The sequence below is a fragment of the Nansenia antarctica genome (genome assembly GCF_963989245.1).
Source record: "Nansenia antarctica genome assembly, chromosome: 3".
NCBI lineage: Eukaryota > Metazoa > Chordata > Actinopteri > Argentiniformes > Microstomatidae > Nansenia > Nansenia antarctica.
In genome coordinates this window covers 64,844,159-64,916,247 of record NC_137688.1, presented here as the reverse complement: position 1 = coordinate 64,916,247, position 72,089 = coordinate 64,844,159, and the positions used below count along the sequence as shown (strand labels likewise).

The following is a 72,089-nucleotide window of genomic DNA, read 5'->3' as shown; positions in this document are numbered from 1 at the left end:
TAAATGTACTGTCTTCTTTTTTTATTACAGCTTTGATGCCCAGATGGGATGGGAAGGAACTACGCCGAAGTCCCACTAGATGCTTTATGGACTATAATCAAATCAAATCAAATCACATTTTATTTGTATAGCGTATTATTTGTATTGATGCAACTCAATGCGCTTCACATACTGACAGAGCCGCAAGCAGGCAAAAGTAAAAAACCTGTACACTATGTAGCCAGGAAAATTCCCTTGCAGCCCTCTACACATAGAGCGACTACTAACCAGTTTGCCTACCAGCACCCAGCGGTGGACCCCCCCCCCCGGGGAGCACACACACCCAGCCCGCCCGGCCCAGCCAAGCAAGCACAGACCATAAAAGGCCCCGCACAAGGACGGCCAAGCAGGTGCCCCGGCGGCGGAACAGACCAGGCACACGGGGCATCCGGGGGCCCCCAAATGATAAATGCATGTGCACACGGACAACATTATAGTTTTTGACCATTCTATTATTGTATTGCTCAATTGTATCTTGCCAAATGTTTTCCATTGCCATGAATTTTACTCTCTTGTACTTGTAATGGGATGTAATAAACTTTTGGCACACATGGCAATAAAAAATCATGAATCTTGAATTATTATTATTATTATTATTATTATTATTGTTTAGCTATTTAAACGTGTCAGCCCTGCAATTTAGTTTCCTGAGGGTTAGCTGACAACCCCACTGACAGGTAGATAATGACAGGTAGGCCCAATCCCGATCTCTTTTTTACCACTTCGGCTCATTTTGGAGTCACTCGTTTTGGAGTCACTCGTTTTGGAGTCACTCGTTTTGGAGCCATAGCCGTAGTGGTTCCCCGGGGGAAATGGGACAACCCTTCACGACGTCATCCGTAGTGTAATGAATGGGTTAATTCATAGTCAGGACAGCGCATGCGCCTTAGAGAGAGTTCGTGATATACCAGTAGGTGACTGACAGGTGTCGAGAGAACCGAAGTAAACTGGTTATACCTTTGTTGAACCCAGACTCAAGTGTCTTATTATTCTATGTTCAAGTGACATTACACGTAGTATCGTAGAAAAGCATTGACGCTTGCGATTCATTCACAACTTGAATGAACTTGAACGCTATCAATCGATCAAACAAGTCATCAAATAAAAAAGAACAATGCTTCATTATCAGACCATGACAGAATAAGCTCTAACCTGTATGAAACCTGTGCTCCAGTGGTGTAGTCTAGGTGATACGCAGGACTATGCCGTATACCCACTAGGAAAGGCCAAGGATTTCCATATACATGTACCCACTTAAAAATGTGTGAGGATACGTAACGGCGTTTTGTGACAGAACTTTCACTTTCATTCATAAAATTCACCCCGTCTGTGTTACGAAGCGCTTGACTTTTGGACCATTGGGACTGACTATAGCGTCATATACCATCAACGGGCGGAAACATGAAATATGTCAAAATGCAGCACTATCATGCGCAGATCAGCCTTATAACATGTAATTTATATATATATATATTACAGCACAGATATATTTGTATGGCGTTACGAAATCCGATGTGACAGGAACACTGCATTAATTAACTACATGTCCTTGATGAGTCTCCCGCTCACTGCCCTCCATCAAAAATGGCACATCCATCGATAATATTACATAATAACAACTGCTCGGATTAGATTGCGAGTTGTTTTCGTATAATAAGTGCCGCAATACAGATAGCGTCATATACCACCAAGGGGAGGGGGGGGGAATTTGCGCCTATCATGCACATATCAGCCTGTGGATAGATAACTTTAGATAGATAACTTTACATTAAATATGTCTACCATCATCCGCTGTCAAACACCACGATTTATTTTTAAATAAACATGATTGTACATCTCTGTAATCGCGCACCGATGTATTTATATGGGGAAGGCTGTGCTTGACGATTCCATTGGACTGACGCCGGGCAGAGGAATCAAATCAAATCAAATCAAATTGTATTTGTATAGCGCATTTCTTACAAGATGCAACTCAATGCGCAACTCACTGTCGCCCTGTGACAAACGCGCAGATATCTCCGGTGTCCTGCTTTGATAGTCTAATGCAGCGGTTTCCAACCTTTTTGGACTCACGGCCCACTTTACAAATCTCTACAGTATTCGCGGCCCACCTAGTGCGCGAAACGTGTAAAGAAAAGGTATATAATGCATTGAAATGACATTAGTACATCAGACATTAGACATCAGACATGGAAATATGTCAATGCGCGGCTGTCATGCACAAATCAGCTTGTAACGTTAGACACACAGCACATCGGCATAATAACGTTTTGTTGTTGTTGTGCTTGTTATAAAGAAAAGGTCTGTTGGGATGTGTGTTCTCATGTATTAGGATGAGTGTACATTCATGGTACATATTTGTGTTGTAGTGCCTTGTACACATTTATTGTAAAGGTTATATTGTTATCTGTACATGTGACATGTGTAACACGTGACGTTTATGCATATACTGTATATATATATATATCACGTGACGTTTAGGTATAAATATCCGTTTTGGCGCGGATGTTGCATCAGACAAGTTGATGGATACCACAGTATTGAGGAGTTTGCTGGTGCTGTGAAGATTTTGGTAAATAAACCAATAATATGAACATGTGAGTGTGATAGTTCTTCTTTGTATATGGACGAGGATAATATAATATTGCACATTGAGATGGCGGATCAAGAAACTGAACGTCTTACAGGTTATGGGCCCAGGCGTGGTGGTACCTCAGGAGGAAAATGGCAGAGACTCGTTTTTGACGGAGATGAAAACAACTACGAACTTTGGGAAGTGAAGTTTCTCGGCTACATGAGAATGATGGGATTAAAAGACACGATACTCTGCACCAGGAATGAAGGTCCAGATCCAGAAAAGAACGAAGAATGCTACGCAGAGCTAATCCAATTCCTGGACGACAAGAGCCTATCGTTGGTTATGAGAGAGGCGGCAGATGATGGCAAGAAAGCACTTGAAATACTACGAAGTCATTACGCCAGTCAGGGTAAGCCAAGGATTATTGCCCTGTATACAGAACTAACGTCACTAAAGAAAGAGTCTGGAGAAACTGTGACAGATTACATCATCCGAGCTGAAAAGGCAGTAACTTCCCTAAGAAATGCAAAAGAAATTATTGGTGACGGACTAATTATAGCCATGATTCTAAAGGGACTTCCAGAGGCGTACAAGCTTTTCGCCATTCATACAACACAGAGCAGTGATGAACTGACGTTCACCCAGTTTAAAAGTAAGCTACGGAGCTACGAGGAGACAGAAAAGTTTGACACTAAAGTTTGACACTAAGTTTGACACTAAGAAAAATCAGACAACGTCATGAAAGTAAACATAGCATCGGTGACATGTTACGGATGCGGAGGCCAGGGACACATAGCAAGAGAGTGTCGTCAGCAAGGAACCAGTGTAGCTCAGAAGAGAGGCAGTGTAGCTAAGTGGTGCAGCTACCATAGAAGCTCTACAAACAGCGATGAAACATGTCGCAAAAAACCCCAGCAGAAAGATGACGCAAAACAGACTGCGGACAGACGAGAAGGTGAGGAAGAACATACTTTTGTATTCACAGTCAGTCAAGGATTCCTCCCAGACACTATTAGAAGAAACAGACTAATGGTAGACTGCGGAGCTACATCCCACATCATAACAGAGGAAAACAAGTTCACGAGATTTGACGAGACCTTTGACCCGAAGTCACACTACATGGAACTAGCTGACGGAACCAGGATGAACAACGTGGCAGTGAAACGGGGCGATGCAGAGGTGTTCTTACAGGACTCAGAAGGAAGATGCGTCGGAGTCACACTGAGGAATGCGCTATTCATACCATCCTACCCACAGAGCATACTCTCCGTACAAGCAGCCACAACTGACGGAGATAAGGTGACCTTTCAAGAAGGACAGAACATGCTCATCAACAGAGATGGAGCCGTTTTCCGCATAGAGCAGTATGAGAGACTGTACTACTTGGAAACGGTAAATGATGAAACATGTGTTGATTATTCAGTAAATGATATGATGTCCAGAGACAAAGTGAACTTGACTTGTGATGTAAAAACATGGCATGAAATTATGGGTCATTGTAATGTAGATGATGTGTTGAAATTACCAAAGGTGGTAGAGGGTAAGAAGATCACAGGTAACACTAAGATAGACTGTAGTGTCTGTACTGAAGGGAAATTTACCAACATCAGAAATAGGAAACCTGACGCAAAAGCTAGTGCACCCCTAGAGTTAGTACATACTGACTTAGCAGGTCCTATTGACCCAACTTCTCAAGATGGACATAAATATGCGATTGCATTCACAGATGATTTCTCAGGGGCAGTGTCAGTTTATTTCCTTAAAAACAAGAGTGAGACAACATTAGCAACTGAAAGATTCCTTGCAGACAGTGCACCATATGGCCAAGTCAAGTGCATAAGATCAGATAATGGTACGTAATTCACAAGCAATTATTTTCAGTCACTGCAAAAACAGCCCGGCATACCTAGTATACAAACCACATACAGGAAAGGTATCAAAACACAGACTAGTAAAATTCATTAGAAAGAACAGTGCGGAACAACATACTCAAACTGATGAGGATGATACAGAACTCCAGACACATAATGGCAGAACATCTGGTAGTGAGAACAGCACTCATGTGCCACTCCAACAGGGTGAAGAGAGCACAGGGAGTCAGGTTCTAGAGGGGAGTGATGAGACTGTAAATACAGATACAGACGAACATGATGAAAACAATGCAGATTCACAACCTAGTCATAGTGAAAAGCATCGCTATCCAAAAAGAGACAAGAGGGCCCCACAATACTTAAGATAGATAGATAGATAGATAGATAGATACTTTATTTATCCCCGTGGGTAACATAGACACTCTTATAGTAGGTAACATAGACACTCTTAGTTTAGTTTAGTTTAGTTTAGTTTATTTATTTAGCACACAAGAAATTGTGCAAGGAGGGAACGAAGCCCAGAAGGCTTGTACAGAGTTCCACTCCACGTCAATATCATTGTTTCAAATAAAACTCATGGGACACTTACTGCACGTCAATAGGAGAAAAGAAACCACAAACAAAATCATATCCATCGGGCAGAAAGGTAGGATAGCACATACAGACACACAAGACAAAAAAAAAAAAATATGAAAATAGATACAAGGATGGTAAGATTAGTAAAAAAATAAACATAGATTTCCATCTAGCCCACCTTTCAACAGGAAAAATATGCCGTATTTTTGCATTGTATTTTGTATTACACGTGTATTGCATTCCGATGTGTGTATTGCATTCCGATGTGTGTATTGCATTTAAATGTGGCACGATCCACCCTCCATAGAGTTAGGTACGCTTAAAATAGCTTACAACGGCTACTAGCATAAAGAAATGTCTGATTGTTGCGTGTTCGGTTGTCAGAATCGATATTCCACGACTATCGGACTCAAGTTCTACCGAATTCCATCAGGATCAGACCATTTCAGAGCAACAGGCGGCGTCAACTGGACTGAGGACAAGATTTAAAAAAAATGCTTGTGCATGTGCCGCCCATTTTATATCAGGTAAAGTATTGTAGCAACCGTGTAATAATATGTTCATTAATGTTGCAATTAATGCTCAGAAATTCAATGTTAGCACTGTTACTGTGAGCTGTGTTGTGTGCAAATGCATTCCTGTGATTGGTGGAGGTCACGGGGGGGGGGGGGGGGGGTTGCGTTGAGGAAAGGAGAGCAATTAGTTTGCAATTAAACGCACGGATTGTAAGACAACCTATCTTGTCTTTGGCTTGGGAGGACTTCTGATTTCAAGACATAAAAGTCTGAATCTAGGGAATATTGCACTACGGTCATATTATGTTTAGGTGCACCGGAAGAGGAAATAGATAGACTGTTCTAATGTTTACACCTGCGTTCGCCCTGCTCAGGACTTGTTTAATTATTGTCATTTCATTAAAGCAAATGAACAAATGGAATATTGTTCTTATTTATAATTAAACAACGTGATGCAGTCAAGCAGACAAATCCAGCAAAGAGGAAGACGCATGTATTCGCGGACGACTCACACGGACATCGGCAAATAACGCCACCCCGGAATCTGTAAGCAAATGGAATATTGTTCTTATTTAGAATCTATGTCATGGGCCCCGCGGTGGTGTAGCGGTCTACGCACTGGCCACTAGTGCATACTGCCCACCGGGGCCGGGGTTCGTATCCCAGCTCGCCAGATCCAGATATGGCCGAGGCACACGGGAAGCGGCATATTGGGCGGCCGCTTCCGAGGGCGGTATAGGAGTATTTCTGGACAAGGATCCGTCGCGCAACACCGCCCCCTGGGTGCCGGAATAACGGTGCTGGGCTCGAGGAGCCAGTCAGCTAGTCTGCCTGGCGGCCTCTTCTGGGACTGCCGGCCACGGGGTCGTGCGGCGGATCCTATGCAATAGGCAGGGGATAATTGGATGCTAGGTTGGGTTCAATTGGCTACCAAATTGGGTGAAAAAGGGGATAAAATCTGAAAAAACAAACAAAACAAACAAAAAAAGAATCTATGTCATGGTATTTGATGTACTGTACATGACCACAGATTGCGTAGTTGTAGGCATCTAGTGATTTTTATGCTCTCAATTTCTCACGGGCCTACACGCTAGGCAATGCAAACTTGAATGGCCAGGTAATGGATTGGAACAATATCTCGTTAACTCCGACCACTCCCCCAGATTTGTTTGTTTAAAGAATAAATATATTAACGCTTTATTAATGCAAGTGCAATCGGGCTAATGTTACTCATTCTCGCAGTTCCAAATGAATGAACGTTGAAGCGCTTGTATCTCAAAATGTGGCGTGCAGCCCGACAGGCGCACATATCACGCGCACCCCTGCGCTTTCAGAGCTTGTTTTCTCGTCGGAATTCGACGTTTGGAGACGAACGACAGACGTCGAATCCTGACGGCTGCCGTGTGAGACCAGGTTGCTGGTGAACACCAGAATAACTATGCACCACGACAGTCAATAAAAAACTGACAAAGAAAAATAAAAGAAACGAGGTGGCCATAGATAGTATGAGTGGCCTAGGCTATCTGTAACTTTACCACAACAGTCAATGAAATCAGACTATTAAGTTAGCATTAAGTTAACATTACTCACCCCTGCCCTAATTAAGTAGTGACTTATGAACACTATACAAGTCCATTTCACTTCTTTATGTGTCGCTCAAAGTGGGTCACTGCCTCCTCCGGGGTATCAAACGAGAACTCCTTGCCCCCATACGACAGCCAGAGTCGGGCAGGGAAACGCAGTCCATACTTCACATCGGGGTAGTCACAGAGCCTCCGCTTGACATCTCCGTAACTCGCCCGCTGTTTCGCCAGAGTGGATGACGTATCCGGTTGTTAAGTCTGACGTCAAAAGTGACGTTTAGCCATTTCCGGGTCCAAACCAGAAATTCCCCGCACCAGAGTACCAGTGTACTACAGCGGTAGAATGACAGTTTAATCGTTTTTTAGACTCGGATCTATTCATACAACAAGGGACACAGCACTTTCCCGTTTTCTCCATATTGTCAGGGTATTTGAGCCTCGGAAAAGCGCTATATAAATATAATTAATTATTATTATTATTTCGGCATTTCGAAGACAGCGCCTCAGCCAACTTTGGACCCGGAAACACGTCACGACTTAACAACCGGTAGTCCTGGTAGATGTAAAAGCGCTGTCCTTGGTAGTCTAGTGTAGAGTTGCGTGCCCGTTGTAGGATCTCGTTTTTCACGTGAAAGAAATGTACTCGCAGAATGATTTCACGAGGTCTGTCCCTTGTGCCCGCTGTGTTGGGTGGTTTGGCCGGGGAGATGCGGTGACAACGGTCAAGGAGAGGCTTGTCATCCAGTGATAGCGCGTCCTGCAGTAGCCCCGCTATGAACTCGGTAGGACGAGGGAGCTCCACGTTTTCTTTAAGTCCGGAAATCCTGAGATTATTTCTGCGTGAACGTCCCTCCAGGTCCTCACATTTCTGTTGTACATCCTTCAATTCAAGTCTCACCTCTCTGTCCAGGGTTGTATTGTCGTCTGAGGTGGCAGTGGCAGCCTCTTCAAGGTCCCGCATCTTAGTGGAGTGTGTTTCCATTGTTTCCGACAGTGAGAGGATGGCAGGGCGAACCTCTTCTTGCAAACGCATAATGTCCCCTCTTAGCAGTTGTGTAACAGTCTCTATTCGTCCATCAATAATAACACAAAGATCCGTTTTGAGAGTGGAAATGTCTGACTTCAATTCCGACCGCATGTTGGCAATTGCCTTGAGAATGTTAGCTTCAGAGTCAGCCTTGTCAACACGTCTATTCGCCATTTTGGAATCGTCTGGTGCTTGAGCTAGCCCGTCTTCGTCGCGTGTTGTTCCACTTCTCAGTAGCATCTACGACTATCTGGTATGACCAAAATGTTCTCCAGCACTTAATAAAGCATGTACTGTGATAATATATGAACAAATAAAACCATATAACTGCGAAACTCGCTAAATTATTTGCATATCAACGGGAGCTGTGGAAAAACACGTCAGTCGCTCATTGCGCCCCCAAGCTTGTGTCTCTGCACCTGTCTGGACCAGTCTTATAGTGTTCACCACTATAAAACTCTGCCAGGATGAGTTCCAGTTCTGAGTACCTTTGCCCTCAGTAAGGTGGCTGATCATGACATGGTTGGGTCGTCCTGAATACTCGGCAGCGTGAGTGACCAGCGCCTCACGACCCACCTCCACACCGTTCAGCACCACGGCGGGCCGGGAACCGATGTACAAGCTGAACACGTTTCCATAGCGCCCTGACAGCTGAGAGAGAGAGAGAGAGAGATTGAGTGAGAGAATGAGAGAGATAGTGAGTGAGAGAATGAGAGAGATAGTGAGAGAGTGAGAGAGAGAGAGAGATTGAGTGAGAGATTGAGTGAGAGAGAGAGATTGAGAGAGAGAGAGAGAGAGAGAGAGAGAGATTGAGTGGTTGAACCACTTGTTATGTTTACATGTGTTTACATGTGAATTACTCGCTGTGTTTGTGAACAAAAGGAATTCCTAAATCAACTGAGACCACTTTACTTGACTTTTAGTGTTTCGGGTACATTGTGCCACAGGTGAATGGGCACACCTAGCAGACATCCTGTCTGTGATCAAATCAACACACCCTTTTTTCCTTATTATTGTCCATCGGACACCCCTCTTCATGTCATCATGAGTGTGAGACGCGTCGTCATCCACACGAGACCAGGAAGTGCTCTTTTTCTGTGGTGTCAGTGCTACGGTAAAACGAGTGAAAGAGGTAGAGACCTCCAGTATATAAAAGACTGCTTGAGCCTATCGACTAGAGCAGCAATGTTTGCCTTGAATACGTCTGAGTGCTTTCTTGTCACCTTTACTCCTAAATATGTAAACTGGTCTTGGACCACTCTGAACTGAAAGTGGGAAAATGAGCTATTCACGGCAGCATTGTTTATTGGGAACAGTTCACTTTTCCCAACATTCAACTTATACCCTGACACTTTGCCAAAAGCTTCCATAACAGATAAGGCTTTAAGGAGGGAGGCATTTGGATTAGAAATAAACCAAAGTAGATTGTCAGCGTATACAGACAGCTTAAGATTTAAAGTCCCACGAGAGATACACTGAATACCATTGTTAGCCCGTAGTGCTACGGCGAGGGGCTCGACCGCGAGGGCAAATAAAATGGGAGAAAAAGCGCTGACGCCATAGGGGAGGAATATAGAGTCTTGATCCACATCACAAATTTGGGGCCAAATCCGAATCTTGGAAGGGCGTTTATCAAATAGTCCCACTCAACGCGGTCGAACGCCTTCTCCGCATCAAATGATACCACTACCTCAGGATCCTTTGATGCGGGGGAGTATAACACATTGAGGAGCCGTCGAATGTTGAAAAAGGAATGTCTATTACTAATAAATCCTGTTTGGTCAGAATGTATTACCTCATGCAGAGGGCCTTCCATACGTTTTGCTAGGAGCTTTGTCAGAATTTTATAGTCCGAATTTAGGAGGGATATAGCTCTGTAGGATCCGGGCTCCAGTGGGTCTTTATTTTTCTTTAAGAGCAGAGAGATAGATGCCTGAAAAAAGGTAGGCGGAAGAGTGGTATTTTCCAGGCACTCTGCAAATAATAAAGATAGAAATGGGGAAAGCTGTTTGGAAAATGCCTTATAAAATTCATTTGGAAAGCCATCTGGGCCAGCCGCCTTCCCACTTTTCATAGAAGATATGGCAGCCTCTATCTCTTCAGAGGAGAATTCCTGTTCTAAACTATCATGAGAGTTTTTACTAATCAAAGGGATATTAAGGCCATTAAAGAATGAGTTAATCACTTGAGGGTCCTGAGAAGATTCTGAAGTATAAAGAGATGCATAGAACTGCTTAAAACGATTGTTTATTTCCTCATGAACAACAGTAGTGGCGCCAGAATTAGTCCTTATTTGAGGAATAATACGTGCTGCTTCTGACTTGCGAATCTGATGAGCAAGCAATTTACTGGTCTTGTCACCTTGTTCATAAATCCTATAGCGGGCCTGTTGAAGCAAGCGCTCTACATGTACCGTCGAGAGACTGTCATATTCCGATTGGAGCAGAAGACGTTGTGTGTATAGATCTGGTGAAGGGTCTGTTGCATATCTTCCATCAAGTGTAGCAATTAAATTGCTTATGTCACAAAGTTGTTGTGTGCGCGCCTTATTAACTGAGGCTCCATAGGCAATGGATTGACCACGCAGATAGGCTTTAAGAGACTCCCATATAATAGAGTAAGACATGCCTGGAGTTGTATTAATTTCTAGAAATAAAGGGATTTCTATAGACATCATCTGAATAAATGTTGTCAGAGAGCAAGAGTAAGTTAAGACGCCATTGGTAGCACCTAGGGGTCAGTTGTGGAAATGTCAATTTAAGAACAACGGGAGCGTGGTCTGAGATAACAATGCTCTTGTAACTAGAGTCCTGAAGGTTGGGTAAAAGTTTTTTGTCCATGAAGAAATAATCAATGCGGGAAAAGGTATGGTGCACATGGGAAAAAAATGAATATTGTCTAGCTGATGGATGTAGAAAGCGCCATGCATCGCACAGGCCATATTTCTGGAGAAACATCTGAATTAATAATGCACATTTCGACGGACCAGTGACCCTCTGGGAGGACCTATCTAAAGCTGGGGACATAACCAAGTTGATGTCACCCCCCTAACATGAGTGAGTGTGAATCCAAATTTGGAATAGTGCAAATGCGGATATGAAATTTGTAACGTCCCAATTGGGAGCATATAAATTGGCCAAAACAAGTGGAGTGGAAAATAACTTCCCTGTGACTATAACATATCTCCCTTTGGAGTCCGTAATAACATCTGACGCAATAAATGGTGTGGATTTATTAACCAAAATGGCAGCACCTCTTGATTTATGATGAAAGTTAGAATGAAATAATTGACCTACCCAGTCCTTGCGGATTCTTAAGTGATCACTTAAATGTGTTTCTTGTAAGAATGCAAAATTCGCATTTAAACCCTTAAGATGGGTCATGACTCTTTTTCTTTTAACAGGATTATTTGAATGAATGAATGAATGAATGAATGAATGAAAGCTTTATTTCGAACATGTGTAGAAAGAAATAGTTATAACAACAAAAGACAAAACAAAAACAAGAAAAAAACAAAACAAAACAAAAAAAACACTATTTACTTAACATGTCCGAAAAGGAGTAGGAAGAAGCATAAACTTATTTAATCCTACCCCTTCTCAAATAATCAGAGATTAATAATTAATAATCTGCAGTTGACTTCAATATTAATATATATATTTTTTTTTATTAAATCAAATTTATTGACATATTTACATATTGACCAACAATAGAAAACAGATAATGTAAATAAACAAATACTCTGTGGAAACAACTGGTGACTGTCAAAGCCCTTCTTCCCCCTCGTACCTGGTGAAAACCATGTTTTTATACCGCTTTTTGAACTGGGTCATGCTTGGACACCGCTTTAGCTCCACACTCAATCCGTTCCACAGCTTCACTCCACATATAGAAATACAAAAACTTTTTAACGTTGTACGTACATAAATATGTTTTAAATGTAACTCCCCCCTCAAATTATAACTCCCATCTCTATCAAAAAACAATTTTTGAATATTCCTAGGGAGTAGGTTGTTATTTGCTTTATACATTATTTGTGCTGTTAGAAGGTGGACCAGATCCGTGAATTTTAATGTTTTTGATTTTAAGAATAATGAATTTGTGTGATCTCTATAACCGGAATTATGAATTAACCTTATGGCTCTTTTTTTGCAATATTAATAGTGATTGTAGTCTACATTTATAAGTGTTGCCCCAAACCTCCGCACAATAATTTAAATATGGTAAAAGCAGTGAGCAGTAGAGAGTGTGGAGTGATTTATGGTCCAGAACGTGTCTTGCCTTACTCAGTACTGAAATGCTTCTTGACAGTTTATTTCGGACATTTTTTATATGAGATGACCAGCTTATTCTATCATCAATTATCACACCAAGAAACTTAATTTCATGAACTCTTTCAATGTCCACACCATCTACCTGTATCTGTACTTGAGTATTCATTGTATAATTACCAAATAACATGTAGTTAGTTTTGCTTAGGTTTAATGATACTTTGTTTATGTCAAACCATCTTTTTAATTTGCACATTTCTGAAGTAATCATCTCCATTAGCTCCTTTAAATTCCCCCCAGAACAAAAAATATTTGTATCATCTGCGAATTGTACTAATTTTAATGTTTTTGATACCTTGCAAATATCATTTATATAAAGAATAAACAGTTTCGGACCCAATACTGACCCTTGGGGGACGCCACAAGCAATGTCCAAGCATGACGATGAATACATTCCCAACTTCACAAATTGTTTCTTGTCTCTTAAATAACTTCTCACCCAGTGCAATGCTACCCCCCTGATCCCATACCGTTCCAGTTTACTGATTAATATGTTGTGATTGATTGTGTCGAAAGCTTTTTTAAGATCAATAAATACTCCAACTGCATACTGTTTGTATTTACACCCTTTACATTCCAAGAAATATATTTTATATTATCTCTATCACCCTGAGCATTGGCATTAGTTCTCCCCGTCATACAACCTTGAATGGTAGTAGATACATCCCCATGAACCCACAGTCAGTGTAGTAAAGAATGATGATGTGATGTGTGAGTGAACAAAAAGAAAATAAAAAAACACGATAAAGAAAAAACAAACCTAAAAAATCAAACCTGAACAGTAAGCCACCCTCCCCAACCCCCCCACCCCCTTCCCTGGCAGTACCTTCCCAACTAAGGTACAAGCCTAAGCAGAACATGTTATCTCCAATGTTGTTTGTAAAGTAAACTATCCCTTACAAACCCCTAGCTCCCTATAGGTAACGTATAGTTCACTGTCCATTCCTCTTTAAATGCCCTGTTTTCACCGTCAACTTTCCTCTTTAGACCTTTGAAGAGTGACATTATGTTTATCTTGCTAGCTAGCAGGTTAAATGTTTAGCTAACTTCACCAGACACGCAAACAACCAATCCAATAATAATGTGACCTTGTCTGGGAGGAGGGGGAAAAATTATCAGAACAAAAGTATGTTAAATAATCATTAGAATAAGTTAGGCTGCGCTACATCGTCAGTCCACACATTTATTATTCAAAAATATGGAAAAGGGTGAAACTACGTTTCAACGTTGTTGAGAATCATAACACAAACTCGCTAGTCAAGCCAAAATACTGCAACGTAATGGATTGGACTGCTACCTAGTTAACTATAACACTACTTTACATTGTTAGCAGGCTCACAAAACAAGCTGTGTTAGTTGACTAGCGATGTGTACTGTTCAGCTCTCCCTCTAGTTAGCTGAATGGGTGAATCTTCTGCTTACTCCGGCAGTGCGGGTGAAATGACGAGACTTGAAACAATTCGGTTTGCTTTTCCTTCTTCCTTAATTAAACAGATTGTAAAACTGACAAAACACATCGATCCATTAGTACATATAACAACCAAACAGTGAACGAACTAACAGAAAAGATTGAACAAAACACAATCATTCAGAGCTCAACTCACCAACTCCCATCTCTCTCTACAACTAACCTTCCGTTTCCCCTGTCACCCAGATTACACTCATTAAGCCCGCCCCCATTTCTATCTAAGCCAATCACTCTCCGCATGCATACTTTTAACCAATCACAAATCAAACAAATAAAATAACCTCCAAATGAACTACCCTCCCATGGATTAGTCAAACATGTACATTTTTCGAAAGAAAAGTCAAAGCATTATAACGTCACATTTTTTAACAATCAATTACTTAACTTAGCCTTTGATTATGTTCGGGCCCGCCATCTAGTGGCTACATTTTGGGGGGGCCCGAGGCCAAACTTAGTTGCCGACCCCTGGCCTATATACTTGTTTAGATGAGATTTTAGATTAGATTCAGACAACGAAATGCAATAAAAAGTGTGTCTGGAGGGATTTGAACCACCGTCTTAAAATGACGAATAAATACCATGGCAGCGGTCAATACCACTAGGCCATCGTGACGATATGACGGTTTGTAGCCTGCTGCTGATATCACCACAGTAGTAAATATTATTTTATTAAAATATGAACATATAACAATAACTGGGGCTAGCTAGTATGACCTACGCATTTAATCGGTCAGCAATTTCTTGCCAAACCATTTCCCTCGCCTTGTTAATTGAGGCAGTATTACACTATTTTACATCTTATTTTTCGTCTTCATAAAGATCAATCTTCATTTCGACAGTTCGACTCTTCGGGGCTCTTTATGCCTGCGTGCACGCGCCCATATCGAGGATTTCTAAGCCGGTGTTCTATGAACACTCATGACACAAGCCTGATCCTCGTTCGAGGAATCACCTGAGGCTTGAATTCCAATCTCGAGTTGCCTGATCGCGGCATTTATTTTTATCGCCGATATACTAATCAACGTTCGTGGAATACCCCCCTGGCCGATAGCTAATAATGCAATAATAAAGAGCAAGACTTGCATGAACCTTACACACACACACACATATACAGTGGGGGAAATAAGTATTTGATCCCCTGCTGATTTTGTACGTTGCACACTTACAAAGAAATGAACAATCTATAATTTTAATGGTAGGTTTACTTTAACAGTGAAAGTCTGAATACCAACAAATCCCGAAAAAACGCATTATATAAAAGTCGTTTCTTGTAGTTGGTCACCAGGTTTGTGCACATCTCAGGAGAGATGTTGGTCCACTCCTCATTGCAGATCCGGAGGGGAGAGGGACGGAGGAGAGAGACAGAGGGACGGAGGGGAGAGAGAGAGGGACGGAGGGGAGAGAGAGAGAGAATGTGTAGCCATTATTTAACTGCCCCCCACACACAATCCACTAACCTACCCGTGTGCATTTGTGTGTCTATGACTGAGTGTGTAGGGGAGTGTGTGCGTTGTTGTGTGTGTGTGTGTGTGTGTGAGAGAGAGTGTGAGAGTGTGAGAGAGAGAATGACAGTGTGGGATAACTGTGTGTTTTTGTGCGTGTGATACTTTGTTGGTCTGTGGTGAGCCTCATATGAGGGAGAGAATGACAGTATGAGGAAGAGTGTGTTTGTTTTAGTGTGAGACTGTGTTGGTTTGTGTGTGTATATCTCTCGCACACTCTGCATAACAAACCAACTAACCATAACCTACCAATTAACAACCATAACATACCAACTAACAACCATAACACCAATTAACAAAGCTGAGGTCAAGTTTCCTACTCTCGTGTGTCTCCACCTCCCTTCCTCTCTGGTGCATGTAAGGTGCTCTGAAGCGTAGTCTGACTGTGGGGAGCATGGCGCGTTCTGGCCTGTAGAGGGAGCCAGACTTTTGGTGGAGAGGGTTGACGGTCTGATTACGGACAGGTGTCAGTGATCAGACTCGTTCTCTTTCATAGTATTCATTTCGTATCTCACTATGGGAACGCCCCCTGCGTGACCTCATCAGAAGCTGAATTACACTGCGCCAGCCCATTGGCTGGCCCAGGCGACGCTTGTGTCACGAGGGACGGGACCCTCCGCCTATATAAAGCAACCGGTAGTAGGAGGAGGCAGAGACACGCGGACACTGAAAGAGGAAGAGAGAGAGATAGAATAACTGTTATTATTTAGGAACCTCTTCAGCCCGTCAGTGGCGGGGCTGAATCTGTCAGGACAATACAAACTCATTGACTACACCGTTCCTCTGTGCCTAGAGACCTTTACACTGCCTTTCTCCTCAATTGTCCGCCTATATAAGGCTTACACACGGCGTCTGTCGTCATTCAAAAACCTCTTCTCGCTTCTCCACTTCCCCCGGTAGTAGGAGGAGGCAGAGACACGCGGCCACTGAGAGAGGAAGAGAGAGAGATAGAATACCTGTTATTATTTAGGAATAGGAACCTCTTCAGCCCGTCAGTGGCGGGGCTGAATCTGTCAGGACAATACAAACTCATTGAGTACACCGTTCCTCTGTGCCTTTCTCCTCAGTTGCGTCTGTGCTCCATTTCATTACTGCAGCTGCAAGACTTGAAAAGGACAAAAATAATGATGAATGTTCAAAGCCCCTCGGCTGTCTACCTCCTACCTTCCTAGCTGACCACTCGCCCACAATAAACATACCCCTGCAAGTTTTTTTTCCCCACATGGAGCTGTCTGCAAGGCACGCACACCTTTCAATCTAGTTTTGACTCCATAAGTGATCAGGCAGAATATTATAATTTGTCCTGACTCTAAAATATGACTTGCACTGTACTGGGTTACATGGTGTTATACAACACAGCTAGTTCTGTTTAATTGTATCACTCTACTGCACAAATCAATCTAGCTACTGTGAAGCTTGCTATCAATTGGTAGCTAGTTAATAATGTGGCTGCATTTTCTAGACGGCAGTGTCCTCATAAAACTCATCTGCTACATTGCAAACATTTGCTTGCTAGCTAACATAGGACCACACTGTAGCTAGCTAGTCCTCTGCTTGCTAGCTAACCCACGCCGTAGCTAGCTAACACCACACTGTAGCTAGCTAGCCCAGCTTGCTAGCTAACACGTAGGCTTACTTGCGTTACGGCAAATGACACATTTCTCTCTATATAGTTTCGTATATTTTGGTATCTGTTACTGCTAAAAATGAAGAAGAGTTCTTGAGCAAATTTAAGACTTGTTTATTCAAAAAAGCAGGTTACACAGCATGGCCCCTCAATGGAGCTGGTGGTCCGAATCGGTCACAGGATATGAAGTCAAAGATATGGATATGAAGAAAAAGAGAAAGAGCCCATCTGTGTACAGGATTTTATACCCCCCCCTGTCACTGTCGCTGAGCCAATCAAAACAGAGTCCACGTCATTTTAATTTGGTCAGATACAAAGTTTTGCCAGTGAGATCATAGTAGGTGAGGTCATTTTCTGTCCTGTAAATAGGATGTTATTATCTTATTATCTTCCTTTGCTGTGTATTATCTGCCATACCTGAAGGCAGATAATGTACTCTGCATTGGTTTAATGCAATTCACCCTATGGTCTAATACAATTCTAATGCAATTTATGCCATGGCCGTCTTGCTGGCTCGGGCCCTAATGCAATTATATCTACCCATGATGATATCATGATGATATTACAGCCTCTGCACATGCTGGTCAAAAGGCCATTGTGTGTATTAGAGGGCCATTGCTATGGTTACAGAGCATGAAAATACACGACACAGCCCCCCTCGGAACACCCAGAGTGTGTTCCGAAACTAAACGACAGACAGAAAAACTACATCAACCCATCAACTACATCAACACATCAACACGTCAACACATCAACACATCAACAAATCTTGGTAGAACCTCCACACAGACCAACCCAGGACCAGTACTATGAACCAAAAGATAACACATACAAAAAATAGAAAACAACCAATAATAAAAAGAATCTTGTAAATAACAATCACAATTAAACCACACTCAGTTCATCATGCATAATACAAAAACTGAGATACAGAAATTTCCAACGACCGATGTTTCCCTCGTCCTCGAAGCGGCAGGGTCAGAGGTTGCTAGCACATGGCCCCAGTTGGAGAACAGCCTTTACCGCTGTCTCAGATTGATAACACTTTCATAGTCAGGAGCTTCCATTGTCGCGTAACCATTACATCACTTCACAACCGACATCAATCACATGATATAGAAAGAAACAAACAGGAACCGAAGCAAACAATCACAAAACATCACTTAATAAACAAATCATCAAAAGAGGAAACAAAATCAGAAAGCAAAACAGAATCCAGCTTTTGCTCATCAGCTATGTCGGCCATCATTAAAGCATTAACCGGAACATCAGAAATACACTTTCCAAAACATTTGATTAAAATACCAAGTAACATAATACAGATGATAATGACAACAAGAATAATAGCGACGGACCTGATCATATTACCAATACCTGAAAAAGCAGAATCAAAGAAATCCAATGTATTCCAACCGTGTTCTTTACGTAAATCCTCTATACCCTTCTTGTTAGATTCATGGAAATCATACAGAGCGTTACCAGAATCCGAAATATAACTGCAGCATTCACCGCCTATCAAAGCACAAGTACCACCCTGACTGGCCAAAATAATGTCCAAAGCCATTCTATTTTGGAGAGCTACATTCTTAGTTTCAGTCAATTCAGTAGCCAGGGCAGATACTACAGCATCCGAAGCATTAATGTGTTTTTCAAGAACGGATGATAGGGCACTTAATTCAGTCTGAGAGTTGTAGACACCATAACTTGGGAATATTAGGCCAAAAAACTTCTGAGCGGTAGATAACGCCCTACGACTACGATGGGTTGCTTGTTTGTGAAGTACAGACATCTCCTCCCGAGTAACTTTCCTAATCAAAGGTATCAGATGAGCTAAATAACAAAGACCCTCACTCAAAGCAGGAAGCTTAGAGAATGCATTATTATCACACACAAGAAACACACCCTCCGGGAGTTGAAGCTCCGTACCAGGATACAAGAAAATGACACCACCTATACAAGACGCGGCCCCTAGCTGACGAATCGCGCTGCCCTTGAGCCGAGATTGAATGTCAATACAGGTTGTAATATTTACGAGAGGCATGACCTTAAGCTGCGTGGTGCCTTTCTGCCGTCTGGTAGTATTGGTATCATGTAATTTCATTTGAGGCACCATAGCACAATCAACAACTTTACATTTCAATCCAGAAATAACAACTGAACCTCTCCACCGTGTAGAAGTCACACTCCCAGAACATGACAGATGAGGACTCAATGCAGTACCATTCAATTGAACGAACATAGCTTGGATAATATATATCTTCTTCGGACCTGTTGGTTGTGACAAATGTGTAAGCCTATCAATAATAACCTTCCCCACACCGCTAGGCCTATGGTGTTTGTTAACTGCTGCTGTCAGACGTTCCAACACACCAATATCCACACCTGCATAGGAAGAATTTAAAGGAACCAGAATCGTGCTGGGCTGACAAGAAGAGCTCTGGTTCTTGCCCTGTAAAACAAATTGGGCTAAACCCTGCCAATTATAATGAAACCATTCTGCTTTAGTTAACGGTATGGGGAAAAACATAGGAGCAGATGTACTTACAGGGACCTGTTGACAAATCCAGCAATCAGAATAATTCATTTTTGAAGCAAAATCTTTCATGATACTAGTGGCAGAATTAGGGTGGGACCGTGTCCCCAGGTGATTAGAATCATACAACAAATAATCGTCAGTAGCGACTACAATCGCCTTCGTAGAAGCCTTCACAGCAACATTTTTAACCTTTCCTGGTAACTCAACTGGAAAAACATATTCATGCACAAATTCCTTACAGTCCAACAAAAAGTGGTGTGGAAAGTCAGGAGTGTTCCTACAAACTTTGTCCTTGAAATTGTTGGATTTGTCAAACACCTGTTCACCGATATTACGTCTAGCACACCAATACGAGTTCACCTCATTGTCAGCATTAGTTAATGTCACAAGTGTTGACACTAACTGCTGTTTAAGTGTAATATATCTGGCATCCAGTAAATACCACTCAGCCGCTTCAGTCGAGGCATAGATCAAACAATCATCAACAGTACAACGTGAATGTGGGCAAACAAAAGCTCTACCTTCTGTGATCATTCTTCTCTGACGTCCAGGCATAACAGTGTGTGAGTGAAGTGTAACATTGTCCAAAGAAGTCAATGGGGTAGGAACACTAAGGGGTATATTAGTCTCTGAAACGGCATGGCTTGAGTTTCCTCCTAATTGGCCTCGGTGTATCACGGGATCTGTCTGGTTGGGGTGTATCACTGACAGGTCTGTGTCTCTCAATGGTACCTTGGTCCGGGCAGCCGCCCGGGTTGCTGACATCTCCGTCTGGAGCATTGTCAGGGTCGGAAGGGGTGACAACAGGGGCAACACCAGGCTTGGTAGAACCCCCAAGAGGGGTGTCGCAGTCACTGGATCCTTCACGATCTCCATTGGCCCACTCATCTCTGGGCTGGACAGGGTCTGGGACGAGGCCCCCGGCATCATCTGCATCACGGCGCAGATACTCACCAACATCTTCGTCAGCCTGGATGTCCAAGCTGTGGACTTCCTCGTCCCCAGGGGTCTCCTCACCATCCTGCTGAGGCTCTCCCTCATCGTCCTCATTGGGTGCCTTGATGCAGTGATGAACGTGATACCAGGTGGGGGACCCCTTGATTTGGATGGCAGTGCACCGAACGACCTCGTATGGTCCTTCCCGTCGAGCCTCATGCCACTTCCGTCTGTAGACCTTCACGTATACTTTGTCACCCGGTTGCAACGCGTCCTTCCTCTCCTGTGCGTTCACCTCCTCTTCACGTTCCTGTTTGTGGAGCACATAAGAAGAGATACTCTTTTGCCGGTTAGTCATGTACTGTACATAGGCTTTCATGTCACTCTCCAAGAGAGCCAAACTTGGCCCTTTCCCACTGGTTCGTGCACAGGGAGCTGTCATTATTCTCCCCATAGCCAGTTCATGGGGAGTCAAGTGCAGCCCTCGAATCTCACTGGAACAACAGGCCATCAATGCAAGAGGGAGTCCTTCCACCCAATTAAGACCTGTATGCTGACAGACCTTAGAAAGACGGTTCTTAAGGACCCCGTTCATCCTCTCTACCATCCCCTGGCTTTGAGGTGAGTAAATACACCCAAATCTCTGCTTGATTCCCAACTTTTGTAGTATAAGCTTTACCGTCTTATCCACAAATTCCTTACCATTGTCTGACGCTATCCTATCTGGAATTCCAAACCTAGGTATGAATTCCCTGCATAGGAACTTTGCTACAGACTGAGCATCCTTTTTTCGAGTGGGGCATGCTTCTACCCATCTGCTGAACCTGTCCACTACAACTAACATGTACCTGTATCCTGCAACAGGACGAATCATGTCCACATAGTCAATCACCAAATGTTTCATTGGCCCGTTTGGGGTAGGGATATGCCCAGTTCCCACTGGTATTCCAGGTCTGATATTGTTTTTCAAACAGACCACACATTGACCAAGGATATGGTCTATTTGTTCCAATAAATATGGAGCCCAAAAACCATATTCCTTGGTGATCTTGCGTCTTACCTCCCCCCTGGCCACATGTGCTAATCCATGGGCTTCCTGTATCAGCATGCCTAATAAATCTGGGGGTGCCACAACCAGTCCCTCATGATTTCTCCATAGACCTGTGTCATCCTGACTAGCCCCCCTTGTTAACCATAGGTTTTTGTCTAGCGCATTTGCCCCACTCTGTAACATCAACAAATCCTCAAGCGTGACCATGCCCTGTAACTGTGCTTCATGTGTGACCAGCAGAACTTTACCTGCTTTGTCTGCTCCTGTAATGGCTTTGGCTGCATCATCTGCAGCCCTGTTACCTTGTGTGACATGTGATGAGTCAGATCTGTGTGCGGCACACTTCACTATGGCTAATTCCCTTGGTTTCATCATGGCTTGTAACAGCTTCATGATTTGAGCGTGGTGCTGAATAGGCGAACCATCAGTTTTCTTAAAACCCCGTCCCTTCCATACAGCTCCATGTAGATGACACACATTATGGGCGTAGGCAGAGTCGGTGTACACTGTCACTCTTCGTCCGGTTCCCAAGTTGCATGCTTCTGTGAGGGCAATCAACTCAGCCAACTGAGCTGAACAAGGCTGAGGAACAGCCTCGGCTTGTTCCACAATGAACCCTGAATTTTGGGATCGGACTATGGCATACCCAGCACGTAAACTTTCTCCTACCCGGTAACAAGATCCATCAGTCCAATACTCAACGTCAGCTTCCTTTAAAGGCAAAGCTAGTAGATCTGCTCTAAGCTTAGAGTACCTCATAGCTTCCTTCACACAATCGTGTGGTTCCCCATCTTCTGGGGTTGGCAAGGTCTCTGCTGGGTTAAGTGTGTTACATCTTAGTAATGTTACATCTTCCCTTTCCAACATCCTGTAATAATTCCTAATCCTAGGCATCGTCAAAGTATACTTGCCTTGATTCAAAAGATTCCTTAGACTGTGGTGGCAGAGAATGGTAATTGGGTACCCCATTGTTAAGGTTGTTGCCTTCTCGTACATAAGATATGCCCCGGCCATTGCTCTGTAGCATGGCGCGAAACCCATTTCTACCTCTGAATATGCGACAGAGTAATAGGCTATGGGCTGTGGACTAGGTCCAATGCCTGTTGGTTGCGTAAGAACAGCGCAGGCATACTTCCCTTTGGCTGAAGAAGAAACATACAATCCAAATTCTTTGGAATAATCTGGAAGCGCTAAAGCTGGCGCTTCTTGCAATTTGTGTTTAATTGTCTCAAACGCCAAATCAGCTTCCCTTGTCCAAGTAATGCAACATTGGAGTTTATCACTACCTGTTTCCTTAATCATCCCCCTCAATGGAGCGACCAGTCTAGTGTAATCCTCCACCCATGCTGAACTATACCCAGTAATGCCCAAAAACATCATCATTTCCCTAACCGTTCGTGGTTTTGGAGCCTTCTGAATAGCTTCCAAGTGTTCATTAGTGACACTGCGATGTCCCTGTGTAATAGATTGTCCTAAGTAAGTTACCTTTTCCTGGCAATACTGTAGCTTCTTTTTAGACACCTTGTGTCCCTTCTCCGCCAAAACCTTTAACAGTTTAACGGAATCCCTGTGACATGTTTCTTCATCTGGGGCACAAAGGAGTATGTCATCCATGTACTGAATGGCAGTACTACTTATCGTCTGCCCTAACCCGTCTAAGTCCTCCTTCAAGACCTGATTAAAAACATGAGGACTGTGTTTGTACCCTTGTGGCATTCTGGTATATTGATAATGTTGACCTTTGTAGGTAAACCCAAATAACCCTTGACTTTCTACACTAAGAGGTATAGAAAAGAAAGCCCCGCATAAATCAATCACTGTAAATACTTTGGCTGTAGATGGAATCTGAGTCAACAGCACATGAGGATCAGGAACTTCAGCTGGATAGCTGACAACTACCTCATTCACAGCCCGTAGATCATGTACCAGACGATATGAACCATCAGGTTTCGTTACTGGCAGAAGAGGTGTGTTACTTAACGGATATTGAGTTATCTTCAAGACTCCTGCCTCTAACAATCCTTTGATCTGTGGCTCAATTCCATCAATTGCTTCCTGCTTCAATGGGTATTGGTTTTTCCAAGGGGGTTTTGCACCCGGTATGAGTTCAACTCTTAATGGACGAGCTGATTTCACAAATCCAATGTCTGTACTGTTCTTTGCCCACAGGTCTGCTGGCACATTCTGTATCATTTCTTCTCTGAGGTCTTTTTCAGGTTGTACAGGAAGGATTAGCTGGTTCATTAGCTTCACAGTCTGCGGATGTCCTATTCCTTGAGCAGAGATCATCAGTTTTGTGAACTGTCCATCAATGCTCCTCCAGATAGCAGGGTTTTCTTTTGTCGTTACAAATCTGGCTTTTTCTGAGTCTGCCATCATTGCCCCTAAATGCTTCTGTTTATAGTGTTCAGATATCATAAGTGTCACATGAGGGATGCTACCCTCAATCTTATGCTCCTGATCTAGATAAGTGTCACTGTTTATCTTCATAGCCACTCCCTGAGGGCCTAGGATTATACAACTTGTACTAAGCTGTACCTGTTTTGGCTGATGCTTCAGCCACTCATCTGGGTTTGCATCTGCAACTTCTCTAAAATACTGGAGTGTACAATGCAATGGATCAGTAGGCCTTCTGGCCTCTGACATGTGTGCCAGGATATAATTGTCCCACATCCTTGCTGGTTCCATTAGGTCTGGGCTAAGCCCTCCCACCCAATACACCATAGATGCGTTGTTGTCCATCATGACAGACAGCTGTCTGTTCTCTTGTGGCACTGTCACCCGACAGCCGTCAGGTGTGCATTTCACTGTACAGTTCAATTGGCATAGTGCATCTCTCCCTAGTAGCCCTATTGGCGTGTGTTCTGATACAAGTATTGACAGATCTGCTCTCTGTCCTTTGTACTCTAAGCTTACAAGCTCAGTAGTAGGGATCAGCTGTTTAATTCCCTCGAATCCGATTGTCTTCACATATTTCCCAGACATAGGAAGGTGCGTGGCATCTTCAGGCTTCAGACAGGTGTAGGCTGCTCCACTGTCCACCATCAATTCTAATGGACGTTGGTTGACTGACACCCATATGGTAGGTTCATCTTCAGGCCTGTTTGTCACCACCAGCTGGCACCCCCCTCTCGGATCTTCTGGGCACCCCTATAGCCCAGCTGCTGGGCCTCCGTAGGGGTTCACCACTCCTGGAGCCGGTGTAGCAGGGGGCCTATATCTTCCTTTTTGTTTCCCCCCTGCGCCCCCCTGGTTCTTCTTCCAGCAGGTACGGGCTAAGTGTCCATCCTGGCCGCATTGGAAACATGGTCCTAACATCTTCTTCCCGGCTGCGGTCCATCCCTCTTGTGGTGGTCCTTGGCCAGGCTGGTTGTATGGCTGGTACGGAACCACTTGCACCCCTGGTGGCCCCTGTGGGTATGGATACCCCCCTTGTGGCCCCTGTGGGTATGACTGGGGAGGGACAGTTTGCAGTTGCTGTGGCTGAGATGGGACCTGTAGGGCTATGGTCTGCACTCTCTCTCTGGTTTTCTTGCCTTCAGTCAATTGTACTTGAGTTAGTTTTCTGAGTGAGTCTTCGTCTTGTAACTTCTGTATCTGAATCTTCTTTCTAAATAATTCTACTTGGTGTGCTACGTTGTCTATATAAACAGCCTTGTTCATGTGTCGTAGCCCCACCACTTCTGCTAACTTGTTCTTAACTGGGGTAGGGAGACCTTGTTGAATCTTTTCCCTGATTATGGCTTTTTCTAACGGGTTATCTTCGGCATCCTTCCCTGTCACACTTCTCCATTGAGAGTGCACACGGGCTACAAAACCCCTGGGATTCTCATCTTCTCCCAGTGGCATCACAATGATATTGTCTGGGTGAATGTGAGTAGGGTATGTCTCTCTGATTGCCTTCCACAGCCTGCCTCTGTTTGCTGCGAAGAGCTCTGGGTCATAAACTGATGTACCGATATATTTATGAAGTCCTGCCTTCGTCAATATTTCCTGCATGGTGTCCAATCCTGTAATAAAGGCTAAGAGTCTTTTCAGGTCTCCCATTGCGGCCTGCGTCCCTGTCAGTCTCACGTCCATCTCGGTAGTCCATGGGTGACCCCCATCTTCCAGGACTGGGAGTTTTTCGATCACTTCAGACAGATCTGTATGACCCCAAGGACGATATTCTATCTTGTTATCTCGAAACAGCACCGGGAAGATCCCCTGAATTTCCTCTTCCTCCGATGCCTTCCCTCTTGGTCTAAGGCCATAATTGCTTACTAGTGGCTTCGTTTTTTCGTCCCGCCTTGGTGTCGCTGTAGACCTTGGGAGGTTCGGCTGGGATGTATGATGTGATGTCACTTGAGCTACCTGTTCTAACAGTTCCTCTATCTGTCGTCTGTGACTTTCCTCCTCTCTTAGGCTTCTCTCTTGGAGTTTTCTTGCCCTCTTTCTTAACTCCTCCTTCTCCTTTTTCACCCTTTCTTCCTCCTCTTCCTCCAACATCTTCTTCTTTTGCTTTAAGCTCTCTTTCTTCTTCTCTATCTTCAGAGACTCCTGCTCATCTTCAGAACCACTTTCTTCTTTTCCCTTTTTATAGCGTCTTGTCCTTCCCTGTTTTTCGGCCCTGGCTATTAGTTTTCTGATCTGAGCACTGTAACCTCCCTGTGCATTGCTGTCAGCACCTGAACATTCGCCATCACCTCCACTGCCATCTTCACTGTCATCTGTCTTGTTCTCTGGTTCGAAATCCACGGTCACTTTCGCTCTTCCCCTCTCTAGTACATTATCACCCTCATCTTTGATAGTGAAGGCTCCGTTCGTACTTAGGACGGGGACCTGAGGGTAGATCCGCTGAGAATTGTCCTCCAGTATCTTGGCATAGGGAGGAGGACTGGAGATTGGAGCTGTGTGTGAGAATGGAATGTTCACTTTCTCTTCCATTGCTTTGGCCAATTCATCTCTTTTTTCTGGATCCATGTGAGCTGTTTTCTCATTCCAAGCTAATGCTACTTTCTGCCCCTCTACCTTGAAGAGGTCTAAAATAGCTAACTCTAACCTGCGTTTCTCTGATCTAATCTTTCCTTTTTGATGCGCCTTATGTGCATTGATAAGTATCTCCAATGTTGCAATTAATTGTAAGTCAAAGGTGCCCTCTTCTGGCCATGGTTGTTCAATGTCTGCCCAACGAATATTCCATTTCGTTGACATTTTGCTAATCTCCTTAACAAGAGGATTCATTTTTTCCACTATAGCCACAGGGGATGAATTTGCTAATATTCCCTTATCTGTATTAACAGCCCTCACAATTTTACTGGGTTTGGCTCCCATGTCTGAAATATTTATACTGCTCAATATGCTGAAAGTATGCTATAAGGTGTACTTTTCTTACAACCCACCTTCTGTTGCCGTATCTGCTAAACAGATGCTAGTCCAACTTTTAACTGTGTCAACTGTCTACACAGAACATTACAATTCAGAACAACGGATTGTTTCAGTGGTATTGTGTATTATTGACTTAAATGTAATCTATGTGTGTGTGTGTTTTAATCTAAATGTTTTTCCCTTATTGTGTATGAATGTGTATCACTTAATTGCTCAATCAATACTAATTATAGTTCAGGTCAACTTTAATTATTAAACTACAAAGGCTGTTCAACACAATTTATCAAATTACAAAGGCAGGTCACGCTCTAAGTCTTTCTGATCCACAAACCCTTGATTGATCAATCCTCAGATAGAAACTGTTCTGCTATTTTTTAATCAAAAACTGTGAAAAAGAACTTAACTTGAAATAAAAAGATGTAAAACACGAATATTAATTACAACCTGTAAAGAAATCGATTTATTATTTGGAAGGAATAAAATGATTAATTATTAATTACAATCTGTAAAGAAATCGACTTGTTATTTGAAAGGAATGAAATTATTAATTATTAATTACAATCTGTAAAGAAATCGATTTATTATTTGGAAGGAATGCATAATTAATTAGACTTAGTCATTGACACTTCATTGATGTAAACCTGTGAAAGAAAACGTTATCATTGGACTATTACAATCTGTCCACTAGATAATAAACATTACGTTCCAACATCTTGGGCCAGTTTCACAGACAAGGCTCAAGCCCAATCCCGGACCAAAAAGCATCCCCAATGGAGATTTTACATTGAAAGTGTGATTTAGTCCAGGACTAGGCCCAAGGCCCGTCCGCGAAACCGGCCCCCTATGTTCCAACAACAAGCAACCGACTTGTCTTATCGTGTTCCGTCCACTAGATGGCGGCATGTTCCTTCCATAGATCTGATAGGTTCAGATGGAATCTGATTCTGCAAGCAACCGAAAATGTCTTATCGATTGCTTCAGACCACCCTGCCGTGATCTTCAAGTCGCAACCTATTATTTTCTACAATCCATAAACAACCCAACCGTCAAGCGAAAAGAATGAACGATTAGTTAGAATTATTCATTATATAATCATATACATTGATTTAAACCCTGTGGAGTAATGGTTTTCATTAGACAGTTGAATTATCCATAGACCGTAAAAAACAATAGGCTGTGAAAGTAATAGGTTGTCAAGGGGCTAACTCTCTTGGTGTAGTGGTTGCGCGGCCGGTTGGTATGCGGGAGATCGGGGTTCGACTCCCGCATGAAAGGATGGAATTCTCCGCTGCAGGAGTATGAAGTGAATGAATCAGCTCCTCCGTGTAAGATGCAGTCTATGAATGTTTTGAACTATTTAAAATACCCCGCTGATCAATTCACTTTATCTCTAACTTTATAAATACTATAATCTATGTGTAATGGATTCAACCTTATCCCATAAGATGAGCAATGCAATCGATCAAATTCAGGTTCCCTTTGTAAAAGGGATTTTCAACTCCGTGTGTGCATGTGTGCTTTTGCAGCCTTTTTTTCTCTGAAATGAGACACACAGACGGGGAGAAGGGAGTGGCTTTCCACCACGGTTCTTCCTTGTGAAAACCCACGGTCTCCACACAACTTTTGTTTTCCCAAACAAATTACTTTCACGACACCGCAATATCAAGATTATCTTTCAATGCAGTTAAACGTATTATTTACCAACATTCTAATATTCTCTAATGCCTTTTTCCACGTTTTCTCCCTCAAGAGGAATCTGAGCGCCTGCGGGCGTACAGCTCGTCTTGACGGCGCTAAAGCAATTAGCTCCGCTCACTGCTCTGCTCTGCTCTGCTCACAATGGTCCTTTTGTCTTATCAAACAGGAATTCTCATTCCTTTTACATACAATAACACAATTATCAGCTTCTCGCTAATCTTCACAATAACCAATATTGCCGACCCATTAACAAAACGTCTTCCGTTAATTTTCTGTCGACAGCGCATTCGCAAAACGCGCACTGAAGCAATTCATTCTTTGCTCCACAACACACACACGATACTTCTACAATATCGTATAATTACACATTTATGTACAAATACAGATTTCTAAATCCGGCTCTTTAAATTCAATCCAATTGTAATTATCTTATATTTCTAACAGATACTCAACACAAATCTAAATTCTTTTGTTTATAGCTTAAGACCATTTATTACAGAAGTACATCAAAGCTGGAAGTCTGAAGTCTGAAGTCTGGCAGAGAGAGAGAGAGAGAGAGCAGAGGGAGGGGGAGGGGGAGCAGCTGCTGGGACTGTGTCAGGCACAGAGAGAGAGACAGAGAGAGAGGGAGGGGGAGCAGAGAAAGGGGGGGAAATGGTACTTACCTCCAGGCGCTGAGAGAAGTGAAGAGATGCAAAAATTGACGGTCACTATAATCACTTATAAGCTATATATATTTACTCCTGGCTGGCTCGCCATATATTTCGTATATTTTGGTATCTGTTACTGCTAAAAATGAAGAAGAGTTCTTGAGCAAATTTAAGACTTGTTTATTCAAAAAAGCAGGTTACACAGCATGGCCCCTCAATGGAGCTGGTGGTCCGAATCGGTCACAGGATATGAAGTCAAAGATATGGATATGAAGAAAAAGAGAAAGAGCCCATCTGTGTACAGGATTTTATACCCCCCCCTGTCACTGTCGCTGAGCCAATCAAAACAGAGTCCACGTCATTTTAATTTGGTCAGATACAAAGTTTTGCCAGTGAGATCATAGTAGGTGAGGTCATTTTCTGTCCTGTAAATAGGATGTTATTATCTTATTATCTTCCTTTGCTGTGTATTATCTGCCATACCTGAAGGCAGATAATGTACTCTGCATTGGTTTAATGCAATTCACCCTATGGTCTAATACAATTCTAATGCAATTTATGCCATGGCCGTCTTGCTGGCTCGGGCCCTAATGCAATTATATCTACCCATGATGATATCATGATGATATTACAGCCTCTGCACATGCTGGTCAAAAGGCCATTGTGTGTATTAGAGGGCCATTGCTATGGTTACAGAGCATGAAAATACACGACAATAGCTATACCAGTGGCGGCTGGAGCTAAAAATGTTGGGTGGGGCACAGGTTATGGGGGCATGCTCCACGGGGAAGAATATCAACTTTAAAATCTGGATTTACAGTCGATTTTAGCATGAGAATATACTGTATATAGTACTGTCCAGACAGTTGTCTTGTTTAGCCATTCACCTAGGCATTATTTATTAAATGGAGAAAGACATGGAACACAATGCAATTGTGATAATAAATGTGTTCTTTGTTACTTCTTTAATTAAATTAAAGTGTACCTTTCTATTATCATACAATATTTCCTTGAACATGTAAACTCTATAATCATACAGAAAGCAGAGGAGAGAAGCGCTTCTGTTTGGAGAGTAATAATCCCAATAAGGTGCTCTTTGGAGAGAGGTGCAGTAATATCCAAGAAAAAAGGGGAACCAAGGCACTCTTATTGTAGAAAAAATTAAAAAGCCTTTATTAGGAGTGGCTATGCCGACGCGTTGCGGTCTTCTGACCTTCCTCAGGGCACATGGAGTACTGGTACAAACATTTCACTTATGAAGACAATGAGTGGAAGTGACATCATAATCAATGGGTGGAGGTGACTACCCTAGTGGTCAACATGGGTTATACAGGTAAATATGTACCATGAAACACCAATTATGTACAATAAAACCAAACACCACAATATATAGATATGATTGAAAACAATGTCAAAACAAAATTAAAAACAGCTGTATGGCCATACAAAAATTACAGAAATGGAGAATAATCAATTTCTTCATTTAACCCAGGGGAAACCATGGCATTGAGTTTAAAAATCCAAAATGTTTCCCTTTGTAGGAGCCGTTTGAGCCTGTCCCCTCCTCTGCGAGAGGAGTGGACCACTTCCAGAACCACCACTTTTAAAGAACTGGGGCTGCTATGGCCAGCCTGTTGGTAATGCTTAGCCATAGGATATTGGTCATTGGATGTTCTGATGGCATAAACATGCTCTGCGAATCTGTCACTCAGTCTACGCTTAGTGCGTCCCACATAGAAGCAACCACATCCACATTCCAGCCTGTAAACAACATATGTGGTGTTGCAGTTGGAAAAAGACTTTAGCTGGTACCTGAAGCCACTTGTATCTGTGAAGTGCTTGGTTCTTTCTGATCATGTGTTGACAATAATTGCAGTGTCCACACTGGTAATGGCCTTCAGGGGCTGATAGCCAATGCTGTTTGGTTTTAGGCACCATGTCACTATGCACCAGTTTGTCCTTGAGGGTGGGTGCGCGTCGGTATGAGACAGACGGGGGCTCTGGGAGTGCATCATGCAAAGCTGGGTCACTTTCTATGATGCTCCAGTTCTTTTTTATGATGTTGTTGATGCGAGCCGCCTCCCTGCTGTATCGAGTGACAAAATAGATCTGTTTGGGTTTTTGGGCTCGGTGTGATGGTCTGAGGAGGTTAGCTCTCTCCAGAGCTTTGGTTTTGGTGAGGGATTGATCAAGAAGGCTGGGTTGGTAGCCCCGTTGTTGGAACCTTTGATGCATATCCCATGCCTTTTCCTCAAAGTCCTCTTTCCTGTCACAGATGCGCCGCAGCCTTTGGAATTGCCCAAATGGTATATTTTTGATCAAGCTGGAGGGGTGAAAACTATCCGCTCTAAGGATGGTGTTGCGGTCTGTGGTCTTTCTGTAAATAGTGGTATGAAGTGACCCTTTGTCAGTTTTGATGATTTTTAAATTAAGGAAATTAATTTCTGTTTGACTGTAATCAATACTCAATCTGATGTTCTCATTTGTGGAGTTGACATACTTGTGGAACAGTAGCAATTCTTCTTCTGACCCCGAAAAAAACAATAAAATGTATCAATGTATCTGCCATGCATGTTCGGGGCCGAGGCAGACGTGGCAGTAGTCGTGCTTATCCTCCGCTGCTTGGAAGTCGCAGCAGCAGGCGTCCCGGAGGAACTTCTTCATAGGCGGCGGACGATCCATATCTTGAAGGGAAAAGTCTGGCGGGTTCTCCAGTCTCAGTAGTCGTCCTTCTCAGTCTCAGATATAAACCCGTGCTGACATTTTTGGGAGAATGAGGGATCGAAGGACGCCCCTTTATATAGCACCCCAGGGCGGGCGCAGGCATTGAAAAATTCAGTCATTGGCTACTTTAGGTAGCGGGGTAAACCAATAGGAGCAGAGCTCCCCTATGGGGCGGAGCTCCACGATATAGAACGCACCAGCATAAGAGCAGATCACATCCATTGTGCCCCTCTGTGTTGCTGCCTGAGATGAGGCCAAGCCACAGCTGGCAGTGGTAGTCCTGGCACTCTGGGAGCCATCAGAGGAAGTGTACCCAGAGGTGTCAGTGCTACTCTGGCTTTGGGATCGGTGGCTTGACTGACTGGAGAGGCCCTCACTGGACGTGTGCAGGCTTGGGGGAGGAAGACTCACCCTGGGGGGCATGGCTGGGGCCAGACTCACCCTGGGGGGCACGGCCGGGGCTGGGGCCAGAACAGTAGCAGGTGCTGGGGTCATACTGGAGGGGGCCACTGCCTGTCTCTTCTTCCTCTGTGTCTCTTTGTATCTCACAGGGCTCTCTTTGTAAGAGAGCACGCTGCCGTTACCGTCTTCGTCCGTCTGGTAGTACCCACTCAAGCGAGGACTACGGCGTAACATGACTGTTGACCCGAAATCCGTTGGAGGAATGAGAATAATCTGACCCATTTGTTCTTCAAACAAAAACAACTTAGTTGCACAACAACAACAACAACAACAGCCTGGCGCATCATTCGACTGATGCTTACTGTTATGTTTGGAGTAAGGATCACACAACACACAACTGCATAGCGTCACCGTGTTCTTTACTTGACAAATCAACCACAGACAGGAGCAATACATCACAGATATAGGCACATCACTTAGGCTTCACATCACGATCCAAGAGCAATCGATCATACATGAAACACAATAGTGACAAGAAATCAAACCCCGAGTATCCCCAATTAACCCTATGTGTGGACACAACACTTACTTTTCTGACAATTAAATCTGTTAAACAATGAATGAAGTTTGCCTTTCCATTTCCTTGGAAGGCAGGGTGATGACAAACGTGCTGGGGTTCTGAGTCTGGATGGTCAATAGAGGAAACAAGCACCAAAAGCCGAAAGTCAAGAGGAGAAGTAGAAGTAGAAGTAGAAGCAGGATGGCCTTCCTCACACCAATGTTGAACAACGCACCAGCATAAGAGCAGATCACATCCATTGTGCCCCTCTGTGTTGCTGCCTGAGATGAGGCCAAGCCACAGCTGGCAGTGGTAGTCCTGGCACTCTGGGAGCCATCAGAGGAAGTGTACCCAGAGGTGTCAGTGCTACTCTGACTATACGAAAATAGAATATCATAACAGCAGGTGTAAAATGGTTCTTCTTCGGCGTATGGGTAGTTGTTTTCCGAAATCTAGGTGTAATTTCAGTATACAGAATAGATTGTCCTACAAAGACACTTAGATTTTGATTTAGTAATCAAAAAATCAATAAGATCCCTATACTTTCTTTTGTTTCTTTTTTGTTTCTTTTTATTATTACTACTCTATCTTTTCCGTTTGTAAAGCGTCCTGGAGACGGTTCTCCTCCTCGTAGAGGCGCCCCGCTGTGCAGCAGGGTCTGAGGCGGGGGGTCTGGGCTGAATGACGGTGTCCTGAACAGACGCCCGCATGTCCTCCTCTGAGCCAGTCTGCCTCAGGGCCTTCTTCTCTGAGGTGGTGGAGGATTCTCCATCATAGGAGGACGGACTGCTTGACTGCTCAGTCAGGAAGTAAAGGGGGTTCCTGAAGATGGTGTGGATTCTCACCCTCTTTGGGGCGACCCCGGGGTCGTGTTCCACACAACTGGCTGGTGAGGAGGAAGGTTCTGATGCCTCTCCGTCTGTCGGGGGCACAGGGAGGTCCTGTGAGACCGACGTGCCGGGCTCCTGCAGGGGTACGAGATCGTGGTCCAGTATGTTGTCGAACACCGTCTCCATGAAGCCTGCCACGATGTCGTCCATCTTCTGGGACAGCATCCAGGTCCCTGGATGTCTGTCGTCTAGCTCCTCTGACAGATGGCTGACAGACGGCACTGGAGTTCCCTCTCCAAGTCCGATGTCACCCTGGTTCACATCGTCCTTCACCCTTTCCAGAACACTGGTCACCACATCCAAGGCTGTTTGACTGGCCTTTGAAGAGGCAACGAGGTCCTGGTCCAGTGTGTTGTCGAACACCGTGTCCATGAAGCCTGCCACGATGTCGTCCATCTTATGGGACGGCATCCAGGTCCCTGGATGTGCGTCGTCTAGCTCCGGCTGGAGCCTGGCCTCCTCTGATTGGCTGACAGACGGCACTGGAGTTCCCTCTCCAAGTCCGATGTCACCCTGGGTCACATGGTCCTTCACCCCCTCCAGGATACTGGTCACCACGTCCAAGGCTGTTTGACTGGCCTTCGCAGAGGCAACTCTAACAGCTGGAGGGCGGACCTGGTACATCCAGACGGTGACTTGCTCCTTCACCTCCTCCAGAACACTTGCGACGAACGCGATCACAATCCTGTTTCGAGGTTTCCAGCGTTCAGCTCCTCTGATTGTTCGTCATCTTGACTCCCCCCAAGGAGCCTGACCACCGGCTCCTCGCTGGGTCGGAACGGGTTCACAACCCGAGAAATGCACCTCAACATGCCGGAGGCGATTCTGGCATTGCCCTCGCGCTGACGCCTCCGGTTTCAGCTCAGCCTTGACTGCCTTGGCGAGCTGCTTCCTGACACCCGTCGTGCCCAAGTGGTCCAGGACAGCGCACCTGACAACTGCCCTCAGCTGTCTAAGCTTGTTGACGACTTACCTGCCTCTGGCTGAGGAGCTGGAGGAGCGGTCTGATGAACAGGGGCTTCAATTCAAACACAAATCAAAGATTATAGGTCATTGATGTGATTTGGTTTTACATGTTGATTTCACGTTGTATTTTAAACTTTCAAGCCCAAATCCCATGACTTCATGTGAAATCTTACCAAGTTGTGGCGTTTTACATATTTTGTCCAGGAGCCTGCTCCCACGGCGACAGGCCTCTGTCATCCTCTTATACTCCTTGATGCTATTTTGCATCTCCTGCACTTTCCTCTGCTGAAAGGGTCCATATTGGTACTGATTCTTTTTCTGTGAGGAGGAACATTATTTGGATATGTCCAAGGTAAAAACAAGGTTATTGATTTGGATTGTCAATTCAATCATCCTTCTTGGGACAAGTACAAAGATGCTAAGGCTTTGTTGTCAATTTCTAGGGTAAAACGTTGACATTTGTACAGCTTCCATGGCTTAAAACAGACGTGTTGGTTACATCATTCCATACATTTCTGAATTATTGAAACTGGACAGTGCTGTTTGTGTTTGGGAGCTTTGTAAAGTATAAAAGTGTAAAACATTTGACCTTGCTATCCCGCTGGTCTCTGGCCTCCTTCTGGTACTTGGCCTTGTTGACCTCCTGCTTTACCTCCTTTTCTATCAGTTGGAGCCGAGTTCGCGCCTTACGTTGCATTGGATCAGAACAGGAGTTTAAATACCACACGAGACCACACGGTCACAAACACATTGCAGAAGAGGAACTGTCATTTTCATGTCCTTATCAACTAATTATGTTTGTCACTGACACTCTAATTAACAACTCTCTGACTGTGTGCATTCTCCTTGACTCCCTACCAGCTGGGTAACGTCCTCTCTCTGTGGGACACCTGATGCAGTCTGCAGGCCATCTCTCTGTCCCTCTCTGTCCCTAGCACTGAATTCAACAAATAATTTACTGAACATTTCGAAATACTTTCTTATGTGGCTAAACAGATTCTATCCATGTTTTCATCATCCAACCCAGCTGGAATGTGACGTCACAGATGTACAATCTGCCCACCTAGAGTCACTGGCTGACTGGAGCTGCTTCAGGCTCTTCTCTCCCTTCTCCAACAGGAAGTCAGTCATGTCGGCCAGAGTGAAGTTCTCAGCAGCCTGGCCTTCCTCTTGCAGCTTCACCAGATCCTTCATGTGTCCCCGCTGGAATATGATAAAGAACACACTACTATACTGCATTTGCATATTTTAAAACGATATGTACGAATATGTTCTAATTACTTCATGTGTGATCTTAAAAAAAAGTTTCTTTTAGAACATTACCATCTGTGTTTTGTCCGTTTTAACGGTGTCCAGGTACTCGTTGAAGGTGTTGTACTCCTTCACTGAGCAGACAACCTTGGGAAGAGACCACAGTGTGTGAGAAGTGAATATGGTCTGATTAAAGTGTATCCTGTCACCTCAATCACTTCTGACATCATTAAGTTCAGTTTCACCTCACAACGGTAAGGCGTAATAAACGTCACACTTACATTGTCATCTTGCGTGATGAAGTTCTGCTTCTTCAGCTTGTCATGCCTGTCCTTCTGGTGGTGATACTCTTTGAGGTTTGGGTCATGCAAGCTGTGGTAATCAGACCTCATAATGTGACACTTGGGGTCATTGAGGCTGAAGACAGTTGTTGGCTGAAACAACTGGAGGAATAACATCAATACTTTACTTATACGGCCCTTGGTACTGGGTTAGGGTTAGTAAGTAAGAGTCAGTCCTAGATGGACCTTGGTTCTGGGTTAGGGTTAGTAAGTAAGTGTAAGAGGTCTAGATGGAGGTTAAGCTGGTAGAACATGATGGTGTTTGGGTATTTGGGTTTTGCTCTGAAGCTAATCTGAATCTGATAAAGCAGGACTGTCATTTCCTTTTTCACAGCTAGTCTAACAAAGAAAATTACATCACTACCAAGTGATCAAACACTACAATGAGTAGTAGAGGGCTAGCATTAGCGTTGGGGTAAGCTATAAAACAAGATGTTGGTTACTAAAACATGCCCTATGACAGAATAGGTGGAATCTCCTAGACACCTTGCTTAGACCTTTATCCAGTCCTTTCAGATCTATACAACTCTGGGGAGTAGGGGCCTATGTTTCTGGACACGGCCTAGCTTATGCCTATCCAGTCCTGTCAGATCTGCTCCTGCCTTGGGAGCTATGGGTAGGTCTGTGCAGGGCCTCCATGTCTACTCTAACAGTCTGAAAGTGTTGTGATGTGAGATGAGGCGTGATCCCTACCTGTTCACCCAGGCTGCTCCTGGTCAGCTCAAAAGTGTCATTTTCTTTCAGTGAGTCGATCTCTTCATTCATCGCTCGTTCCCATCCGGGTGCCTCTGGTGACCTCAGGGCTTCTCTATAGGTTTGAGGGACTCCACATACCGCCCTGTAACAATAATCAACACTTGTATTGGTTACGTCCTCATCTGTAAAGTCTGATGAGTAGTCGTTTAAGTATTCTGGGGCCCTCTTGTCTCTTTTTGGATAGCGATGCTTTTCACTATGACTAGGTTGTGAATCTGCATTGTTTTCATCATGTTCGTCTGTATCTGTATTTACAGTCTCATCACTCCCCTCTAGAACCTGACTCCCTGTGCTCTCTTCACCCTGTTGGAGTGGCACATGAGTGCTGTTCTCACTACCAGATGTTCTGCCATTATGTGTCTGGAGTTCTGTATCATCCTCATCAGTTTGAGTATGTTGTTCCGCACTGTTCTTTCTAATGAATTTTACTAGTCTGTGTTTTGATACCTTTCCTGTATGTGGTTTGTATACTAGGTATGCCGGGCTGTTTTTGCTGTACCCCACAAATATCCCTTTTTCACATCTGGGGTCAAGCTTCTTATGATCGTGTTTATACGCATAACACTCTGAGCCGAACACCCACATTTTTGACAGATTGGGTTTCTGTCCTGTTAACATGAAGTAAGGGGTATTGTTGGTCCTTTCGTTGTAGCATCTATTTCGGATGTGAGCTGCATTTTTTACAGCATAAGGCCACAGTACCTTTGGTAATCCCTTCTCTAGTAATTGGCACCTTCCCATTTCAAATAATGTCCTAAACTGTCTCTCGGCGGTGCCATTTTGATGAGGTGAAAAGGGGCACGATGTCTCATGTCTTATCCCTCTATCTCTTAACAGTGACTGAAAATAATTGCTTGTGAATTCCGTACCATTATCTGATCTTATGCACTTGACTTGGCCATATGGTGCACTGTCTGCAAGGAATCTTTCAGTTGCTAATGTTGTCTCACTCTTGTTTTTAAGGAAATAAACTGACACTGCCCCTGAGAAATCATCTGTGAATGCAATCGCATATTTATGTCCATCTTGAGAAGTTGGGTCAATAGGACCTGCTAAGTCAGTATGTACTAACTCTAGGGGTGCACTAGCTTTTGCGTCAGGTTTCCTATTTCTGATGTTGGTAAATTTCCCTTCAGTACAGACACTACAGTCTATCTTAGTGTTACCTGTGATCTTCTTACCCTCTACCACCTTTGGTAATTTCAACACATCATCTACATTACAATGACCCATAATTTCATGCCATGTTTTTACATCACAAGTCAAGTTCACTTTGTCTCTGGACATCATATCATTTACTGAATAATCAACACATGTTTCATCATTTACCGTTTCCAAGTAGTACAGTCTCTCATACTGCTCTATGCGGAAAACGGCTCCATCTCTGTTGATGAGCATGTTCTGTCCTTCTTGAAAGGTCACCTTATCTCCATCAGTTGTGGCTGCTTGTACGGAGAGTATGCTCTGTGGGTAGGATGGTATGAATAGCGCATTCCTCAGTGTGACTCCGACGCATCTTCCTTCTGAGTCCTGTAAGAACACCTCTGCATCGCCCCGTTTCACTGCCACGTTGTTCATCCTGGTTCCGTCAGCTAGTTCCATGTAGTGTGACTTCGGGTCAAAGGTCTCGTCAAATCTCGTGAACTTGTTTTCCTCTGTTATGATGTGGGATGTAGCTCCGCAGTCTACCATTAGTCCGTTTCTTCTAATAGTGTCTGGGAGGAATCCTTGACTGACTGTGAATACAAAAGTATGTTCTTCCTCACCTTCTCGTCTGTCCGCAGTCTGTTTTGCATCATCTTTCTGCTGGGGTTTTTTGCGACATGTTTCATCGCTGTGTGTAGAGCTTCTATGGTAGCTGCACCACTTAGCTCCACTGCCTCTCTTCTGAGCTACACTGGTTCCTTTCTGACGACACTCTCTTGCTATGTGTCCCTGGCCTCCGCATCCGTAACATGTCACCGATGCTATGTTTACTTTCATGACGTTGTCTGATTTTTCTTTAGTGTCAAACTTTTCTGTCTCCTCGTAGCTCCGTAGCTTACTTTTTTTTTTCACACTTATGTTTTTATTGAGTTTTCATGAAACATTGACAACACAACACATAAACAACAATATACACACTAGTTGTCTGGAGATACACATAATAAAATGCACAGCTTACTCTTAGGTGTCAACTCTGTAAATATTCCACTTTTCCCATTTCCTATTGAATGAGTTTTCTTGGATTCTCAGAACGTATGTCAACTTTTCCATAACAAAAATATCTTGTACAATTTCCAGCCACTGTTCCTGTTTCGGGGCGTTCACATTAAGCCAATTCCTGGTTATAGCTTTCTTACTAGCTGCAAGCAAAACCTTAGTCAGATAGAGATCGCCTCCCCCCACAACATCTTTAATGTTCCCAAGATACATCACCGGGCAGGTATTTGGGATTCCATATCCCATAATAGTTTTGATCACTGCATTAACCATCTCCCAATATGGCCTTATCTTTGTACAGTTCCAGAAAATGTGTGAGTGGTCAGCCTCCATGTACCCACACATCCTCCAGCACTGTTGCTGTACGCCAAGTTGCCTGCTCTTTATTCTGGGTGTTATGAAAAAGCGAGTCAGGTTCTTCCAGCAGAACTCCCTCCATACTAATGAGTTTGTGGATGTAAATTGCGTCTCACACATTTGAAACCATTCTTCCTCTGATATTTGGATTTTCAACTCCGCTTCCCATTTTGCTTTTGTGTAAAGAGTCGAGTCCCCCCTGCTTCCCCCCAAAGCCTGATAGAAAGCAGAGATGATCCGAGACCCCCTCTGCTGGTATGCATCCACAATCACCCCAGTCACAGTATCTAAAGATTCATCTGCATTCAATTTTATCGTTTTAACAAAATAGTGTCTTAATTGCATGTATCTAAAATAATCCCTGTCTAGAATACCATAATCCGTCTGTAGATCCTGGAAACTCCTCAATTCACCCTTCTCTGAAACCGTACACATTGCCGTCATGCCCTTTCGCACCCATTCTTTGAAAGTTGAATCATACACCCCTGGTTTGAAATTGGAATCGTATGCAAACCACCTCAGCGCGTGGACCCCTCTCTTTAATTTGTATTTTGTTACTACCGCCTTCCAGACTTCTAGTGTAAATGCAACTATTGGATCCATCGCACCTCTCAGAGCCCTCACCAAATTTCTATCCCCCACCAAGGCCTGAACGTGATGACCCTGCACTTCCCTTTCCATATCTTTCCATCTAGATTCATAATCGGGTCTACACCAGCAGGCCAAAGGTCTGAGCTGAGCTGCATAAAAGTATTCCCTGAGATTTGGTAAAGCCATTCCCCCTTTACTCTTAGGTAGCTGAAGCGTCGTAAATTTTATTCTTGGTCTGTTGCTATTCCAAACGAATCTAGAAATCATTCTGTCCCAGGTTACAAATTTATTTTGGGGGACATCGATTGGAAGAGACTGGAAGAAATACAGCAGCCTAGGCAGGATATTCATTTTAACAGTTTGTATTCTGGCACTGAAGTCTAAAGGAAGAGTAGACCACCTTTCTACATCCTTTCGAATATTGTCATCAATTTTGTTGTAATTAGCTTCAAACAGGCTGGAAAATGTTTTGGTTATATTTACACCAAGGTAGGTCATTATTTTGGAATTCCATTTTAGGTTGTATGCACGTCTAATTTGTTGGGATGGGGAATAATTAAATGTAAGAATTTGTGTTTTTGTTACGTTCACTTTATATCCTGAGTAGTAACCATATATTTCAAATAGGTTCATCAGCTTTGGGAAACATACGTCAGGTTGTTCAAGAAAAACTATAATATCATCCGCAAAAAGCCCAATGATATGATCTTTCCCCCCTATATTGACACCCTGCAAATCTGCACTCTGCCTTATTGCCTGTGTCATGCCAAATCGTGTGCACTGCCAAATCGTATGCACGCGTCACGACCTAACGCGTCACGACCAGCTGGCACGCGTCACGACCAGCTGGCGACTGTGACGCGTCAGTCTAGTGTTTTTGAAACCTCCGTTTAGCGAAAAGCTTTAATTTGGCTCTACAAGTGTTAATATGTCATTTTATGAAGTTTTAATATGTTTTCAGGCGAGAAAGTAACCATATATATTCACAAAATGTATCCGGTTTATCAAAATAACCCTTATATCTATCTGATCTGACGGTTTTTTTCACAACGTTATTACTTGTCACTTTAAGCCCAGGAGGGAGTTAGCGATTAGCGATGTTTAGCTTAGCTTAGTTTAACAGAAGTATCTTCACTTTTAACATGACTTCCCGTGGTCGTAGAGGGCTGGTCGACGGCTTAAAATGACCGTGTAGACCTGTAGACCTATAGTCTTGTGTTTCTACCCCGGGCATAGCCGGTGTTATTCACGGACAAACACTCCTGTTAGAGTGGTCTGATCAGCAGATCATTTTCTCATAAAGTTGCAAACGCAACTCAGCAATTCAACTTGATAAAAAATGCGCGTTTCGTTCAAGATCCATTAGAGTAGGACATGTACAGTTATGATAACTACAGTCATATGTAACTTTTGGACTAGTATAGTAGTTGATATTGTAATAAAACGTGCCAATGTCAGACGATGAACAAACACACCACGAGTCCACACTGATTCAGAAAACAGAATAAACTTTATATATAAATACACAACACTTCAGGGGGCTAACGTTTGCAAAAGAACTGTACAGGTTACAATCAGGTATATAATAATAGTTAGGGAGTAACATATCATTCACAAATTCAACAATAATAGAACAGATAAATACACAGATAGCCCTGCTACGTCCTCCGTGAGGGCCCGTTCCCCTGTACATAAGTCCCTGTCCAGCCCTGCTACATCCTCCGTGAGGACCACCTCTACCACATCCTGGTGGTGTGTCTGAGGTGGTGGTGGTGTGTCTGAGGTGGTGGTGGTAGTGGTGTGTCTGAGGTGGTGGTGGTGGTGTGTCTGAGGTGGTGGTGGTGTGTCTGAGGTGGTGGTGGAGGGTTGGGGTAACATCTGGGAGGTTAGGGGATAACATCTGGAGGGTTGGGGGTAACATCTGGAGGGTTGGTGGGTAACATCTGGGGGGTTAGGTAACATCACACCAATCAGCTCTCCTGTTGAGGTAAGCAATAACCATCTTGTTAGTGTAAACACACAAACAAGCACAGATATGTACAGTCAAAATAACATTTTGTGAGTAAACACATTTCTAAATAATCCCTATTCAATGTGACTTACCAGTGTACTGGGTGGATGGGGATGAAAGGTAACTGTCCAGATGTAATTTTGTCCAAAACATCTTGGTGCTGTGTGAATGAATGAGCATACATTTAATGTATTAGTAATGAAACAATCAATATGAACATTTAAAAATAACAATGATGTAATTGTGGCTCATACTTGCAGTAGCCTGAGGTAGAGGTGGTCCTCACGGAGGAGGTAGAGGTGGTCCTCACGGAGGATGTGGTAGAGGTGGTCCTCTCTGAGGATGTGGTAGAGGTGGTCCTCACGGAGGATGTGGTAGAGGTGGTCCTCACGGAGGATGTAGCAGGGCTGGACAGGGACTTATGTACAGGGGAACGGGCCCTCACGGAGGACGTAGCAGGGCTATCTGTGTACAATCTGGAAAATACTTAAAAAACAACTTTACAAGCAGTACAAACAAATTCATTAGGAAACATAATATTAATTGACACACAAGACGAATGGAAAAACTTGAAACACCTCCTGCAGGATACCTGAAGCTCTGGTCGGATGGTCCTCCTGCAGATGCAGTGCACACTAACGTCCATAGTGTACACTGACTGGGCCGTGCGTGGACACCGTATGGAGCTGGGGAATGGTTTCAGGTGCTCATACTGAAAGCAGGAAAAGAGGTGCTCACGCATATCAGACTGATCAAATTCCTTGCTTGCTGGGTCCTCACCTCTGCAGCATGTGAGACTGTTCGCAATAGCAAACAGCCCACAGTCTGAGCTGCCTCTCTGCTGCTGGACATCAGGCCACTGCAGAAGGACCTTGGGACCTGAAAAAGAGAGGAGACCTGTTATTTGAGAAATTAACTCCTCGGTCGACCCGTGACCAGCGGAGTCATAAATGTTAACAGTACCTACCTCGCAGTTGATGTTACTTACCGTAACCCAGTGATTTGAACAAACATTTAAAATCTGAACAAACCCCTGGGTTGATGCAGGCACGGAGGAGAGGAGGGAGAGGGACGTTGTGGCGTAGAGGCCTCCTACATGGGGATGTTGAGCCTGTAAAAGAGCCTGAGCATTGTCAATGGAGAGATCATTCAGCCAACAATTGGGAGTCAGAACGAAAGGCCTAAGCACCTCCAACCCGCTACGTAAAGCTGGACAGGCCCGCCCCGCCACAGGCTGCCCCATCTGTGATGGTGACATCTAGCAGCTGAGATGGTGCCTAAAAAACATAATGATGTTGGGTTAAAGGGACTGTCATGTTACAGTACTCAGCCATTGGAATTTTGATTATTTAAAATGAATGAAGCTAGGATTTTTAAGTGTACCTGAAGTGAGTCCCACTCCGGCTCAGAGTTTAGCGGTTCAGGGTCATCAGAACACACTGGCTCCGGTGGATGGGACACAGCTTTCTGAGTGGGCGGGCAGGCTCGGAATCCTTAAGTCAATCAACAAAACAATTTTAGAATGACATCTTGTGGTAAAAAAAATACAGTTTCACATTACATTAACTTTAAAATGTGAACTGTATGTTACACTTACTCGTCCGCAGAGGCTTCACTGAGGCATAGGGGGTTTTGGTTCCCAGTTGTTGGCCATCCAAGGTCTCCAACTGCACCAAATTGTTGTCCCCAACCTCAGTCACCCTGAAGAAAATATGTATTAATAATGGCAAAATTGGACATCACACATCACCCTCTCATTCTGAATATTCTTAAAAGTCTAACATTTACCGGTACGTAGTTGGCCAGTCTGGGTCCATTGTGCCACCAGGTCTCCCACGTTTCCTCTCATTCTTCTTCAGGACCTCCATGCCCGGGAGGATCTCAAACCGCTTGGTTCCCTTCTTGATCCTCTTCCGGTAGCTTTCCCGCTGTTTCTCCTGGGCCTTCTCCACGTTGAGTCGCACCTTGATCGTTGAAGAAAAAGCGAAGCAGCAGAGATTGTAATTCTCTGTTGTGCAGTATAGCTCTGTATATTGCTGAGGCATTGTTATTGCTTTAGCAGTTACTTAGCGTCACTCAGGTGGTTGTTCAGTATATAGTTGTGTAATATCTTTCACTTCGTCAAAGACCTCCTCATCCTTCTCAGCCCTGGCGTGGAGATAGTCTGCAGCGGTGTCTTCATCAATCTCGTCCACCTCCACAAAAGGACGGTCGCCTGTGATCTGAAATGAGAGGCAAATAGAGATACGCAATACATACATTTGCATAGAGTTAGTGTTTTATTTTTTGTTTATATTGAGAATCAATTTGCAAAACAAATTATATATTATAAGAACAATAATATCAAGAGTTGACATACCTCAGAGGACAGCCGTGGCTCCCGACCGTACATCAGGCGGTAGGGCGAGTACTTGGTGGAGGCCTGGACGCTGGTGTTATGTGCGAAAAGGATTAACTTAAGGTTGTCCTCCCACCGTTCCTGGTGCCCATCCAGAGATTTCCCGATAGCCCTCTTGAGTGTTTGATTGGTCCGCTCGTCCAGTCCGTTGGTCTGGGGATGGTAGGCAGAGGTAATCCGGTGCTTCATCCCCCACTTCTCAAACAAAATCTGGTTGACCTAAAAAAGAAAGTAAGACAGAAGTCATTAGTTTTGTCCATACAAGTATGTCCATAACTGTTACAAGATCATATGTTTTAGCAAGTACATGACCTTGTTGCAGAACTCTTTGCCCTGGTCAGTCAGGATGACCTCCGGCGCACCATGGGTGTGGAAGATGTCTATCAGGGCCTGGGATGTTGCCACTGCCGTCTTGTCCTAGCAGTGTATACACACAGGATATGGTACTATTATATTAATACTTATAATGTTCATTTTAAGATGAAAATTGGGATACATGGTGTGTGTGGGGAACATGGCGCGTTCTGGCCTGCAGAGGGAGCTAGACTGCCATTGGAGGGGAATGATGGGCTGATTACGGACAGGTGTCAGTGATCAGACTCATTGTCCCACTGGTCTATTTAACCTGTGTGTGTTTGTTCCCTCGGGAGATGAGTAGGGCAGGAAGTACCTGCCACACGGAGACACGGGGAGACCGAGAGAGAGAGAGCCGCGGCGAGGACGCACGAGACCCCGAAAGGGGGTGAGGTGCAGGGAGCCGGGCGGACGGAGCGGGTCCCGAAAGGGAGGACTAGCGGGGCGAGAGCGAGGGCTCTGCCAGGAGCGGAATAGCGGGGCGAGAGCGAGGGCTCTGCCAGCAGCGGACGGAGCGGGTCCCGAAAGGGAGGACTAGCGGGGCGAGAGCGAGGGCTCAGCCAGGAGCGGAATAGCGGGGCGAGAGCGAGGGCTCTGCCAGCAGCGGACGGAGCGGGTCCCGAAAGGGAGAACAGCGGGGGGGGAAAAGACTCGCTCAGCACGTCAGTGACGGTGCTGAGCTGTGCAACTGTTAAATAAAAGCCTATTCTACAACTGTTCCTCTGTGTCGACCTCCCTCTGGGCCTAGAGACTGCTACAGTGATGAACTGTTCAAGTACAATACATTCAAGTATTTTAAAAAGCATGGTCATGATCATTATATTTGAGAAAACAACACTAAACACAGATATAACACACCTGGATAGGAATGGCCTCCACCCACTTGGTGAAGAAATCTGTCGCTGTGAGGCAGTAGCGATTGCTATTCTTGGATGAGGCCTTGAACGGTCCGATGAGGTCCACACCTAGCAAGAAAAATGTGTTGGCATACTCTAACATTGGACAAGCGGAAGTAAAACATTCACACTAAAAGAGCATACTGAAAGAAAGCATGGTGGGAAACAAGTCAAACCCCAAAAAATTAATTGGGATATAAAAGTGTAGAACTCACCAATCATGTACCACGGTGAAACAGGCTTGATGCTCTTCAGCTCAGGGGCTTCAGTCTTCACCTTCTCAAACCTCTGGCAAGCCACGCAGGTACGGACCTTGAAACAATCAGTAAAGTGCAAGTTGAAATGAAATGTGAATGAATTAATATTATCTGTGTGTAAAATATAATCTTGCTACTGTTTGTAAAACATAAAAACTAACTAAAGAAATAATAGATTTGCTTGCCCAGTCTTTCACATCCTTCACAATGCCAAACCAGAAGAAGCGCAGATTAATCTTGTTAATCATGCGCTTCACTCCGAAGTGACCGGCATGGACCTCGGTCAGCACTTTCTCCTTTTCCTCGTCTGACATGATGACCCTCCTTTGTGGCTGTCCCTTCTTGGGCCGATAATACATGAGACCATCTACAACATCAAAAGGATTAGAGAAAAGAGACCAGGACTTGTTAAATAATGTTTTTTGTTGTTGTTGTTTTTTTACAGTAGTACACTACTTTATTGCTTTATGGGTTAATTTAACAAATCTTACCCTGAAGCATGTAATTCTCAGCTGCTCTCCGGAGAGCACGCTTCTTCTCTGCAGACATATCCTCCTGGGCTTTGGACAGATATAAGAAAATTTCACTGTGGCTAGTATAGGATGCCATATCTATTATCTGATATGTATACTAATTGTGTATATATATATATTAATAGTAGTTCTAGTAGTTCTCTGTAGTAGCAGGTGTGTCGTGTAGCAGGTGTTTCGTCGTGCGGCAGCAGAGCAAAATGGTGGAGTAAAGTGCGGAGGATTAAACACAGCGCACTAGAATGACGTCACAGTCACCACCTGGTCCTGACACGTTCTAAACGATTATTGGTTGATTGACACACCACCACCACAACCTTTAGACTTGCCTAAGAGAGAAACAAATGACGGGCCGGTTTCACAGACAAGGCTTAAGCCTAGTCCTGGACTAAATCACACTTTCAATGTAAAATCTCCATTGAAGATGCTTTTTAGTCCAGGATTAGGCTTAAGCCTTGTCTGTGAAACTGGCCCATAAAGTTATAAAAATGCAGGGCTTCATTCTTGTTGACAATGTTTACTTTGATTTTTTTTTCTTTTCTTGGATACAATGTTTACTGTAGTAAAAAAGAGTGTGTGTGTCTAGGAGTGTGTGTCTAGGACAGTGTGTGTCTAGGAGTGTGTGTGACTAGGAGTGTGTGTGACTAGGACAGTGTGTGTCTAGGAGTAGAGAGTGAAACGTGGGCTTAAACACGACTAGACTAGTGTGATCATGTAGTCATATTACTGTGTTAGTAGAAATGATGCGTCTACTACTCTACACAGTGGTTAGTGAAACTGGACCAGTCCGTGTGTGTCGCGAGTATTGAACTTGAGGCTGCGTTCGTAAATTCGCTCTGAGAGCCCCGGAGCGCACACTGGGTTCAACGTCATAAAGGGACCAAGTCATTTGATTGGACAAGAGGCATTCCGTGAGTGCTGATCAGATTTCCAGAGCGTATTTACGAACGCGCCCTGGCTGTCACCCGAACACCGCGAGCTAGCGTAGTGTAGTGTAGTATAGGATGCGTAGTGTAGTGTAGTGTAGGATGGAGAGAGAGAGGAGAAGCCTCTCTATGTGTTACCTATGTCCAGTGTACTAGAACCACTCTAACAGGAGTGTTTGTCCGTGAATAACACCGGCTATGCCCGGGGTAGAAACACAAGACTATAGCTGGATAAGGTCTACAGGTCTACACGGTCATTTTAAGCCGTCGACCAGCACTCTACGACCACGGGAAGTCATGTTAAAAGTGAAGATACTTCTGTTAAACTAAGCTAAGCTAAACATCGCTAATCGCTAACTCCCTCCTGGGCTTAAAGTGACAAGTAATAACGTTGTGAAAAAAACCGTCAGATCAGATAGATATAAGGGTTATTTTGATAAACCGGATACATTTTGTGAATATATATGGTTACTTTCTCGCCTGAAAACATATTAAAACTTCATAAAATGACATATTAACACTTGTAGAGCCAAATTAAAGCTTTTCGCTAAACGGAGGTTTCAAAAACACTAGACTGACGCGTCACAGTCGCCAGCTGGTCGTGACGCGTGCCAGCTGGTCGTGACGCGTTAGGTCGTGACGCGTGCACACGATTTGGCAGTGCACACGATTTGGCATGACACCTGCGCCAAGGGTTCAACATACACAGCAAAGAGAATAGGCGAGAGACAGCAACCTTGTCTTGTGCCTCTCTCCAACTGAATCCTATTGGACAGGCTCCCATTCACCTTGATCCTAGCCGTAGGTTCATGATAGATAGTCCTAATACACCGAATTGCATTTTCATTGAAACCAAATCTCCTCAATACCTCATACAAAAAAAAACAACTGACACTGTCAAACGCTTTTACCGCGTCCAGGCTAACCAGAGCCATACTCGTGCCCTTTTTATGTGCATTGTCTACAATATGGAGAGTCCTTCTGATATTGTCTTGTGTTTGGCGCCCTCTAATAAATCCAGTTTGATCCTCATGAATAAGGTCTGGAATGAAAGTCTCAAATCTTTTACAGATGATTGAGGTAAACAGTTTGTAATCCACATTTAAAAGAGAAATTGGTCTGTAATTTTTACAATGGTCTTTGTCTTTGCCTTCCTTAGGTAGAATGGAAATAATTGCTTCCTTCCATGATGGGGGGGCTCTGCCTTCCTTAAGGGTCCAGTTAAAACAAGACAAAAGCAGGGGTGTCAGCTCCTTTGTAAACGTTTTATAGAACTCTGATGGGAACCCATCGCTACCCGGTGATTTACTGTTCTTTAGTCTACTGATTGCAGCTTCCAGTTCTTCAACTGCGTGAATTTTCCAAGTCTAGTAAATTATGGTCCGTGTATTGAAATGTTCTCGGCAGATTCAAGATGCAACACTTGATCAATGGCTTTGCAAGTTCAGAAATCTGATCACTGGTGAGAACAGATTGTTAAATGTTTTTATTTAAATTTCTCCTTACACGGGGAACCTTGTTCCCCCTTTCCAATAAAACTGCACAAAAATAATCAAAACACGTCCACCCCCCGTTCTTTTGTGGGGGGTCAAGGCGCAAACCAAAACACAACAGCACTTTCCTTCCACAATCAGCCACTTTGTAAAAAACCAAAACAAAAACCTGTTGCCCCCCATCCTTCTGTGGGGGGCCAGGATGCAAAACCCGCACATTTTCAAATCAACAAACCCTTGCACAACAAAACGACAACCCCACTCCTCAATGTTCAACACAACTCAACAGACAATCATACTTCACCCCAAGGGGCAAAGGTCCTCCTCAATCGCATTGTCCTCCAGAACTCTCATCAGTCCCATCAGTCCCATCCGCCCCTCCATCCGTCTCCATGGCCCCCCCAGCCTCCTCCCGTTCCATCTGTGTAGCCCATGTAGGGCCCGAGACCGGGGGCTCCGGCATCCTCAGAACCGCCTGAGGCCCCCCTCTCACCCCCAGATTTTCCCCACTTTCCCCCTGGGCAGGGGGACCAGCGATCAGCAGGTGCAGGTGACTCACATGCGGCAGGTCAAAACGACTCACCCGCTTAGACCCCCCACCCGGGCTCTCCTCACTGCTCCCACTGCGGCTCCTGCTGCGGCCCCTGTCCGCCCTCCTCTCCCTGTCCTTCTCCTTTTTCCGCAGCCTCTTCCGCTGCTTCCTGGGGGTCGACTCCTGCTGCGTGCCCCCCAGAGGTGTCACGAAAACCTGGGGCGGGTCTTCTTCCCCCAGGAGCACATTCAGCTTCCTCTCCAGGGCATCCAGGGACTGTTTCCCCCGGGCCGCCCTCAGCTCCCACTCCAGGGCCTCCAGGGCCTCCAGGGCCTCACCCACCTCAGGGCCTGCTACCGGAGGTTGGTTCTCCGGGTCCTTCAGTCCGGGGGGGCGGGGGGGGGGGGAGGGGGTGGAGGGGGAAGGGGGAGAGGGTGAGGCGGCGGGGGGGGAAGGGGGAGGAGGGGGGGGGGAGGGGGGGGGGAGGGGGGGGGAGGCGGGGGGGGGAGGGGGAGGGGGGGGGGAGGAAGGGGGGGAGGGGGGGGGGGAAGGGGGGGGGGAGGGGGGTGGGGGACGGGTGCGGGGGGTGGGTTTGGGGGCAGGGGGGGTTGTGGGGGTGGAGGTGCTGGGGGCGCCTCCGCTCGGTGCTCTTCCGGCTCCTTGGTCCCTCGGCTTAGCCCCCCCTGCTGCATCGGCGTAGGATTTCGGCTTAGGGCGGGTTGGGCAGTCCCTGTACAAGTGTCCTCTCTGGCCACAACTGTGGCATTCCCTGGGCTGGGTGCAGTCTTTTGCCACATGGTCCTTGGCGTTGCAGTTCCTGCACCTCATCCCAGGGCAGTCCCCCTGCCCGTGACCCGTCTGCATACACTTTTTGCAGAAAGGGGGCTGCCGGGCATAGTACAGGTTGCCCCTGTCCGCCCCCAGCGAGAAAAGTGCCGGGGGGTGTGCGTAGCCGTCGAAGCCTCCCTCTTCTGGCCGTAGGAGCACCTGGTACTGACGAGTCCCGGTCCATATCCCCCGGGCGTCCCTGATGTGGCGTGCCCCCGACGTGACCCTGCAGTAGCGGCTCAGGAACCCCTCCACAGCTACATCCTTCACATACGCGTTGAACACGGTCACCGTCATGACCCTGAAATTATTTTTCCCCATGTCTGTCACCCTGTAGAGCGACAGAGGCATGGTCTCGGCCCCGACGGTAACCATGTCCATCACCCTTCTGATCATGGCCGCCGAGTGAAAGGTCACGTCGAAGGCATTCTCCCGCCTATTGCCCATCAGGCAAAAGATTTCCGGGACCGTCAGTTTCAGTTGCCCCAGCAACACCACCCGGGTGAAGGTATCCCTCAGCTGGATGTCCTCCGTCTGGTCTCTCCAAGCAAATCGAATCACGTTAACCTTTCCGGCCTCTGGGCCCGACTCTTTCTCCATTTTCTGCTTTCCCGGCAGAATCAAGATACAACACTTGATTTGCCTTTGCAAGTTACAGCAGTCTGCTCACGGATAAGAACAGATACTACACTTGATCTTAGCCAAAAGGCCGAGAAGCGATAACCCATAAATGGAACCGCGCCCACCTCCGCCGCCATTAAGGTCAAAGTGTGAAAGCTGGGTTGACCTGTGACCTGTGACCTGTGACCCCCACCTGGCTTACCTTGAAACACGGATATGGGCTCAGCTAGATATATGGGCTCCCTCGGTGCTCCTCCGGCTCCTTGGTCTCTCGGCTTCGCCCCCCCTGCTGCATCGGCGTAGGACTTAGGGCGGTCTGTGCTGTCTGGGCAGTCTCTGTACAAATGTCCTCTCAAGCCACACCTGTGGCATTCCCTGGGCTGGGTGCAGTCTTTTGCCACGTGGTCCTTGGCGTTACAGTTCCTGCACCTCATCCCAGGGCAATTCCCCGGCCCGTGACCCGCCTGCCTACACCTTTTGCAGAAGGGGGCCTGCCGGGCATAGTAAAGGTTGCCCCTGTCCGCCCCCAGCGAGAAAAGTGCCGGGGGGTGTGTGTAGCCGTCGAACCCACCCTCTTCTGGCCGTAGGAGCACCTGGTACTGGCGCGTCCCGGTCCAGATCCCCCGGGCGTCCCTGATGTGGCGTGCCCCCAACGTGACTTTGCAGTAGCGGCTCAGGAACCCCACCACAGCTTCATCCGTCACATACGCATTGTACATAGTCACCGTCATGACCCTGAAGTTATTTTTCGCCATGTTTGTCACCCTATAGAGTGACAGAGGCATGGTCTCGGCCCCGACGGTAACCATGTCCATCACCTTTCCGATCATGGCCGCCGTGTGAAAAGTCACGTCGAAAGCGTTCTCCCGCCTATTGCCCTGGAGGCAAAAGATTTCCGGGACAGTCAATTTCAGTTGACCCAGCAGAACCACCCGGGTGAAGGTATCCCTCAGCTGGATCTCCTCCGTCTGGTCTCTCATGCGAACCTAATGACATTAAACATTCCGGCCTTTGGGCCCGACTCTTTGTCCATCTTCCGCTTTCTCGGCAGATTCAAGATGCAAACACTTGATCTATGGCTTTGCAAGTTCAGAAATCTGATCACTGGTGAGAACAGTTTGTTAAAGTGTTTTTATTTCCATTTTTCGTACACGGGGAACCTTGTTCCCCCTTTCCATTAAAACTGCACAAAAATAATCAAACACGTCCACCCCCCGTTCTTTTGTGGGGGGTTAAGGCGCAAACCAAAACAAAACAGCACTTTCTTTCCACAATCAGTCAATTTGTATTAAAACAAAAACAAACCTGTTGCCTCCCTCCCTTTTGTGGAGGGTCAGGATGCAAAACCTGCATATTTTCAACTCAACAAAAACATGCAAACAAACCGACAACCACACTCCTCAATGTTCCACATAACCCAACAGACAATTATACATCACCCCGAGGGGTAAAGGTCCTCCTCAATCGAAGTGTAATCCAGAACTTTCATCCGTCTCATCAGTCTCCTCCGACCTTCCATCCGTCTCCATGGCTTTTTCAGCCTCTTCCCTTTCCATCTGGGTAGCCCATGTAGGGCTTGAGACCGGGGGCTCCGGCATCCTCAGAACCGCCTGAGGCCCCCCTCTCACCCCCAGATTTTCTCCACTTTCCCCCTGGGCAGGGGGACCAGCGATCAGAAACTGCAAGTGACTCACTCGCGGCGGGTCAAACCGACTCACTCGCTTAGACCCCCCACCCGGGCTCTCTTCACTGCTCCTACTGCGGCTCCTGCTGCGGCCCCTGTCCGCTTTCCTCTCCTTGTCCTTTTCCTTCTTCCGCTGCCTCTTCCGCTGCTTCCTGGGGGTCGACTCCTGCTGCGTGCCCCCCAGAGGTGTCACGAAATCCTGGGGCGGGTCTTCTTCCCCCAGGAGCACATTCAGCTCCCTCTCCAGGGCATCCAGGGTCTGTTTCCCCCGGGGCTCACTCAGCTCCCTCTCCAGGGCCTCCAGGGCCTCACCCACCTCAGGGCCTGCTACCGGAGGTTGGTTCTCCGGGTCCTTCGGTCTGGGGGGGGGGGACGGGTGCGGGGGGTGGGTCTGGGGAAGGTTGTGGGGGTGGAGGTGCTGGGGGCGCCCTCGCTCGGTGCTCCTCCGGCTCCTTGGTCTCTCGGCTTAGCCCCCCCTGCTGCATCGGAGTAGGATTTAGGCTTAGGGCGGGATGGGCAGTCCCTGTACAAATGTCCTCTCATGCCACACCTGTGGCATTCCCTGGGCTGGGTGCAGTCTTTTGCCACGTGGTCCTTGGCGTTACAGTTCCTGCACCTCATCCCAGGGCAGTCCCCCTGCCCGTGACCCGCCTGCATACACCTTTTGCAGAAGGGGGCCTGCCGGGCATAGTAAAGGTTGCCCCTGTCCGCCCCCAGCGAGAAAAGTGCCGGGGGGTGTGTGTAGCCGTCGAACCCACCCTCTTCTGGCCGTAGGAGCACCTGGTACTGGCGCGTCCCGGTCCAGATCCCCCCGGCGTCCCTGATGTGGCGTGCCCCCGACGTGACTTTGCAGTAGCGGCTCAGGAACCCCACCACAGCTTCATCCGTCACATACGCATTGTACATGGTCACCGTCATGACCCTGAAGTTATTTTTCGCCATGTTTGTCACCCTATAGAGTGACAGAGGCATGGTCTCGGCCCCGACGGTAACCATGTCCATCACCTTTCCGATCATGGCCGCCGTGTGAAAAGTCACGTCGAAAGCGTTCTCCCGCCTATTGCCCTGGAGGCAAAAGATTTCCGGGACAGTCAATTTCAGTTGACCCAGCAGAACCACCCGGGTGAAGGTATCCCTCAGCTGGATCTCCTCCGTCTGGTCTCTCCATGCGAACCTAATGACATTAAACATTCCGGCCTTTGGGCCCGACTCTTTGTCCATCTTCCGCTTTCTCGGCAGATTCAAGATGCAAACACTTGATCTATGGCTTTGCAAGTTCAGAAATCTGATCACTGGTGAGAACAGATTGTTAAAGTGTTTTTATTTCCATTTTTCGTACACGGGGAACCTTGTTCCCCCTTTCCATTAAAACTGCACAAAAATAATCAAACACGTCCACCCCCCGTTCTTTTGTGGGGGGTTAAGGCGCAAACCAAAACAAAACAGCACTTTCTTTCCACAATCAGTCAATTTGTATTAAAACAAAAACAAACCTGTTGCCCCCCTCCCTTTTGTGGAGGGTCAGGATGCAAAACCTGCATATTTTCAACTCAACAAAAACATGCAAACAAACCGACAACCACACTCCTCAATGTTCCACATAACCCAACAGACAATTATACATCACCCCGAGGGGTAAAGGTCCTCCTCAATCGAAGTGTAATCCAGAACTTTCATCCGTCTCATCAGTCTCCTCCGACCTTCCATCCGTCTCCATGGCTTTTTCAGCCTCTTCCCTTTCCATCTGGGTAGCCCATGTAGGGCTTGAGACCGGGGGCTCCGGCATCCTCAGAACCGCCTGAGGCCCCCCTCTCACCCCCAGATTTTCTCCACTTTCCCCCTGGGCAGGGGGACCAGCGATCAGAAACTGCAAGTGACTCACTCGCGGCGGGTCAAACCGACTCACTCGCTTAGACCCCCCACCCGGGCTCTCTTCACTGCTCCTACTGCGGCTCCTGCTGCGGCCCCTGTCCGCTTTCCTCTCCTTGTCCTTTTCCTTCTTCCGCTGCCTCTTCCGCTGCTTCCTGGGGGTCGACTCCTGCTGCGTGCCCCCCAGAGGTGTCACGAAATCCTGGGGCGGGTCTTCTTCCCCCAGGAGCACATTCAGCTCCCTCTCCAGGGCATCCAGGGTCTGTTTCCCCCGGGGCTCACTCAGCTCCCTCTCCAGGGCCTCCAGGGCCTCACCCACCTCAGGGCCTGCTACCGGAGGTTGGTTCTCCGGGTCCTTCGGTCTGGGGGGGGACGACGGGTGCGGGGGGTGGGTCTGGGGAAGGTTGTGGGGGTGGAGGTGCTGGGGGCGCCCTCGCTCGGTGCTCCTCCGGCTCCTTGGTCTCTCGGCTTAGCCCCCCCTGCTGCATCGGAGTAGGATTTAGGCTTAGGGCGGGATGGGCAGTCCCTGTACAAATGTCCTCTCATGCCACACCTGTGGCATTCCCTGGGCTGGGTGCAGTCTTTTGCCACGTGGTCCTTGGCGTTACAGTTCCTGCACCTCATCCCAGGGCAGTCCCCCTGCCCGTGACCCGCCTGCATACACCTTTTGCAGAAGGGGGCCTGCCGGGCATAGTAAAGGTTGCCCCTGTCCGCCCCCAGCGAGAAAAGTGCCGGGGGGTGTGTGTAGCCGTCGAACCCACCCTCTTCTGGCCGTAGGAGCACCTGGTACTGGCGCGTCCCGGTCCAGATCCCCCCGGCGTCCCTGATGTGGCGTGCCCCCGACGTGACTTTGCAGTAGCGGCTCAGGAACCCCACCACAGCTTCATCCGTCACATACGCATTGTACATGGTCACCGTCATGACCCTAAAGTTATTTTTCGCCATGTTTGTCACCCTATAGAGTGACAGAGGCATGGTCTCGGCCCCAAACGGTAACCATGTCCATCACCTTTCCGATCATGGCCGCCGTGTGAAAAGTCACGTCGAAAGCGTTCTCCCGCCTATTGCCCTGGAGGCAAAAGATTTCCGGGACAGTCAATTTCAGTTGACCCAGCAGAACCACCCGGGTGAAGGTATCCCTCAGCTGGATCTCCTCCGTCTGGTCTCTCCATGCGAACCTAATGACATTAAACATTCCGGCCTTTGGGCCCGACTCTTTGTCCATCTTCCGCTTTCTCGGCAGATTCAAGATGCAAACACTTGATCTATGGCTTTGCAAGTTCAGAAATCTGATCACTGGTGAGAACAGATTGTTAAAGTGTTTTTATTTCCATTTTTCGTACACGGGGAACCTTGTTCCCCCTTTCCATTAAAACTGCACAAAAATAATCAAACACGTCCACCCCCCGTTCTTTTGTGGGGGGTTAAGGCGCAAACCAAAACAAAACAGCACTTTCTTTCCACAATCAGTCAATTTGTATTAAAACAAAAACAAACCTGTTGCCCCCCTCCCTTTTGTGGAGGGTCAGGATGCAAAACCTGCATATTTTCAACTCAACAAAAACATGCAAACAAACCGACAACCACACTCCTCAATGTTCCACATAACCCAACAGACAATTATACATCACCCCGAGGGGTAAAGGTCCTCCTCAATCGAAGTGTAATCCAGAACTTTCATCCGTCTCATCAGTCTCCTCCGACCTTCCATCCGTCTCCATGGCTTTTTCAGCCTCTTCCCTTTCCATCTGGGTAGCCCATGTAGGGCTTGAGACCGGGGGCTCCGGCATCCTCAGAACCGCCTGAGGCCCCCCTCTCACCCCCAGATTTTCTCCACTTTCCCCCTGGGCAGGGGGACCAGCGATCAGAAACTGCAAGTGACTCACTCGCGGCGGGTCAAACCGACTCACTCGCTTAGACCCCCCACCCGGGCTCTCTTCACTGCTCCTACTGCGGCTCCTGCTGCGGCCCCTGTCCGCTTTCCTCTCCTTGTCCTTTTCCTTCTTCCGCTGCCTCTTCCGCTGCTTCCTGGGGGTCGACTCCTGCTGCGTGCCCCCCAGAGGTGTCACGAAATCCTGGGGCGGGTCTTCTTCCCCCAGGAGCACATTCAGCTCCCTCTCCAGGGCATCCAGGGTCTGTTTCCCCCGGGGCTCACTCAGCTCCCTCTCCAGGGCCTCCAGGGCCTCACCCACCTCAGGGCCTGCTACCGGAGGTTGGTTCTCCGGGTCCTTCGGTCTGGGGGGGGGGGGACGGGTGCGGGGGGTGGGTCTGGGGAAGGTTGTGGGGGTGGAGGTGCTGGGGGCGCCCTCGCTCGGTGCTCCTCCGGCTCCTTGGTCTCTCGGCTTAGCCCCCCCTGCTGCATCGGAGTAGGATTTAGGCTTAGGGCGGGATGGGCAGTCCCTGTACAAATGTCCTCTCATGCCACACCTGTGGTATTCCCTGGGCTGGGTGCAGTCTTTTGCCACGTGGTCCTTGGCGTTACAGTTCCTGCACCTCATCCCAGGGCAGTCCCCCTGCCCGTGACCCGCCTGCATACACCTTTTGCAGAAGGGGGCCTGCCGGGCATAGTAAAGGTTGCCCCTGTCCGCCCCCAGCGAGAAAAGTGCCGGGGGGTGTGTGTAGCCGTCGAACCCACCCTCTTCTGGCCGTAGGAGCACCTGGTACTGGCGCGTCCCGGTCCAGATCCCCCGGGCGTCCCTGATGTGGCGTGCCCCCGACGTGACTTTGCAGTAGCGGCTCAGGAACCCCACCACAGCTTCATCCGTCACATACGCATTGTACATGGTCACCGTCATGACCCTGAAGTTATTTTTCGCCATGTTTGTCACCCTATAGAGTGACAGAGGCATGGTCTCGGCACCGACGGTAACCATGTCCATCACCTTTCCGATCATGGCCGCCGTGTGAAAAGTCACGTCGAAAGCGTTCTCCCGCCTATTGCCCTGGAGGCAAAAGATTTCCGGGACAGTCAATTTCAGTTGCCCCAGCAGGACCACCCGGGTGAAGGTATCCCTCAGCTGGATCTCCTCCGTCTGGTCTCTCCATGCGAACCTAATGACATTAAACATTCCGGCCTTTGGGCCCGACTCTTTGTCCATCTTCCGCTTTCTCGGCAGATTCAAGATGCAAACACTTGATCTATGGCTTTGCAAGTTCAGAAATCTGATCACTGGTGAGAACAGATTGTTAAAGTGTTTTTATTTCCATTTTTCGTACACGGGGAACCTTGTTCCCCCTTTCCATTAAAACTGCACAAAAATAATCAAACACGTCCACCCCCCGTTCTTTTGTGGGGGGTTAAGGCGCAAACCAAAACAAAACAGCACTTTCTTTCCACAATCAGTCAATTTGTATTAAAACAAAAACAAACCTGTTGCCCCCCTCCCTTTTGTGGAGGGTCAGGATGCAAAACCTGCATATTTTCAACTCAACAAAAACATGCAAACAAACCGACAACCACACTCCTCAATGTTCCACATAACCCAACAGACAATTATACATCACCCCGAGGGGTAAAGGTCCTCCTCAATCGAAGTGTAATCCAGAACTTTCATCCGTCTCATCAGTCTCCTCCGACCTTCCATCCGTCTCCATGGCTTTTTCAGCCTCTTCCCTTTCCATCTGGGTAGCCCATGTAGGGCTTGAGACCGGGGGCTCCGGCATCCTCAGAACCGCCTGAGGCCCCCCTCTCACCCCCAGATTTTCTCCACTTTCCCCCTGGGCAGGGGGACCAGCGATCAGAAACTGCAAGTGACTCACTCGCGGCGGGTCAAACCGACTCACTCGCTTAGACCCCCCACCCGGGCTCTCTTCACTGCTCCTACTGCGGCTCCTGCTGCGGCCCCTGTCCGCTTTCCTCTCCTTGTCCTTTTCCTTCTTCCGCTGCCTCTTCCGCTGCTTCCTGGGGGTCGACTCCTGCTGCGTGCCCCCCAGAGGTGTCACGAAATCCTGGGGCGGGTCTTCTTCCCCCAGGAGCACATTCAGCTCCCTCTCCAGGGCATCCAGGGTCTGTTTCCCCCGGGGCTCACTCAGCTCCCTCTCCAGGGCCTCCAGGGCCTCACCCACCTCAGGGCCTGCTACCGGAGGTTGGTTCTCCGGGTCCTTCGGTCTGGGGGGGTGGGTCTGGGGAAGGTTGTGGGGGTGGAGGTGCTGGGGGCGCCCTCGCTCGGTGCTCCTCCGGCTCCTTGGTCTCTCGGCTTAGCCCCCCCTGCTGCATCGGAGTAGGATTTAGGCTTAGGGCGGGATGGGCAGTCCCTGTACAAATGTCCTCTCATGCCACACCTGTGGCATTCCCTGGGCTGGGTGCAGTCTTTTGCCACGTGGTCCTTGGCGTTACAGTTCCTGCACCTCATCCCAGGGCAGTCCCCCTGCCCGTGACCCGCCTGCATACACCTTTTGCAGAAGGGGGCCTGCCGGGCATAGTAAAGGTTGCCCCTGTCCGCCCCCAGCGAGAAAAGTGCCGGGGGGTGTGTGTAGCCGTCGAACCCACCCTCTTCTGGCCGTAGGAGCACCTGGTACTGGCGCGTCCCGGTCCAGATCCCCCGGGCGTCCCTGATGTGGCGTGCCCCCGACGTGACTTTGCAGTAGCGGCTCAGGAACCCCACCACAGCTTCATCCGTCACATACGCATTGTACATGGTCACCGTCATGACCCTGAAGTTATTTTTCGCCATGTTTGTCACCCTATAGAGCAGGGGTCGGCAATAGGCGGCCCGCGGGCCATTGCTGGCCCATCACCAATAATATTTGGCCCAGCAGAATATTTTGAGAATCCACTTTTTTTTTTTTTTTTTTTTTTTTTTACAATATCGGACCGACAGTCCCACATATAGCGCCTATAATGTCCGAATAGAGAATCTACCTCCACCTGAATAATGCTTATTGTACTTTTATCCATGTTGAGAGTGAATGACACAGGGACAGACAATCAGGCAGCGGGGTGCACCGAAGCGCACTGACGCTGAACCCCTCATAGTGAATCATAAGTAGGTGGACAACGTGTAGTGCTGAAATAGCCGTGTGTGGTTTGAAAAAAATAACACCAGCTCAGTAAATAATTCAAACGTAATGTTTACGTATATGTGACTGCAACACACATATGAACAGTAACAAAGCAAATTCAGTTTAATATTCTGAAAAACATTGACAACAAAATCGGTGAAAAAAAGAAAAGAAAGAAAAGTAATCCGCTTATGCGAGGGGTGGTGGTGCATAGGCCTATGCTCCTGAAACGACAGAGCAAACACGCTATTAGGGATAATAATTACAATGAGCCATTCATTCAAAATATAAAAAATACAATTAGGTTATTAAATACAATAACGACAGGCTTGGTACTCACTTAATGTGAAAAGTGGCATCTCCCATCGGTCAGTATTTGCTTGATATCTGGTTATATGGACGTCACTTTAATCCGCAGGCAGTTCTCAAGTTTTTTTTTGCATCAATCGATTCCTCTCGTGCGTCTTTATCACATTCATTGAGGAAAAGGACGACTCGCATGTATAGAAAGGGAACATTGTGAGCACGGAAGATGTGAGTCTCACAACGGCTTTGCGTTGATGAAACCAGGTAGGATGAACATTATAGTTCGCTGTCCATTCCTCTTTAAATGCCCTGTTTTCACCGTCAACTTTCCTCTTTACACCTTTGGAGAGTGACATGATGTTTCTCTTGCTAGTTAGCAGGTTAAATGTTTAGCTAACTTCACCCGGCAGGCAAACAACCAATCCAATAATAATGTGACCTTGTCTGGGAGGAGGGGGGAATCATTCAGAATGAAAGTATGTTAAATAATTATTAGAATAAGCTAGGCTGCGCTACATCGTCAGTCCACACATTTATTATTCAAAACTATGGAAAAGGGTGAAACTACGTTTCAACGTTGTTGAGAATCACAACACAAACTTGCTAGTCAAGCCAAAATACTGCAACGTAATGGATTGGACTGCTACCTAGTTAGCTACAACACTACTTTACATTGTTACCTAGTTAACTACAACACTACTTTACATTGTTACCTAGTTAACTACAACACTACTTTACATTGTTACCTAGTTAACTACAACACTACTTTACATTGTTACCTAGTTAACTACAACACTACTTTACATTGTTACCTAGTTAACTACAACACTACTTTACATTGTTACCTAGTTAACTAGAACACTACTTTACATTGTTACCTAGTTAACTACAACACTACTTTACATTGTTACCTAGTTAACTACAACACTACTTTACATTGTTACCTAGTTAACTACAACACTACATTGTTATCTAGTTAACTAGAACACTACTTTACATTGTTACCTAGTTAACTACAACACTACTTTACATTGTTAGCAGGCTCACAAAACAAGCTGTGTTAGTTGACTAGCGATGTGTACATTTTTCGAAAGAAAAGTCAAAGCATTAGAACGTGTCACATTTTTTAACAATCAATTACTTATGAATGAATGAATGAATGAATGAATGGAATGAATGAATGGTCTTTATTGTCATTGCTACAGTACAGGTACCAAACAACGAAATTTAGGAGGGGTGGCTCCCCTGGTGTTAGAAAAAAAAAAAAAAAAATAGAAAAAAAAAAACGTTCGGGCCCGCCATCTAGTGGCTCAAAAAAAAATTGGCCCGAGGCCAAACCTAATTGCCGACCCCTGCTCTATAGGGTGACAAACATGGCGAAAAATAACTTCAGGGTCATGACGGTGACCATGTACAATGCGTATGTGACGGATGAAGCTGTGGTGGGGTTCCTGAGCCGCTACTGCAAAGTCACGTCGGGGGCACGCCACATCAGGGACGCCCGGGGGATCTGGACCGGGACGCGCCAGTACCAGGTGCTCCTACGGCCAGAAGAGGGTGGGTTCGACGGCTACACACACCCCCCGGCACTTTTCTCGCTGGGGGCGGACAGGGGCAACCTTTACTATGCCCGGCAGGCCCCCTTCTGCAAAAGGTGTATGCAGGCGGGTCACGGGCAGGGGGACTGCCCTGGGATGAGGTGCAGGAACTGTAACGCCAAGGCCCACGTGGCAAAAGACTGCACCCAGCCCAGGGAATGCCACAGGTGTGGCATGAGAGGACATTTGTACAGGGACTGCCCATCCCGCCCTAAGCCTAAATCCTACTCCGATGCAGCAGGGGGGGCTAAGCCGAGAGACCAAGGAGCCGGAGGAGCACCGAGCGAGGGCGCCCCCAGCACCTCCACCCCCACAACCTTCCCCAGATCCACCCCCCGCACCCCCCCCCCCCCCCCAGACCGAAGGACCCGGAGAACCAACCTCCGGTAGCAGGCCCTGAGGTGGGTGAGGCCCTGGAGGCCCTGGAGAGGGAGCTGAGTGAGCCCCGGGGGAAACAGACCCTGGATGCCCTGGAGAGGGAGCTGAATGTGCTCCTGGGGGAAGAAGACCCGCCCCAGGATTTCGTGACACCTCTGGGGGGCACGCAGCAGGAGTCGACCCCCAGGAAGCAGCGGAAGAGGCAGCGGAAGAAGGAAAAGGACAAGGAGAGGAAAGCGGACAGGGGCCGCAGCAGGAGCCGCAGTAGGAGCAGTGAAGAGAGCCCGGGTGGGGGGTCTAAGCGAGTGAGTCGGTTTGACCCGCCGCGAGTGAGTCACTTGCAGTTTCTGATCGCTGGTCCCCCTGCCCAGGGGGAAAGTGGAGAAAATCTGGGGGTGAGAGGGGGGCCTCAGGCGGTTCTGAGGATGCCGGAGCCCCCGGTCTCAAGCCCTACATGGGCTACCCAGATGGAAAGGGAAGAGGCTGAAAAAGCCATGGAGACGGATGGAAGGTCGGAGGAGACTGATGAGACGGATGAAAGTTCTGGATTACACTTCGATTGAGGAGGACCTTTACCCCTCGGGGTGATGTATAATTGTCTGTTGGGTTATGTGGAACATTGAGGAGTGTGGTTGTCGGTTTGTTTGCATGTTTTTGTTGAGTTGAAAATATGCAGGTTTTGCATCCTGACCCTCCACAAAAGGGAGGGGGGCAACAGGTTTGTTTTTGTTTTAATACAAATTGACTGATTGTGGAAAGAAAGTGCTGTTTTGTTTTGGTTTGCGCCTTAACCCCCCACAAAAGAATGGGGGGTGGACGTGTTTGATTATTTTTGTGCAGTTTTAATGGAAAGGGGGAACAAGGTTCCCCGTGTACGAAAAATGGAAATAAAAACACTTTAACAATCTGTTCTCACCAGTGATCAGATTTCTGAACTTGCAAAGCCATAGATCAAGTGTTTGCATCTTGAATCTGCCGAGAAAGCGGAAGATGGACAAAGAGTCGGGCCCAAAGGCCGGAATGTTTAATGTCATTAGGTTCGCATGGAGAGACCAGACGGAGGAGATCCAGCTGAGGGATACCTTCACCCGGGTGGTCCTGCTGGGGCAACTGAAATTGACTGTCCCGGAAATCTTTTGCCTCCAGGGCAATAGGCGGGAGAACGCTTTCGACGTGACTTTTCACACGGCGGCCATGATCGGAAAGGTGATGGACATGGTTACCGTCGGTGCCGAGACCATGCCTCTGTCACTCTATAGCAGGGGTCGGCAATTAGGTTTGGCCTCGGGCCAATTTTTTTTTGAGCCACTAGATGGCGGGCCCGAACGTTTTTTTTTTTCTATTTTTTTTTTTTTTTTTCTAACACCAGGGGAGCCACCCCTCCTAAATTTCGTTGTTTGGTACCTGTACTGTAGCAATGACAATAAAGACCATTCATTCATTCCATTCATTCATTCATTCATTCATTCATAAGTAATTGATTGTTAAAAAATGTGACACGTTCTAATGCTTTGACTTTTCTTTCGAAAAATGTACACATCGCTAGTCAACTAACACAGCTTGTTTTGTGAGCCTGCTAACAATGTAAAGTAGTGTTGTAGTTAACTAGGTAACAATGTAAAGTAGTGTTCTAGTTAACTAGATAACAATGTAGTGTTGTAGTTAACTAGGTAACAATGTAAAGTAGTGTTGTAGTTAACTAGGTAACAATGTAAAGTAGTGTTGTAGTTAACTAGGTAACAATGTAAAGTAGTGTTCTAGTTAACTAGGTAACAATGTAAAGTAGTGTTGTAGTTAACTAGGTAACAATGTAAAGTAGTGTTGTAGTTAACTAGGTAACAATGTAAAGTAGTGTTGTAGTTAACTAGGTAACAATGTAAAGTAGTGTTGTAGTTAACTAGGTAACAATGTAAAGTAGTGTTGTAGTTAACTAGGTAACAATGTAAAGTAGTGTTGTAGCTAACTAGGTAGCAGTCCAATCCATTACGTTGCAGTATTTTGGCTTGACTAGCAAGTTTGTGTTGTGATTCTCAACAACGTTGAAACGTAGTTTCACCCTTTTCCATAGTTTTGAATAATAAATGTGTGGACTGACGATGTAGCGCAGCCTAGCTTATTCTAATAATTATTTAACATACTTTCATTCTGAATGATTCCCCCCTCCTCCCAGACAAGGTCACATTATTATTGGATTGGTTGTTTGCCTGCCGGGTGAAGTTAGCTAAACATTTAACCTGCTAACTAGCAAGAGAAACATCATGTCACTCTCCAAAGGTGTAAAGAGGAAAGTTGACGGTGAAAACAGGGCATTTAAAGAGGAATGGACAGCGAACTATAATGTTCATCCTACCTGGTTTCATCAACGCAAAGCCGTTGTGAGACTCACATCTTCCGTGCTCACAATGTTCCCTTTCTATACATGCGAGTCGTCCTTTTCCTCAATGAATGTGATAAAGACGCACGAGAGGAATCGATTGATGCAAAAAAAAACTTGAGAACTGCCTGCGGATTAAAGTGACGTCCATATAACCAGATATCAAGCAAATACTGACCGATGGGAGATGCCACTTTTCACATTAAGTGAGTACCAAGCCTGTCGTTATTGTATTTAATAACCTAATTGTATTTTTTATATTTTGAATGAATGGCTCATTGTAATTATTATCCCTAATAGCGTGTTTGCTCTGTCGTTTCAGGAGCATAGGCCTATGCACCACCACCCCTCGCATAAGCGGATTACTTTTCTTTCTTTTCTTTTTTTCACCGATTTTGTTGTCAATGTTTTTCAGAATATTAAACTGAATTTGCTTTGTTACTGTTCATATGTGTGTTGCAGTCACATATACGTAAACATTACGTTTGAATTATTTACTGAGCTGGTGTTATTTTTTTCAAACCACACACGGCTATTTCAGCACTACACGTTGTCCACCTACTTATGATTCACTATGAGGGGTTCAGCGTCAGTGCGCTTCGGTGCACCCCGCTGCCTGATTGTCTGTCCCTGTGTCATTCACTCTCAACATGGATAAAAGTACAATAAGCATTATTCAGGTGGAGGTAGATTCTCTATTCGGACATTATAGGCGCTATATGTGGGACTGTCGGTCCGATATTGTAAAAAAAAAAAAAAAAAAAAAAAAAAGTGGATTCTCAAAATATTCTGCTGGGCCAAATATTATTGGTGATGGGCCAGCAATGGCCCGCGGGCCGCCTATTGCCGACCCCTGCTATAGAGTGACAGAGGCATGGTCTCGGCACCGACGGTAACCATGTCCATCACCTTTCCGATCATGGCCGCCGTGTGAAAAGTCACGTCGAAAGCGTTCTCCCGCCTATTGCCCTGGAGGCAAAAGATTTCCGGGACAGTCAATTTCAGTTGCCCCAGCAGGACCACCCGGGTGAAGGTATCCCTCAGCTGGATCTCCTCCGTCTGGTCTCTCCATGCGAACCTAATGACATTAAACATTCCGGCCTTTGGGCCCGACTCTTTGTCCATCTTCCGCTTTCTCGGCAGATTCAAGATGCAAACACTTGATCTATGGCTTTGCAAGTTCAGAAATCTGATCACTGGTGAGAACAGATTGTTAAAGTGTTTTTATTTCCATTTTTCGTACACGGGGAACCTTGTTCCCCCTTTCCATTAAAACTGCACAAAAATAATCAAACACGTCCACCCCCCGTTCTTTTGTGGGGGGTTAAGGCGCAAACCAAAACAAAACAGCACTTTCTTTCCACAATCAGTCAATTTGTATTAAAACAAAAACAAACCTGTTGCCCCCCTCCCTTTTGTGGAGGGTCAGGATGCAAAACCTGCATATTTTCAACTCAACAAAAACATGCAAACAAACCGACAACCACACTCCTCAATGTTCCACATAACCCAACAGACAATTATACATCACCCCGAGGGGTAAAGGTCCTCCTCAATCGAAGTGTAATCCAGAACTTTCATCCGTCTCATCAGTCTCCTCCGACCTTCCATCCGTCTCCATGGCTTTTTCAGCCTCTTCCCTTTCCATCTGGGTAGCCCATGTAGGGCTTGAGACCGGGGGCTCCGGCATCCTCAGAACCGCCTGAGGCCCCCCTCTCACCCCCAGATTTTCTCCACTTTCCCCCTGGGCAGGGGGACCAGCGATCAGAAACTGCAAGTGACTCACTCGCGGCGGGTCAAACCGACTCACTCGCTTAGACCCCCCACCCGGGCTCTCTTCACTGCTCCTACTGCGGCTCCTGCTGCGGCCCCTGTCCGCTTTCCTCTCCTTGTCCTTTTCCTTCTTCCGCTGCCTCTTCCGCTGCTTCCTGGGGGTCGACTCCTGCTGCGTGCCCCCCAGAGGTGTCACGAAATCCTGGGGCGGGTCTTCTTCCCCCAGGAGCACATTCAGCTCCCTCTCCAGGGCATCCAGGGTCTGTTTCCCCCGGGGCTCACTCAGCTCCCTCTCCAGGGCCTCCAGGGCCTCACCCACCTCAGGGCCTGCTACCGGAGGTTGGTTCTCCGGGTCCTTCGGTCTGAATGGGGGGGGACGGGTGCGGGGGGTGGGTCTGGGGAAGGTTGTGGGGGTGGAGGTGCTGGGGGCGCCCTCGCTCGGTGCTCCTCCGGCTCCTTGGTCTCTCGGCTTAGCCCCCCCTGCTGCATCGGAGTAGGATTTAGGCTTAGGGCGGGATGGGCAGTCCCTGTACAAATGTCCTCTCATGCCACACCTGTGGCATTCCCTGGGCTGGGTGCAGTCTTTTGCCACGTGGTCCTTGGCGTTACAGTTCCTGCACCTCATCCCAGGGCAGTCCCCCTGCCCGTGACCCGCCTGCATACACCTTTTGCAGAAGGGGGCCTGCCGGGCATAGTAAAGGTTGCCCCTGTCCGCCCCCAGCGAGAAAAGTGCCGGGGGGTGTGTGATGCAAACACTTGATCTATGGCTTTGCAAGTTCAGAAATCTGATCACTGGTGAGAACAGATTGTTAAAGTGTTTTTATTTCCATTTTTCGTACACGGGGAACCTTGTTCCCCCTTTCCATTAAAACTGCACAAAAATAATCAAACACGTCCACCCCCCGTTCTTTTGTGGGGGGTTAAGGCGCAAACCAAAACAAAACAGCACTTTCTTTCCACAATCAGTCAATTTGTATTAAAACAAAAACAAACCTGTTGCCCCCCTCCCTTTTGTGGAGGGTCAGGATGCAAAACCTGCATATTTTCAACTCAACAAAAACATGCAAACAAACCGACAACCACACTCCTCAATGTTCCACATAACCCAACAGACAATTATACATCACCCCGAGGGGTAAAGGTCCTCCTCAATCGAAGTGTAATCCAGAACTTTCATCCGTCTCATCAGTCTCCTCCGACCTTCCATCCGTCTCCATGGCTTTTTCAGCCTCTTCCCTTTCCATCTGGGTAGCCCATGTAGGGCTTGAGACCGGGGGCTCCGGCATCCTCAGAACCGCCTGAGGCCCCCCTCTCACCCCCAGATTTTCTCCACTTTCCCCCTGGGCAGGGGGACCAGCGATCAGAAACTGCAAGTGACTCACTCGCGGCGGGTCAAACCGACTCACTCGCTTAGACCCCCCACCCGGGCTCTCTTCACTGCTCCTACTGCGGCTCCTGCTGCGGCCCCTGTCCGCTTTCCTCTCCTTGTCCTTTTCCTTCTTCCGCTGCCTCTTCCGCTGCTTCCTGGGGGTCGACTCCTGCTGCGTGCCCCCCAGAGGTGTCACGAAATCCTGGGGCGGGTCTTCTTCCCCCAGGAGCACATTCAGCTCCCTCTCCAGGGCATCCAGGGTCTGTTTCCCCCGGGGCTCACTCAGCTCCCTCTCCAGGGCCTCCAGGGCCTCACCCACCTCAGGGCCTGCTACCGGAGGTTGGTTCTCCGGGTCCTTCGGTCTGAATGGGGGGGGACGGGTGCGGGGGGTGGGTCTGGGGAAGGTTGTGGGGGTGGAGGTGCTGGGGGCGCCCTCGCTCGGTGCTCCTCCGGCTCCTTGGTCTCTCGGCTTAGCCCCCCCTGCTGCATCGGAGTAGGATTTAGGCTTAGGGCGGGATGGGCAGTCCCTGTACAAATGTCCTCTCATGCCACACCTGTGGCATTCCCTGGGCTGGGTGCAGTCTTTTGCCACGTGGTCCTTGGCGTTACAGTTCCTGCACCTCATCCCAGGGCAGTCCCCCTGCCCGTGACCCGCCTGCATACACCTTTTGCAGAAGGGGGCCTGCCGGGCATAGTAAAGGTTGCCCCTGTCCGCCCCCAGCGAGAAAAGTGCCGGGGGGTGTGTGATGCAAACACTTGATCTATGGCTTTGCAAGTTCAGAAATCTGATCACTGGTGAGAACAGATTGTTAAAGTGTTTTTATTTCCATTTTTCGTACACGGGGAACCTTGTTCCCCCTTTCCATTAAAACTGCACAAAAATAATCAAACACGTCCACCCCCCGTTCTTTTGTGGGGGGTTAAGGCGCAAACCAAAACAAAACAGCACTTTCTTTCCACAATCAGTCAATTTGTATTAAAACAAAAACAAACCTGTTGCCCCCCTCCCTTTTGTGGAGGGTCAGGATGCAAAACCTGCATATTTTCAACTCAACAAAAACATGCAAACAAACCGACAACCACACTCCTCAATGTTCCACATAACCCAACAGACAATTATACATCACCCCGAGGGGTAAAGGTCCTCCTCAATCGAAGTGTAATCCAGAACTTTCATCCGTCTCATCAGTCTCCTCCGACCTTCCATCCGTCTCCATGGCTTTTTCAGCCTCTTCCCTTTCCATCTGGGTAGCCCATGTAGGGCTTGAGACCGGGGGCTCCGGCATCCTCAGAACCGCCTGAGGCCCCCCTCTCACCCCCAGATTTTCTCCACTTTCCCCCTGGGCAGGGGGACCAGCGATCAGAAACTGCAAGTGACTCACTCGCGGCGGGTCAAACCGACTCACTCGCTTAGACCCCCCACCCGGGCTCTCTTCACTGCTCCTACTGCGGCTCCTGCTGCGGCCCCTGTCCGCTTTCCTCTCCTTGTCCTTTTCCTTCTTCCGCTGCCTCTTCCGCTGCTTCCTGGGGGTCGACTCCTGCTGCGTGCCCCCCAGAGGTGTCACGAAATCCTGGGGCGGGTCTTCTTCCCCCAGGAGCACATTCAGCTCCCTCTCCAGGGCATCCAGGGTCTGTTTCCCCCGGGGCTCACTCAGCTCCCTCTCCAGGGCCTCCAGGGCCTCACCCACCTCAGGGCCTGCTACCGGAGGTTGGTTCTCCGGGTCGTTCGGTCTGGGGGGGGGGGGATGGGTTCGGGGGGTGGGTCTGGGGAAGGTTGTGGGGGTGGAGGTGCTGGGGGCGCCCTCGCTCGGTGCTCCTCCGGCTCCTTGGTCTCTCGGCTTAGCCCCCCCTGCTGCATCGGAGTAGGATTTAGGCTTAGGGCGGGATGGGCAGTCCCTGTACAAATGTCCTCTCATGCCACACCTGTGGCATTCCCTGGGCTGGGTGCAGTCTTTTGCCACGTGGTCCTTGGCGTTACAGTTCCTGCACCTCATCCCAGGGCAGTCCCCCTGCCCGTGACCCGCCTGCATACACCTTTTGCAGAAGGGGGCCTGCCGGGCATAGTAAAGGTTGCCCCTGTCCGCCCCCAGCGAGAAAAGTGCCGGGGGGTGTGTGTAGCCGTCGAACCCACCCTCTTCTGGCCGTAGGAGCACCTGGTACTGGCGCGTCCCGGTCCAGATCCCCCGGGCGTCCCTGATGTGGCGTGCCCCCGACGTGACTTTGCAGTAGCGGCTCAGGAACCCCACCACAGCTTCATCCGTCACATACGCATTGTACATGGTCACCGTCATGACCCTGAAGTTATTTTTCGCCATGTTTGTCACCCTATAGAGTGACAGAGGCATGGTCTCGGCACCGACGGTAACCATGTCCATCACCTTTCCGATCATGGCCGCCGTGTGAAAAGTCACGTCGAAAGCGTTCTCCCGCCTATTGCCCTGGAGGCAAAAGATTTCCGGGACAGTCAATTTCAGTTGCCCCAGCAGGACCACCCGGGTGAAGGTATCCCTCAGCTGGATCTCCTCCGTCTGGTCTCTCCATGCGAACCTAATGACATTAAACATTCCGGCCTTTGGGCCCGACTCTTTGTCCATCTTCCGCTTTCTCGGCAGATTCAAGATGCAAACACTTGATCTATGGCTTTGCAAGTTCAGAAATCTGATCACTGGTGAGAACAGATTGTTAAAGTGTTTTTATTTCCATTTTTCGTACACGGGGAACCTTGTTCCCCCTTTCCATTAAAACTGCACAAAAATAATCAAACACGTCCACCCCCCGTTCTTTTGTGGGGGGTTAAGGCGCAAACCAAAACAAAACAGCACTTTCTTTCCACAATCAGTCAATTTGTATTAAAATAAAAACAAACCTGTTGCCCCCCTCCCTTTTGTGGAGGGTCAGGATGCAAAACCTGCATATTTTCAACTCAACAAAAACATGCAAACAAACCGACAACCACACTCCTCAATGTTCCACATAACCCAACAGACAATTATACATCACCCCGAGGGGTAAAGGTCCTCCTCAATCGAAGTGTAATCCAGAACTTTCATCCGTCTCATCAGTCTCCTCCGACCTTCCATCCGTCTCCATGGCTTTTTCAGCCTCTTCCCTTTCCATCTGGGTAGCCCATGTAGGGCTTGAGACCGGGGGCTCCGGCATCCTCAGAACCGCCTGAGGCCCCCCTCTCACCCCCAGATTTTCTCCACTTTCCCCCTGGGCAGGGGGACCAGCGATCAGAAACTGCAAGTGACTCACTCGCGGCGGGTCAAACCGACTCACTCGCTTAGACCCCCCACCCGGGCTCTCTTCACTGCTCCTACTGCGGCTCCTGCTGCGGCCCCTGTCCGCTTTCCTCTCCTTGTCCTTTTCCTTCTTCCGCTGCCTCTTCCGCTGCTTCCTGGGGGTCGACTCCTGCTGCGTGCCCCCCAGAGGTGTCACGAAATCCTGGGGCGGGTCTTCTTCCCCCAGGAGCACATTCAGCTCCCTCTCCAGGGCATCCAGGGTCTGTTTCCCCCGGGGCTCACTCAGCTCCCTCTCCAGGGCCTCCAGGGCCTCACCCACCTCAGGGCCTGCTACCGGAGGTTGGTTCTCCGGGTCGTTCGGTCTGGGGGGGGGGGGATGGGTTCGGGGGGTGGGTCTGGGGAAGGTTGTGGGGGTGGAGGTGCTGGGGGCGCCCTCGCTCGGTGCTCCTCCGGCTCCTTGGTCTCTCGGCTTAGCCCCCCCTGCTGCATCGGAGTAGGATTTAGGCTTAGGGCGGGATGGGCAGTCCCTGTACAAATGTCCTCTCATGCCACACCTGTGGCATTCCCTGGGCTGGGTGCAGTCTTTTGCCACGTGGTCCTTGGCGTTACAGTTCCTGCACCTCATCCCAGGGCAGTCCCCCTGCCCGTGACCCGCCTGCATACACCTTTTGCAGAAGGGGGCCTGCCGGGCATAGTAAAGGTTGCCCCTGTCCGCCCCCAGCGAGAAAAGTGCCGGGGGGTGTGTGTAGCCGTCGAACCCACCCTCTTCTGGCCGTAGGAGCACCTGGTACTGGCGCGTCCCGGTCCAGATCCCCCGGGCGTCCCTGATGTGGCGTGCCCCCGACGTGACTTTGCAGTAGCGGCTCAGGAACCCCACCACAGCTTCATCCGTCACATACGCATTGTACATGGTCACCGTCATGACCCTGAAGTTATTTTTCGCCATGTTTGTCACCCTATAGAGTGACAGAGGCATGGTCTCGGCACCGACGGTAACCATGTCCATCACCTTTCCGATCATGGCCGCCGTGTGAAAAGTCACGTCGAAAGCGTTCTCCCGCCTATTGCCCTGGAGGCAAAAGATTTCCGGGACAGTCAATTTCAGTTGCCCCAGCAGGACCACCCGGGTGAAGGTATCCCTCAGCTGGATCTCCTCCGTCTGGTCTCTCCATGCGAACCTAATGACATTAAACATTCCGGCCTTTGGGCCCGACTCTTTGTCCATCTTCCGCTTTCTCGGCAGATTCAAGATGCA

At 47.1% G+C, this 72,089-nt stretch overlaps 1 long non-coding RNA gene across 1 annotated transcript; it reads right to left on the bottom strand.

The window, feature by feature from the left end:
* Window positions 1–42,239: 42,239 nt before the first annotated feature.
* LOC308152390 lies at window positions 42,240–42,792 on the bottom strand. The gene is made up of 3 exons (XR_013937335.1): window positions 42,660–42,792; window positions 42,498–42,565; window positions 42,240–42,373 (listed from the first exon to the last, which is right to left on the bottom strand). It is a non-coding gene; the product is annotated as an uncharacterized lncRNA (long non-coding RNA).
* Between the last annotated feature and the right edge of the window lie 29,297 nt (window positions 42,793–72,089).